General features: G+C 47.1%; 1 protein-coding gene across 1 annotated transcript; it reads right to left on the bottom strand.

The window, feature by feature from the left end:
- Window positions 1–13429: 13429 nt before the first annotated feature.
- tmem88bl (transmembrane protein 88b-like) lies at window positions 13430–60208 on the bottom strand. Its single transcript, XM_080215338.1, has 2 exons — window positions 59736–60208; window positions 13430–13699 (listed from the first exon to the last, which is right to left on the bottom strand). The coding sequence occupies exons 1-2, from the start codon at window positions 60009–60011 to the stop codon at window positions 13430–13432; spliced, it is 546 nt and encodes a 181-aa protein (XP_080071464.1). The 5' UTR covers window positions 60012–60208.
- Between the last annotated feature and the right edge of the window lie 11881 nt (window positions 60209–72089).

The raw sequence follows: 72089 nt of genomic DNA, 5'->3' as shown, positions 1-72089 counted from the left end.
TGGAATTAGTACTTTCCTTTTGCCCATGATCCTGATCAGGGGGCAAGGGACACTGGAGAGGAAGCAGGCACTGCAATCTGGGTACCAGCTGGATCTGTTAGGTTTTCACTCAGCTGGCAGGTAACTATGATACAAGAAGAGTGGGTGCTTCTTATAACATTTCAATCCTCTGGCACAATCCTTCGACTTACACAGACACACTGACCCCCCCCAACTCCTCACCGGAAAACACAGCTTGCAGGGGGAGTTTAAACTTTGCAGTCAGCCTGAACTTTTGCATTTTTCTTCTTGAGGACGTTCCATCTCTCCATTATCAACAGGACGTGCCAGCAGCTGTAACAAGATGAAATCTCCAGATCAGTACTCTTTTCTGATTTAAAAAGGAAGAGGCCAGTGCGAAAAGTAAATGAGAATACACTGGAGTGTTACACAATCAAGAATATCATTTTCGTTTCTGTATCAGTGTAACAGTCGCCTGTCCAATTGCCATGGTGATATCGAGTTAATGTTCAGGATGGCCAAACACTGAACTCACCATCGAGCTGCATGGAAACTTCACAGAATAAATTTATCGAGCCGACATGTCTAACCAGAGGCTGCAGCAGAAGAATGTATGGCTGAGGGGGTGGCGCAGTGGTTAGCACTGCTGCTTCGCAGTGCCAGGGTCCTGGGTTCGATTCCAGGCCTTGAGTCACCGTCTGTGTGGAGTTTGCACATTCTCCCCGTGTCTGCATGGGTTTTCTCTTTGTCCTCTGGTTTGTTCCCACAGTCCAAAGATGTGCAGGTGAGGTGGATTGGCCATGTTAAATTGCCCCTTAGTCTCCCAAGATGTGTAAGGTAAATGGACTAGCCACAGTAAGCGTGTGGGGTTACGGGGATAGGGTGGGGGAGAGGGCCTGGGTGAGATATTCTGCCAGAGAGTAGGTGCAGACTCGATGGGCTGAATGGCCTCTTCTGCATTGTTAGGATTCTGTGGGATTTTCCGCTCCTGTTTATGTCGCGTAAGTTGGACCACAGGAGAGGAAAATATCTCGAGAAGACCAACATCATGTTTCAGGATGGTGTGAAAGCAGGAAGTGATTATTCCCCTCCCCCCAGTCAGTGACAGGCTGTGTTTCCCAGTGTTCAACATCAAGAACCTCATTATAATAAATTAACATGTACTGGTCCATTCGCCAGAATCGTCTCCCCCAGCCCCACGTCTAACAATCCATCCACAGCAACGCGATGGCAGAGGGTGTGAGGTACAGCTGGTCTCCCCAGGAGTGCACGTGGTGAGTAGCACTCCCAGGGGATGTCAGGTGACTGCAGCACTCAGAGGGGAGAGGGTAGTGCCCGGGTAATGCCAGGGTAGATCCCAGATAGTGCAAACCTGATGCCAAAATAGTGACAGGGTGCCAGGATGGTGCCCAGGTAGTGCCAGATAAAGGGACTACCCAGATGGCAGGGCAGTGCCAAAGGCACCAGGGTAGCTCCCAGGCAGTACCACATTGATGCCAGTATAGCACCCAGACGGTGCAAACCTGATGCCAAAATAGTGATGGGATGCCAGGATGGTGCCCAGATAGTGCCAACTTGATCCCAGGAGCTGCCAGGGGAGTACCGGGGGTTGCATGTGGGTGAATATATCTGCCTGCTGTGTGCTGAGGTGGCCTTTAAAAATGGCACACAGTATCAGCGGGTACCTGGTTTGATGGTGGGGTGGGCTGATCAGAGGTTGGCCCACTAGCGATACGATGTGGAACCCATGACTATAAGTTTTATTTTCTAAGTCCTGCACTAGGTGTTGGGAAAGCCATCATCGACATAAGGGGCTCAACACTGCCTTCCCCGCCCACCATCGACCTTTGCCGATTTCGGAGAAAGTCCCAGCCTGTGGATTGAAGTTAATGCCACAGATCCTTATTATCCAGCAGCTGTTACTGTCCAATACGGCTTCTCGCTGGGAATCAACGTCGATGAATTTGTCCCAGCAAACCCACCCTCGCTGTGGTCAAGAGGGAAGGCACCCATCTGATAGAAAAGGATGGTAACAGACTGCCAGTGAACCAAATCCAGTGCCGTTTGATCAGTGTTTTGTGAAGGATGCTTTACCATTTTGTTCACCAATCCTTCACCAATCCTGCAGCAGGCGACGGTGCAGAGGGACCTCGGGGTCCTTGTGCATGAGTCGCAAAAACCCAGCTTGCAGGTGCAGCAGGTGGTCAGGAAGGCGAATGGGATGCTGGCCTTCATAGCGAGAGGGATTGAATATAAAAGTAGGGAGGTCTTGCTGCAGCTGTATAGGGCATTGGTGAGGCCGCAGCTGGAGTACTGTGTGCAGTTTTGGGCGCCGCACCTGCGCAAGGATATTTTGGCCTTGGAGGGAGTGCAGAGGAGGTTTACTAGGCTGATGCCGGAGTTGAGGGGGTTGAGCTATGAGGAGAGGCTGAATAAACTAGGCTTGTACTCGTTAGAGTTTAGAAGAATGAGGGGAGATCTCATTGAGACGTATAAGATGATGAATGGGATGGATAGGATAGAGGTGGAGAGACTCTTCCCGCTCAAAAAAGACATTAGGACTAGGGGGCACAGCCTCAAGATAAAGGGGGGGGCAGTTTAGAATGGAGTTGAGGAGGAACTTCTTCACTCAAAGGGTGGTGAATCTTTGGAATTCTCTGCCCGTTGAAGTGGTGGAGGCTGCCTCGCTAAATATTTTTAAGAAGCGGGTTGATGGGTTTTTGATAAGAGAGGGGATTAAGGGTTATGGGGAGAGGGCGGGAAAGTGGAACTGAGCCACGACAGATCAGCCATGATCTTATTGAATGGCGGGGCAGGCTCGAAGGGCCAGATGGCCTACTCCTGCTCCTATTTCTTATGTTCTTATGTTTACTTACTTATTTAAGGATCTCTGATTGGACATACTGTAGTTCTACATCCATCCAACGATCAAATACTTTGGTATGATACCTATGCTGGAAAACTGTCACAGGTCATCTATCCCAGATGGGAGGCTAAGTGGTATTATCACTAGACTATTAATCCAGAAACTCAGCTAATGTTCTGGGAACCCGGGTTCGAATCCCACCACGGCAGGTGGTGGAATTTGAATTCAATAAAAAATATCTGGAATTAAGAATCTACTGTCAAACCATTGTCGATTGTTGGAAAAACCCATCTGGTTCACTAATATCCCTTCGGGAAGGAAATCTGCCGTCCTTACCTGGTCTGGCCTACATGTGACTCCAGAGCCACAGCAATGTGGTTGACTCTCAACTGCCCTCAGGCAGCGAGAGATAGAACATAGAACATTACAGTGCAGAACAGGCCCTTCAGCCCACGATGTTGCGCCGACCAGTTAAAAACCAATGACCCTCTAACCTAAACCAATCCCTTTTCATCCATAAACCTATCCACGGATCTCTTAAACGCCCCCAAACTAGGCGCATTTACAACTGCAGCAGGGAGGGCATTCCAATCCCTCACCACCCTCTGGGTAAAGAACCTACCCCTGACATCCGTCCTATAAGATGGGCAATAAATGCTGGCCAGCCAGCGAAGCCCATGTCCCATGAATGAATGAAAAAATGAGATGAACCAGTATAGTTTTCTAACTACCTTAGAATGGATTTCTGTAATGGTGCTTCTACTCAATGATGGGATGCCGTCCGCCTGCATTTGCCAGGGGAAGGAACACTGGCTCTGAATCTGTATTTTTGCATAAGATGCAAGATCAACCCTAACCCAACAGTACACCACAGTTTCCCAGTGTTAAGAAACTGTACCTTTCACTTCTATCCAATGACAGAATCTAACCTGAGATGGTATCGAGAGAATTCAGACACCTTTTTTTTGTATTCATTCATGGGATGTGGCTGTCATTGGCTAACTAGCAATTATTTCCCATCCCTAATTGTCCAAGAGAAGGTGATGGTGAGTTGCCTTCTTGAATTGCTGCAGTACCTGAGGTGTTTATTTGTGATGAATTAACGTTGTCCAGGGAAGTGAGAGGGTTTCTCACCCTTTTTTTGATGAGTTCAAATCCAGAATTTAATGCATGAGAAAATGGGCTGAGCCATTCCTTGCCTGTAGGGGAAGGGGTAGGGCTTGAATCGCTAGTCAGCATGTGGAAGCAGCAGAGGACGCCATTGCGCATGTGCTGACCTCTGTGGTTGCACATGCGCAATGGCAACCAGCAGAGGCCTGGTCCTCAGAGAGAGACTTTTTAGGCCCCTGCTGCTGCCCCACACTGGCCAGAAATATCACCACCACTGCAGCCTGCCCCCACTGCAGCCGCCCGCCACTGATCACCTGCAGAGAGGCAGTGGGAGTTCCCCCACTCCATCAATCACAAATGCAGAATGCACAGCATTCCACCCCCTCCCCTGCCACCGACTAGCCCCCAGTAGACCCTGCCCCCTCAGGCCCTGCTTTCTTGGCACTGCCCAGTACAGTAAATACATTGGTTTTGCAATTCAATATTATCAGTATTGATCGATGCCAGTGTTAGAGTGATGAGGGTTTTGTGATGCTTCTGCTAATATAGGCTGTGCCCATTCGGAAATCCAGTCACTATCCTCATCACTGGTGTTGTAGCTTTATTAGAATGACTACGCAGACGTGCTTCTCCACGGAGAGCCAACTTGATGGAGCAAATAGTCTGCATTAAAGAGATTTATACATTTAAAGATGAGTGCTTGCAAATGGAAAACAACATTTATTTCAACTTAACCAAGTTCCAAAGTCAGTCGTATATTTAAATGATCCGTGAGCGATGAATAGGATCAGGGGAAGGAAAGAGCCAGAGAATTATAGAACCTCGACAGCATGGAAGGAGGCCATTCAGCCCATTGAGTCTGCACCGACAACAATCCCACCCAGGGCCTCTCCCCGTGATCCCATATATTTACCCTGCAGGAGAATTTCACAGCAACTTCATTGCAATATTAATGTAAGCCTTACTTGTGACTAATAAATAAACTCTATTTTACTTTTACTAACCCCCCTGACACTAAACAGCAATTTAGCTTGGCCAATGCACCTAACCTGCACATCTTTGGGAGGAAACCAGGGCACCCAGAGGAAACCCACACAGACACAGGGAGAACGTGCCGACTCCAGACAGATAGTGACCCTGAAACTGGATTTGAACCCAGGTCCCTGGCACTGTGAAGCAGCAGGAAACCCAATGTACTATCCTGATCCTGGGGGTGAGTAAATGAGCTGTGCTGTCTTAGGGACTGATAGATGGGCAGGTGGCTGAATGAGGGAGCTTTGACACCAATAATGACAGGAGCCAACTCAGTGCTGTTCACACATTGCTGGCAGGAAATGAGGCTAGCTGAGAGAGAGTCCCAGAGCCAAAGGAATCTGACACAGGAAACAGTATGCAACCATAAAGTTCCAGGGTGGTTGTGTGGTGATGTGTATCAAACCCTGCCAACACCAAGTTCTTGTGCAGCCTTAGGGATCAGATTTTGCAAATAATGAATATCCATAGGAGGGCATGTCATAAATCTTAACATGCTCACATCTTCCAAGGTCCTGAACCTTCAAATCATTTTAGAACAATCTTAGCTGCAGGTTGTTGTAAACCAATGTCACACAGAGATTCATGTACAAATGGCCCCCTTATCTCAGAGTGCCTGTGTTCCTAAACTCCCAACGGCTTGAGAAGACGGTTTGGGTGAGGGAGCTGAACACTCAATCCTAACCTGCAGGCCTTTGTCAGGTTTCCTATGACATGGTTAAGGAGAGCCTGTGAGGTGTGTGGACCACCAGACCCAAGAAATAGTGGCCCCCTACCACCCACCCCTGATACTTTCCTCGAGTAAAATACCCTTGTACGGAAAGATGGATTTTCAAAGAATATCCCTCCTATCAGCAAGAGAATGTTTCATTTCAGTGAAAGACCTATGCTAGGATTAACCCAAATGCTAACCCAAGTAACAATACTAATAATAATTTTTAAATAAAAATTAAACAGTGATTGGAACTGAAAAAGGACCAAAGAGCAAAAGTTTCCAAATCCATCCCTTCCTGAGATTTACTTGAGGCCTGTTGCCAACGAGACATCCCTTTGCTCAGGTCAGCTGTTTGCAGAATAGTACCCAGCACAGGGCCCACGATCCAATTCCCATCCATCCTCAGGCCTCCGCTTTTGGACATGCATTTCTTCTGTGCAGCTCGAGAAACATTCCAGCATTTAAACCTACCTGTAATGAGTTCACCAAAGCCCATGAGGTTGGCCTTTTGGAGTATGAGCTCACTGATTGAGGTAATGATTGCTTGCAAGCTTACCATAAACAAGTCCAGGAAGCGAGCAACCGAGGGAGGTCATCCAACCTGACTGTCTGCAGCTGGGTGTCCCTGGAGAGGGAGCATGCGGTGTCCGAGGGCACTGTTATCGCCTTCCATGCCCGCTGGGCACCGCAGGGACTGGGGTGCATTATTGACCCCTTTAATCACATCTTGATTTGACGTTTTAACTTTCCTTTTGACTTTGTCTTTTGTTTCGGGCAGTTGCCCTCCTTTTGGGAGCTGCCCCTTTTACTTTGCCCCCTCATTAATTTGATTTAGTTTATTTGGTTGGCGCAAAAGATTGCCTGCCCGATCAGAGAGTCTCACTTGTATATATAATGAGGAGTGTCAGAGCTACTGATGGTCCACATTCTGGCTTTATACCGGAAACACTCTGAGGAGTGGAATTGAGTTTGTAAATAAAGGGAATCTGGTGAGGGGACACCGGCCTCTGAGGAGCTATTTCACCACCCTCAGAACAAATAAATATCCAGGTTGTAAGGGTGGAGTAACAGCTCTGAGGAATGGTCAATACTGCGATGATATGGTGCCTAGCTGACAATATAGTGATACAAATCCAGCATTGACAGCTGTCGGGATTGTAATATGATTGCACCTGCAATGAGAGTAGGTGTTGTAATGCCAAATCTCCCACATTGATGTCTATTGACATAATATTGACATTGCGAACAGACAGTTGTAAGCATATTCTATCAGTAGATGGAAGAGGTTCTTAAGTTTCCTAAAAGAGAATACCCATACTCATGTTGAATGGGAAGTCACACAGCAAGGGCTGGGGTTCGGAGTGTTACTGAATTTGTGCATGAGAGGGGGTGTCACTGAAAATATTCCGTTTTGATCTTTTTGAAATCTCAAGAAAGGACGCATCATTCCGCTGTTTCAGTATACAGCCACATTTATTCCACTTACATGTTTCACATGTTGATCATTTTGAAGGGTTTAGCATTTTGTTATGTGCGTGCACTGGCGTCTTGCCGGACTGAAAGCCAGTCCTCTTGGTGTGAGCAATGGGTTAAGATGATTACAGATGCCAGGCATTGATAACAAAATGATTCTGGCCAACATCACATCGAACATTTCGAAAGATATTTGAACACATGAGCGACGGTTTACACTGGAGAATTCGCTGTGGATTAGTACACAGAACCTCCCAATGCTGTCAAAGCTTTAGCAAACATACAAACAGGTAACTGATAGTCAAGGGCACCCAGCAGCTAACATCAACTGCATGGAGAATGAATCTGTGATTATCCCTTGTTGAAAACCAAGCTCTGTGAATCTCTGGATTGACGCATGTAGTTAAGCAAAATCTCTAAGTTCTGTATATATCTCCCCTGCCACAAGTCTATGAAGGTTGCAACACAAGTGGAGAAGGTTGTGAGGAAAGTTTATGGAATGCTAGCCTTTATAGGAAGGGGTATAGAGTATAGGAGCTGCCGTCAATTGCTTCAGTTGTACAGAACGTTGGTTAGACCGCATTTGGAGTACTGCATCCAGTTCTGGTCACCTTACTACCGGAAGGACGTGGAGACTCTGGAGAGGGTGCAGAGGAAGTTTACCAGGATGTTGCCTGGCATGGAAGGACTGAGTTACGAGGAAAGGTTGGAGAAACTGGGACTTTTCTCCTTGGAAAGACGGAGATTGAGGGGAGACATGATAGAGGTATATAAGATACTGAAGGGAATAGAGCCAATAGTGAGACGCTGCTCCCTAGACTGGGTACAATTACGAGAGGTCATGATCTAAGGGTGAGGGGGGAGAAGTATAATTTGGATGTGAGAGGAAGGTTCTTTACGCAGAGGGTCGTGGGGGTATGGAACGCGCTACCGAGTAGGGTGGTGGAGGCGGGAATGTTGGACTTGTTTAAGGTTTACTTAGATAGACACATGAGTGAAACGAGGATGGAGGGTTATAGTAGAGGGTATTAAATAGGGTCAGAGCCTTGGGACGACACCGGAAATGCAGACTTATATGTTAACATTTTTGTCTTTTTATTCCGCAGGTGGAGGTCCACCTTGTTGTCAAACGAGGGGCATGCACACGGTGGGTCGTGCGTGGGCTGCTCTTGGAGGTTCCGGGAGTGGCCTAGTACTTCGTGTCGGTGTGTGTGCTTGATCCTGGACCGGTAGACAGGCGCCGCAACAGCTCAGTGACTAGCACCGCTAGCTGTGCAGATACATGGATTTGGGCCTGTGTCTGTGGGAGTTTGTGCATTCTCCCTGTGGTTGCATGGGTTTCCTCCGGGTGCTCCGGTTTCCTCCCACACCCCAAAGATGTGCTCTTAGGCTGATTGGTATACCAAATTGACACTATTCTCCCCTGAATCTGGCTAAGTCAGGGGTTCTATTCGTAGACACGCAGGGCAGGGTAGGTGTAGGAGGATGCGGTGGCGCGGGCTCATTGGGCCGAAGGGCCTGTTTCCCATGCTGGGTTGTTCTTTGTTCTTTGTTCTTCTCAGATGGGATTCACACATACACAGGGTTATGAATACTTGTCAACATTTATAGGTTGGCACTGTTTGGATTTGTCGAAGAATATTTCTCAAAACAGTGGCACAACAGCACAGTGGTTAGCGCTGCTCTCTCACAGCACCAGGGACCCAGGTTCAAATTAGCCTTGGGTCACTGTGTGGAGTTTGCACATTCTCCCCATGTCTGCGTGGGTTCTGTCCGGATGCTCAGGTTTCCTCCCACATTCCAAAGATGGGCAGGTTAGATGGATTGACCGTGCTAAATTTCCCCTAAGTGTGAGGAGGAATAACAGGGTAAATACATGGGGTTACAGGGATAGGGCCTGGGTGGGATTGTTGTCAGTGCAGGCACAATGGACCAAATAGCTTCCCTCTGCTCTGTATGGATTCTATGATTCTAAAAGTTTTTAACTTGGCAGCAGAAAACCTTCCCATGTTTTCTCTTTTGTCAAAAATGTATTTCTTTCCCGCTTTGCCAGCCATTCTATAAATTGCAGTTTATTAACCAGCACAAGATTTTGTTTCCAATCGCTTCTCAGCCTTTTGGCTAAGATTGGGCGTCAGATCAAGCCCAAGATGGTTTGCCATGCCTTATCCTGTCAGCTTGTATCTTGTTTGTCTCTCTTGTGGGGACCTTGAATTGGATTCAACTGGATTTTGTTTTTGGAGCAAGCAAGGAGATGAGTTCAGGCCTGTCCAGCCCACTTCAAGGATGGAGTGAAAGAAAATGCTATTTAAGAGGATGATCAGGTGACTCCATTTCATAATGCAGTGCATATTCTGGGATAATCAGTCCAAATGATTGGGCAGCATGGTGGCACAGTGGTTAGCACTGCTGCTACACAGTGCCAGGGAACCGGGTTCAATTCTGGCCTCAGGTGACTATGTGGAGTTTGCATGTTCTCCCTGTGTCTGTATGGGTTTCCTCTGGGTGATCCAGTTTCTTCCCACATTCTCCCCGTGTCTGTATGGGTTTCCTCTGGGTGATCCAGTTTCCTCCCACATTCTCCCCGTGCCTGTATGGGTTTTCTCTGGGTGATCCAGTTTCCTCCCACATTCTCCCCATGTCTGTATGGGTTTTCTCTGGGTGATCCAGTTTCTTCCCACATTCTCCCCATGTCTGTATGGGTTTTCTCTGGGTGATCCAGTTTCCTCCCACAGTCCACAGATGTGCTGGTTAGGTTGATTGCCCAAGCTAAATTGCCCCTTAGCGTCAGGGGATTACTAGGGTCAATCTGTGGGGTTACTGGAATGGGGCCTGGGTGGGATTGTGGTCGGTACAGACTCGATGGGCTGAATGGCCTCCTTCTGCACTGTAGGGATTCATTGATAGCGCACTGTGATGGGTCAGTTTGCTTCGAATCTCATTACTTATGTTCAAAGAAATGCCACAAACATGCGCGAGGACTTTGGATCTGGTGGACTATTCCCTCAGGCTGTTTTGCAAACACTGAATTTGGCTGCTGTGCCGCACATTGTGGATGAAGGGCTGTGCTGTAGTGGCCCATTAGCAACGCTGTCAGGAAACAGATATTCAGATGACGACAGCTGATGAGAAACCGGGGTTGCTACTTACAGATTGATAGAATGTGAAGGAACCCAGGAAAGTACTGATCACACCACAGCGGTGAGATCCCAGAGGTGGACCTGTGATGTCCTGCTTCACCCGCTGAGTGCAGTCATTCCTGATCAGAGAGATTTGAAACCCAAAAGAAATGGGAGTTTCTGGGTGGGGTGGCATGGGATGGAATAATGGAGCAAAATTCTTAAACCTGAACCCGAGCATCCTTAAACTCCACCTCCTGTGGTTGTAACAGAGGCAGGCAACCCATCAATCCATCCCCAGCTTGTGAGCTGCTCCCTTACATTTGTTAATGAGACATTTTTATCTCCATTTTAAATTTAACCTGACGGGGAGACAAGGAGTGCTGTGCGGGAGAGTGTGAATCCCTGCCCAGGGTGGCTGGTGAAGGGGAGAAGGGGCCATGTTTTGCCCTCCCCACCAGCCTAACCAGTCCGGCCTACATGATCCACAGCAATGTGGCTGCCTGCTTTCCAAAATGGCCAAGTGAGCCACTCAATTCAAGGACAGATAGAAGGACAGATTCGGGGCAGCACGGTGGCACAGTGGTTAGCACTGTTACCACACAGCACCAGGGATCTGGGTTCGATTCCCGGCTTGGGTCACTGTCTGTGTGGAGTTTGCACATTCTCCTCATGTCTGTGTGGGTTTCCTCCAGGTGCTCCGGTTTCCTCCCACAGTCTGAAAGACATGCTGGTTAGGTGCATTGGCCGTGCTAAATTCTCCCTCAGTGTACCCAAACAGACGCCGGAGTGTGGTGACTAGGGGATTTTCACAGTAACTTCATTGCAGTGTTAATGTAAGCCTACTTGTGATGATAATAAATAAACTGAAACTATAAACTTTGGCCCATTTTACCTCAATCTTCCTGCTTTCCAAAGTGAGTAATCTTGCCTGGACAGCACTGAACTGTTTCTTCAATGAGTCCTGTGGTTCTTGTCTCACAGCTCCAGGACCCCAGGTTCGATTCCCGGCTTGGGTCGCTGTCAGTGTGGAGTTTGTATGTTCTCCCCGTATCTGTGTGGGTTTCATCCGGGTGCTCCAGTTTCCTCCCACAGTCCAAAGATGTGCAGGTTAGGTGGATTGGCCATGCTAAATTGCCCCTTTGTGTCAGGGGAACTAGCTAGGGTGAATGCATGGGGTTAAGGGGATGAGTGGGATTGTGGTCAGTGCAGACTCGATGGGCTGAATGGCCTCCTTCTGCACTATAGAGATTCTATGAAAAAAAGTGAAATACTGCGGCTGCTGGAATCTGAAAATCAAAACCAAAAATGCTGGAAAATCTCAGCAGGTCTGTGGAGAGAGAATAGACCCAACGTTCTGAGTCTGACGATGACCCTTCATCCTGACTTGAAATGTTGGCTCTATTCTCGCTCCACAGATGCTGTCAGACCTGCTGAGATCTTCCAGCATTTTCTGTTCAAGGTGCAATTAAGGATGGGCAATAAATGCTGGCCCAGCCAGTGACGCCCATGTCCCGTGAATGAACGTTGAAAGAGAATGGACACCTTGTAGTCGCTGGCTCCTTCAGCACTAGATTCTGCAATGGAACGATCCAGTGTTTGTGCTTGAGGGAGGGTGGCCCCCATCCCCCGACCCCCCCCCCATGGCCATTCCAGGGGCAATGGTGGGGTAGTGACAATGCGTGGGACTTGTCGATCTCCCCACGGTATGTGTCTCACAGTGGGAGGAGGCATACCATTGGCCAGCAGTGGGATGTTCTGGTCCTGCACACTATCAATGGGAAACCCGCAGCGGGAATACACTGCCGGTGGGACCAGAAGGTCCGGCTGGTGTGAACAGCCAGAAAGTTCCGGCACTAGTTATACAGAGACCCTCCCTAACATTCGGGGACATGGGGTTCAAATCCCACCGTGGCAATTTAACTTCAATTAACAAATCTGGAATATAAAGATATTCTCAGTCATGGCGACCATGACAACTATCGTCAATCGTTGCAAAAGTCCATCTGCTCTTCTGGGAAGGAAATCTGCCGTCTTTACCAGGTCTGGCCTACATGTGACTCCAGATCCACAGCAACGTGGTTAACCACCCTCTGAAATGACCTGACAAGCCACTCAGTCCAAGGGCAATTAGGGATAGACAATGAATGCTGGCCTGCCAGCAAAGGCCACATCCTATCCACATGCAAGAATAAAGAAAATGCAGTGACAAGTTTATCTCAGCAGATTAAGATGTGAGATTGTTCACATACTACTGCAGATTGATGTATATAATGTAGGTGTGGAGTAGCAGAGTCTATTCAACATCTTAAAGACTGGCAAAGCGATGAAATATAGTTGAAAATGTGTGAGATTTCTGGTCTCCTTCAAAGAGGCTGCAATAAATATATCCCTATTTAGAATGATAGGATTGAGAAGTGGTGGGGGGTTGGGGGGAGAGGCTGTCATTGTTGGAAACACCCTACAGTTTAGAATCATGATTTTATTGTATTGTGACACCACAGAGGGAGGCTATGCAGCTCATCGTGTCTGCACTAGCTCGCCAAACAAGCATCATGACTTAGTGTCATTCCACTGCCTTCTCACTGGTGGCACAGTGGGTTAGCATTGCTGCCTCACAGCATCAGGGACCTGGGTTCGGTTCCCAGTTTGGGCCACTGTCTGTGTGGAGTTTGCACATTCTCCCTGTGTCTGCGTGGGTTTCATCCGGGTGCTCCGGTTTCCCCCCACAGTCCGACAGACATTCTGGTTAGATGCATTAGCCATGGTAAATTCTGCCTCAGTGTACCTGAATGGGGGCCAGAGTGTGGCGACTAGGGGATTTTCACAGTAAAGTGTATTGCAATGTGAATGTAAGCTTACTCGTGACTAATAAATAAACTTGGCACTTTTTACATTGAAGTAATGACCTAATTCTGATAAAAGCCCCCAAACCAAGGCATCCACCTGTCCTTTCCCTCGATAAACGATGGGGAGGGGGCCATTTCTCCAGGAATCACTCTTTAGATTTTAGCACTGAAATGTCAATGGTTTCACAGCGCAGCAAGGCAGGTGATGATTACACAGACACAGTAAGATCCTGCAGCACATTCGGATCACCCCAAAAAACATCCATCAGACCCAAGCCTTCAGATTGCTGTCCCACTCTTTCCCATTGCAGCAGCCGCTGGCGTAGCCAAGCCCACTCCACTTCATGCCTTTGTAGGTGGCTCGGGAATAGGGCACGAAGCAAAGGAAGAGGCGCAAACGGCGTGCCAGGCTGCAGTAGGTCACCATGGCGATCACAATCAGAGGCGACATCAGGACAAAGCCCAGAATGATGAGGGCCGAGGAACTGTTATCATCGAGGATCGTTTTGCAGTAATAGGCATTGGAATGAAGGACCTGCAGACAAATACAAAACAAGTATGACTCTGAACTCACAATGATTATTGTGTGTCATTTACTCATCGGAAATTCTACTAACACGCTTTCTATGAATGTTATTAAAAGGGAGATCGTGAACAATCTTAAACCTCAATCCATATCGCTCACTGACCCTTAAAAAGTTTTGTTAAAGATTTTTGTTAAATTTTAGGGATAGGAAGACTGTGTCTGCTCTGCCAGCTTTTTATTGGTTATGGCAATTTTATCTTTGGAATATCTGGGTCTGATTTTAACAGTGGAAGTGGGTGGATTTCCAATGAGTTAAAATCTCGCCCTCCATCCCCTGACTTTTACTCACATACTCTGGGTGGGATCTGCAGGCTCGCCACAGCAGTCATTCAGCGTCACAAGCCGGGAAGATGGGGTAAGAGGTGGAAAATCGGGATCGCGCCTGATTGCTCAGCTCTCGTGATCTTGCCGGCCCCATTCTGCCAGCGAAATCAACCTTGCGCCCAGAAGGGGGAAGGGGATGGTCAGCCGGGGCCGCAATGGAGAGGGGGTTGGTGGTGGTGGTGAGGGGGGCGCACATGATGTTCAGGGCTGCGAATACTGGGGGGATAATGTCCATGGTGTGGGATGGGGTGGGTGACGGTGGCACAGTGTACACAGTATACTGTACCCACAGTGTACACAGTATACTGTACCCACAGTGTACACAGTATACTGTACCCACAGTGTACACAATATACTGTACCCACAGTGTACACAGTATACTGTACCCACAGTGTACACAGTATACTGTACCCACAGTGTACACAATATACTGTACCCACAGTGTACACAGTATACTGTACCCACAGTGTACACAGTATACTGTACCCACAGTGTACACAATATACTGTACCCACAGTGTACACAGTATGCTGTACCCACAGTGTACACAATATACTGTACCCACAGTGTACACAGTATACTGTACCCACAGTGTACACAGTATACTGTACCCACAGTGTACACAATATACTGTACCCACAGTGTACACAGTATGCTGTACCCACAGTGTACACAATATACTGTACCCACAGTGTACACAGTATACTGTACCCACAGTGTACACAGTATACTGTACCCACAGTGTACACAGTATACTGTACCCACAGTGTACACAGTATACTGTACCCACAGTGTACACAATATACTGTACCCACAGTGTACACAGTATGCTGTACCCACAGTGTACACAATATACTGTGCCCACAGTGTACACAGTATACTGTACACACAGTGTACAGTGTATATTGCACACACGGTGTACACAGTACACTTGGAGATAGGCATGCCTGCACAATAGTGTTCCTAGAGCTCAGTAGCGGGTTTTATGAGTGTGCTGAGGCTCCACCCTCCTCCCACCCTCGCCCCAGTGGTGAGATTCACATTGTGGTCTCTATATTGTACAGTGTGCTGTAATTTACCATTACTTACCTCATCAAAAAAAACAGCGAGAACACCTCCAGTTTTCCCTTGGAATTGGAGAAAATTCCCCCTCTGTTCCTGATGACAGGGGGCTGGTGTTTTGAGTGGCTCACTCGTCCAGCCACTGGGGAACCTCCACAGGGACTCACCTTTGGCAGGGCTGGAAGATCCAGCTGGCGGGAGGAGCTGGAAAATCCCACCCAGATTCTAGCAATTTTTCCTTTTCTGACATTGTGGATTAGCGATTCGTCCTTCCCCCGGATTTTGAACAGGGTTGTAATGTTGGCGATCTTCCAAATCCCACCGACTTAATGTGGAATTTTCCCATCCCGTCCACCACGGGAATCATAGTGGGCGGGACGGGGAATCGTACAAACGTCCGTTGATCTCGGGTGGGATTTTCTGGTTTTTGGGCGAATGCGGCCAGCAAATCCCACTCTTATTAGTGTTTTCTTTCACAGATCAACAGATGGTTTTAGTTCACTGTGAGATTCTCACAGCAGTCTCCACCTTGACCCTTGCTCCATCTCTTTGATAAGTGCAGATTTCCTGTGCAAGAAATATTTCACAGGTCCAGAATGTGTTACCCCACATCTGGCTTCATTGTGGGGGGGGGGGGGGCGGTAGACATACTCTGCACAGTTTGCAGCATTCACAGTAGCAGCAGTGTGTACTATCTACAAGATACACTGCAGCAATTCACCAAAGATCCTTAGACAGCACCTTCCAAACCCACTACCACTTCCATCTAGAAGGACAAGGGCAGCGGGTATCTGGGAACACCACGATCTGCAAGTTCCCCTCCAAGCCACTCACCATCCTGACTTGGAAATATATCGTCGCTCCTTCTCTGAGTCAAAATCCTGGAATTCCCTCCCTAACGACATTGTGGGTCAACCCACAGAACATAGTCTGCAGTGATTCAAGAAGGCAGCTCACTACCACCTTCTCAAGGGCAACTAGGGATGGGCAATAAATGCTGGCCAGCCAGCGATGAATGAATAAAAAACAAAACTATTCTCAAAACGACATCAAATTTTGGCATCAACATTCGGATCAGGCGCACCAGAGGACGGATAGGTCTATCTGGATAAAAGCTGTACACAGTGCAATGCAAAATCTTATAGTCCCAGAATGTTAATTTTAAATATGTCAACAGGTATTGAAAAAGGATTGTGTGCTGGCAAGATATTTGTGCTGAGGGAAGCCACGCTGACAACAAATAAAGCTTCCCCAAAATAGAACAAACAAGCATTAAGGTTCACACGTTAATAATGAGTGTGAACACACATTTATCAGCACAGGGAGTCCGCAACGACAACAACATTAAGATTCAAAGCTCCAGCGTTGCTGCTTTCAATCACAATCCAATTATTCTTGCTGAAAATGAACATGTGTGGGCATTCCATGGGGACAGGGTCAGGCGCCGCACTGATGTCCCCTGTTGTTAACACCCACCATCCTACACTCACAGCTGAAGATCAGCCAATTGTGTGGGACACCGGAGACCAGGCACCGTGCAGGGAGAGGAGTTGAGTGAGGAGTGGAGGGGGAGGAAGGGGATATCTACTCACTCAGAGAGGCTGTGTGGACAGGTGAAATTATATCTCCACCCTTGAGGCCAGACTACAGCTATTCTGTTGGGCTGAGTACAGGAGGTTTTGCTGAGGATCACGGTCCACAGTGGTTAACACTGCTGCTTCACAGCGCCAGGGACCTGGGTTCAATTCCTGGCTTGAGTCACTGCGTGGAGTTTGCACCTTCTCCTTGTCTCTGCATGGGTTTCCTCCGGGTGCTCCGGTTTCCTCCCACAGTCCAATGATGTGCAGGTTAGGTGATAGACAATGCTAAATTGCCCCTTAATGTCCCATGATGTGTAAATTATTTGGATTAGCCATGGTGAATGTGATAATGCTGTCTCCACTCACATTTTCTGCACGTTTAACACATGTAAAGACTCACATTCTAATCAGTATTCTGTAAACTGAATGTGTGCCTTTATATGCCCTGTTTGTGATCAGAACTCCCCACTCACCTGACGAAGGGGCAGAGCTTCAAAAGCTTGTGGCGTTTGCTCCCAAATAAACCTGTTGTACTGGTGTTGTGAGACTTCTTACTGTGAATGTGGTGGATTGCAGTGATGTGGGGCGGCCTGGGTAAGATGCTCTGATGTGCAAACTTGATGGGCCAAATAGTCTCTTCTGCACTGTCGGGATTCTGTGATGAAGACAACCTAGATTATCTGCTGCTGTGTTGTTTGAACTCCATTCTGACTCAGAGGCCACACGTGACAGTCAAATGTCCATCTCTGGACAGCTCCATCAGCATGAATAGATAAAGCAGAGACATGGCCATGTCTCTCTGACTCGAGGTTCCACCTTCACTCTATCATACATTTTTTGTAAATGTTCATTTGCAATTATTACCATATATTAGTCTATACAAACAGCTGAATTGATGCAGTAGACCTTGGGATAAGAGTCTAATCTATTTTTGGCTGCCTTTTGGACAGTTAAAGGTTTTGACACCATGTTGTTATTACCACAGGCTGGGAATGACGATAAACGGCAGAGGCTCTGCTGGAGCTTCACAGGGTGGGTTGGGATGAAGACAGCCCTCCACGGTGGCACAGTGGCACAGTGGTTAGCACTGCTGTCTCACAGTGCCAGGGACCTGGGTTTGATTCCTGGCTTGGGTCACTGCCTGTGTGGACTTTGCACATTTCCCCTGTGTCTGCCTGAGTTTCCTCCGGGTGCTCCCACAGTCCAAAAGATGTGCGGGTTAGGTGCATTGGGATGGTAGCAGTTTGTATTTATGTAGCACCTTTTATGTGGTAAAACATCACGAGGCACTTCACAAGAATGTTAGCAAACAAAATATGTCACCGAGCGACCTCGGGAGATATTATGGGCTGGTGATCAAAAGGTTTTAAGAAGCTTCTTAAAAGCGGCAAGAGAGTTAAGGAGGCAGAAAGACTTTCGGTAACAAATTCCAGAGCTTAGGATTGAGGCTTTAAACAGGGCCAGCAATGGTGGAGTGTTTATAAACTCAGCCTTGGAGGGTTGTAGAGTGTTGGGGGCTGAAGGAAATTACAGAGGTAAGGAGGGGAAATGTCAAGAAGGAATTTGTTTGGGAACACATACCCAACTGACTCAAGAACAGCTTCTTCCTTGCTGCCATCAGACTTTGGGCCTACCATATGTTAAGTTGATCTTTCTCTGCAACAGCAACATTATATTCTGCACCCTCAACTTTCCCTCTCCCTGATGTACTCTATAAATGGTATGCTTTGTCTGTAGAGCGCGGAAGAAACAATACTTTTCATTGTATCCCAATACATGTGACAATAATAAATCAAATCAAATTTGAAAAGAATGGTGGAAATTCTCCCTCCCCCATCCAAACCTGGCAAGCTTTCCCGCTAGCCATTGGTCACTAGTAGGATCTTCTGACATCCATAGCAATTTGCATGGCTCATTAGTCCCACCACCACCGGAGGCTGCCTTCGGCAGGACTGGAAGATCTTCCAGCCAACCAGATTTTCCAGTCCTGCGGCAGGAAGGGCCAGAAAATCCCACCCAGTGATGAGAATTATCAAATCGAGACATTGTTTAACTGGGAACCAGCATAGGCTGGCAGGCACAGGGGTGATGGGTAAACAGGATCTGGTGTGAGTTCGGATACAGGCAGCAGAGATCTTGACAAGCTTAAGTTTCTAGAAGATGGGAGGCCGGACAGGAATGCAATGGAATAGTCTAGTCTAGAAATAAGAGAGGCAGCGATGAGGGTTTCAATGGCAAATGAACTGAGGCAGTGGCAAAATTGGCGCATATTACAGAGGTGAAAAAAGGTGGTCTTGGTGATGACATGGATATGTCCGTGGGAGTTCACCTCAGCATAAAATATTGTAGGAAGATTGACATAGATGAAGAATCCTACAGTGCAGAAGGAGACCATTCGGCCCATCAAGTCTGCACCGACACAATCCCACCCAGACCCGATCCCCATACATTTACCCCGACACTAAGTGGCAATTTATCACAGCCAATCCACTTAACCCACATGTCTTTGGAACCGGAGCATCCAGGAGGAAACCCACCTAGACATGGGGAGAATGTGCAAACTCCACACAGACAGTGACCCGAGGCCGATATTGAACCCGGGCCCCTGGCGCTGTGAGGCAGCAGTGCTAACAACTGTACCACCCCTGAACAATCTGGTTCAGCCTCAGGCTGTTGTTGGAGGGAGGGATGGTGTCAGTGATAGAGAATGAAGTTTGAGGCAGGAATCAAATTAATTACCCGAAATAAGTGGTTGGTTTGGTTTAATTGCCTCTGATGCAGAATAATTGGTTTAATCGGCACATTATTCATTGTGTATTAATTTTGTAATGGCCCGTTTAACACACTGAAAAAATACTGCAAGCTGTGGCAATGGTAGTGTTGAAGACAAATTTGTGTCTGCGTGTGTTTCCTCTGGGTGCTCCGGGTTCCTCCCACACTCCAAAGATGTGTGGGTTGGGTTGATTGGCCAGGCTAAATTGACCCTTAGTGTCAGGGGAAATAGCAGGGTAAATATGTAACATTACGGAATAGGGCTTGGGTGGGATTGTGGTCGGTGCAGACTCAATGGGCCAAATGACCTCCTTCTGCACTTTAGGGATTCTGTGATTCTATGATTCTATCATGATTCTAACATGCAACAGCAAAATGGACTATTATTTTAAATGGTTAAAAAATTGCAGCATGCTGCTGTGCAGAGGGAACTGGGTGTCCTTATGCAGGAATCTCAAGGAATTGGTTTGCAGGGGCAGCAGGTAATTAAGAAGGCAAATGGAATTTTGTCCTTCATTGCTAGAAGGATAGAGTTTAAAAACAGCGAGGTTATGTTGCAGCTGTGTAAGGTGCTGGTGAGGCCACACCTGCAGTACTGTGTACAGATTTGGTCTCCTTACTTGAGAAAGGATATACTGGCATTGGAGGGGGTGCAGAGGAGATTCACTAGGTTGATTCCAGAGTGAGAGGGTTGGTTCATGCGGAGAGACTGACTAGACTGGGGCTGTACTCATTGGAATTCAGAAAAATGAGGGGAGATCTTATAGAAACATATAAAATTATGAAGGGAACAGATAAGATAGAAGCAGGAAAGTTGTTTCCACTGGCGGGTGAAACTAGAACTAGGGAGCATAGCCTCAAAATAAGAGGAAGCAGATTTAGGACTAAGTTGAGGAGGAACTTCTTCACCCAAAGGGTTGTGAATCTGTGGAATTCCCTGCCCAGTGAAGCAGTTGAGGCTACCTCATTGAAAGTTTTTTAAGGCAAGGATAGATACATTTTTGAACAGTAAAGGAATTAAGGGTTATGATGAGTGGGCGGGTAAGTGGAGCTGAGTCCACAAAAAGATCAGCCATGATTTAATTGAATGGCGGAGCAGGCTCGAGGGGCCAGATGGCCTATTTATTCTTATGCTCTATGATTCTATTGTAGTCCAGTAATATCGCTGTTATCTCGCTGCGTTGACTTTCAGTCGCTATCTGGCATAGAACTGGCACAGGCTAAAGCGTGGGTCCGTTTAACTTCTAACATATGAGTGGCTTTCATTTTGCTTGCCTTCCACTTGACTTCTCTTTGTCTTTGCTGGCAGAATCCCACAATGCACATGTTTGTATTCAGAGCGTGTGTTTTGCCTGCAGTGATATCTCCTCTAAATGATGCCAAACATTTTCCTAATACGCCAACAATGAAAAATACGCCATTACAAAGAACATACCGAATTGGCAAGGCTTCCCCTTCATCAGAAGAAAGGTTACATTTCCATCAACATGAGCGAATGCATTTTTTATCGATGCAGTAACAAGATTTCTTTGTTCAGTTGACTGCCTGTTTTCATTTGTGTGATGTGCTGGTTTAGAAGTAGTAAAACACTGCTAGCAGAATAGAGTTATTATACTGTCGATGCAGTAAGAGTCATTGTGACATTGGAATCTTTATTATGCTGGTAACTGCGGCAGGGTCCTCCTCTGGAAAGATGCTTTGCTCTCAGTAAACTGGCAATAACCCTCAGTCCACAGCACTCAGGAACATGACTTCACATCAGTCAGAGGGGAAGAAAGAAATATCCTCTGGTTCATCAGAGAATACGGTAAGAACTATCACAACACAGCAGCGCTCTGAAAGCTAGTGGCTTGTGCTACCAAATAAACCTGTTGGACTTGGTGGCATGGTAGCACAGTGGTTAGCACTGCTACTTCACAGCTCCAGGGTCCTGGGTTCAATTCCTGGCTTGGGTCGCTGTCTGTGTGGAGTTTGCACATTCTCCTCGTGTCTGCGTGGGTTTCCTCTGGGTACTCTGGTTTCCTCCCACAGTCCAAAGATGTGCAGGTTAGGTTGATTGACCATGCTAAAATTGCCCCTTAGTGTATAGGGATGTGTAGGTTAGAGGGATTAGTGAGTATAATATGTAGGGATATGGGGGTAGGGCCTGGGTGGGATTGTGTTCGGTGCAGACTCGATGGGCCGAAGGGCCTCTTTCTGCACTGTTGGGTTCTATGATTCTTTGACTCTAACGTGGTGTTGTGAGACTTCTTACTGTGTTTACCCCAGTCCAATGCCAGCATCTTCACATCATGGCTATCTTCAGTGAATAACACTGCTGTGTTTCTCACACAGAATTTGGGGATGGCACGGTGGTTAGCACTGCTGCCTCACAGCGCCAGGGACCCGGATTCGATTCCGGCCTTGGGGCACTGTCTGTGCGGAGTCTGCAAGTTCTCCCCGTGTCTGCGTGGGTGTGCTCCGGTTTCCTCCCACAGTCCAGAGATGTGCAGGTTAGGTGGATCGGCCATTTTAAATTGCTTCTTTGTGTCCAATGATGTGTAGGTTAAGCGGATTAGCTATGATAACTGCATGGGGTTAGGGAGAGGGTCTGGAGGTGATGCTGTTTTGAAGAATCAGTGCAGACTGGATGGGCCAAATGGCCTCCTTCTGCACTGTAGAAATTCTATGAATTAAAAGGAGACCACATAGAATCTGGATTAACAAATTATTTGTACCAGTGCCACACGCAGTTGTAGCGAGTCCCTCTTAACAAGCTGTCAAATCTTCCAAGATAAAGAGACACTTGATGAGGATTGGAAGTGTTCACCAGGTCACATTTCCATGCATGGGGAATCCACCCAGGGATTTCAGAACTAGCAATTGCCGGATGGTTGGGTGCCGCGAATCGAGGGGCAATGTGTGAGAAGCAATCCAACCAGTAAACTCGCGTTTAAAACCCCAGAACTGGAACAAATCACCCCCCTCCCCCAGGGCGCTGGGGCTAATTGTCAAAAAATGGCTCACTAGATAGTCAGAAAGAGCAGGGAAGCAGCAATTTGATGAATCCTCCCAAATCTGACACATCAGTAAAGAGCTGCTATTACAAACCAATACATAGTCAGGACATCAGTCACCATTGGTATCATTAATTCAGAAGACATATCGACCTGAGAGCTTGCAGGAAATCTTCAAGCCTCACTTGCTTTGTTGTTACAGACTGGCCATCGCGATTCCCACCCCAGCATTAGGCTATCCAGCCGGTCTGTAGGGTCCGTGCATTCAACTCCTTTTGCAGTTGGAGCTGAGCTAGATGGATGCTTCAAACCAGCCCAGTGACAGCCCCCGGGAGAGAATACATTTGAAATGATCGCTGGAAATGTGAAAGGCAGAGCTGCCACAACGCTGGGGCAAACTAGGCAGTCACCAGCAGCAGGGAGGTTTGATGGGGATAGGGAGACCAAAAAAAAACCTGAATGAACTATTCCTGAAACTACATTCCTAAACAGGCATCACAGTGGCACAGTGGTTAGCACTGCTGCCTCACAGCGCCAGGGACCTGGGTTTGATTCCCAGCTCAGGTCTGTGTGGAGTCTGCGTGTTCTCCCCGTGTCTGTGTGGGTTTCCTCTGGGTGCTCCACTTCCCTCCTACGCTCCAATAGACGTGCTGGTTAGGGTGCATTGGCCATGCTAAATTCTGCCTCAGTGTACCCAAACAGGTGCTGGAGTGTGGCAACTAGGAGATTTTCACAGTAACTTTATCGCAGTGTTAATGTAAGCCTACTTGTGACACTAATAAATAAATTTAAACTTATCTTAAACAAACAATCTTCTGCAGTGGAAATGAAAGGTCTAGATCCCTTGATCGACATTCATTTATACTTCCATTTACATTGCATCCATTCCCAAAATTTTATACTATATTCCTCAATCTGTTTATGGGACAAATTTGTACATCTACTATTCCAAAACTGGGAATAGTCATGTAAATAATATTAAGGAATGTGATTTAATCTAGCTCACTCTATCATAATGATGATCAAATGTGTAAATTGCACATAAAATCATACAGAAACTGTTACAGGAACAAACAGTGTGGGGTTTTCCAGCTGGACTTGCCACAATACTGGAAAATCCTGCCCCAGGTCCTTTGTGTGGTCTTCTCTTGTCCCACTCGCTATGATTCAGATGGGCTTGGAAAATCCTGCCCGTAGTATTATGTCATGTGAGTTATATGACACATTATAATGTGCATTTCTCAAAATATATATCCTGCAAAGAATGTAAAAGAACGCAAAAGTGCAATCAGTAAGACAATATTCTTCTTTCTTGTGCAAAATAAACATGCAATTGTAAATGTAGAATTTTAAATCATTTTTTCAAAAGTTAATTATTGGGGTTTGTCTAGGCTATCTCATACCTGACACCAGTCCTGATGAAGACAAAAGTCAAGAAATATTTTTTCGCTAAGACAATGGATAGGAGGTTTGACCAGAAGTAAGAAGCAGAGCCTCTTATTGTTTTAAAAGAGGAGTGGATAAATATTTGAAAGAAGGACAAGCTTGTGACAAATGGTTAGTGGAATGGAGTTAAGTGAGTATCGCTTTTTGCGAAACCTGAGCAGCCTTTACCATTCATGAGCATCACTGGCAAGGGCAACATTATATTTATTGCCCATCCCTAATTGCCCCCTGAGAAGGTGGTGGCAAGCTGCTTCTTTGAACCGCTGCAGCCCAGGTAGTGCTGGTACACTCACAGTGCTGGTAGGAAGAGAGTTCTGTTAGAATGTAACCAATGATAACATTGGATCTGTAGTGTGACCAATGGTAACAAGCTGTCAGGGTCAGCTGACCCAGTAAACAATGTAACCAATGACAAAATGACGTGATGGCCAGCTGACCAAATATAAATAAGAACCTGTTGGAAACTGGGGAGAGCTTGGAATGGCCTAGGGAGAGACCTCAAGTATTGGAGTAGTGAAGTTTCTTTATGAAATTTTTTTCTTTGATTTATCTGTTTGGAGTAAGTGTTGTTTCATTTTATTGCCTATAACTAAGGAGTGCGTTCTGCTGGATGAATTAAGTTCTAGGCTTTGATTCGGCGACAGTGGTATGTTTCCAAATCAGGATGGTGTGTGTCTTGGAGGGGAACTAACTTATGTTCCCGTGTATCTGTTGCCCTTGACTTTCTAGGTGCTGAAGATCACAGGTTTGGAAGGTTCTGCCAAAAGGAGCCTTGATGAGTTGCCGCAGTGCATCTTATAGATGGTATACACTGTGCTTCAACAATGGATGGAGTGAATGTTTAAATGTGGTGGTTGAGATGTTGATTAAGTGGGCTGCTTTGTCCTGGATGGTGTGGAGCTTCTTGAGTGTTGTTGGAGCTGCATCCATCCAGCCAAGTGGAGAGTATTCCATCACATTCCTGACTTCTGCCTTGTAGATGGTGGGCAGTCTTTGGAGAGTCAGGAGGTGGTTTACTTGTTGCAAATTCCCAGCCTCTGACCTGCCCTTGTAGCCACAGTCTATATACAACTAATAAAAAGAGAAATGCTGGAAAATCCCAGCAGGTCTGCCACTTGCTTTTGTTTTGAAACATTTAGACCAGTTAAATGTTTGGTTAATGATAACCCTGCAGAAAGTCAATAGTGGGAGATTCAGCAATTGTGATTCATTGAGTGTCAAGGGAGGATCATTAGATTTGTTGGAGATTACATTGCCTACCTGTTGTTGCGTTACTCACCACTCATCAGCTCAAGCCTGAATTATCCACATTTTGCTGCATATGGGCATGGACAGCTGAAGTTTAAAGTTTATTTATTATTGTCATAAGTAGGCTTACATCCCCACTGCAATGAAGTTACTGTGAAAATCACCTAGTCACCACACTCCGCTGCCTGTTTGGGTGCACGGACGGAGAATTTAGCATGGCCAATCCACCCAACCTGCATGTCTTTTGGACTGTGAGAGGAAACCAGAACACCCGGAGGAAACCCACGCAGACACGGGGAGAATGTGCAGACTCTGCACAGACATTGACCCAAGCCGGGAATCGAACCCGGGTTCCTGGTGCTGCGAGGCATCAGTGCTAACCACTGTGCCACCCCTGCAGTAAATTTGCAGAATTCCAAATGATCCTGAACATATATTCCCCATTCCTGGCCTGCTTGATAAACTAGGCTTGTACTCGTTAGAGTTTAGAAGAATGAGGGGAGATCTCATTGAGACGTATAAGATGATGAATGGGATGGATAGGATAGAGGTGGAAAGACTCTTCCCGCTCAAAAAAGACAGTAGGACTAGGGGGCACAGCCTCAAGATAAAGGGGGGGCAGTTCAGAACGGAGTTGAGGAGGAACTTCTTCACTCAAAGGGTGGTGAATCTCTGGAATTCTCTGCCCGTTGAAGTGGTGGAGGCTGCCTCGCTAAATATTTTTAAGAAGCGGGTTGATGGGTTTTTGATAAGAGAGGGGATTAAGGGTTATGGGGAGAGGGCGGGAAAGTGGAACTGAGCCACGACAGATCAGCCATGATCTTATTGAATGGCGGGGCAGGCTCGAAGGGCCAGATGGCCTACTCCTGCTCCTATTTCTTATGTTCTTATGTTCTTATGAGATGCCGGTGTTGGACTGGGATGGGCACAGTAAGTAGTCTCACAAAACCAGGTTAAAGTCCAACAGGTTTAATTGGCAGCACGAGCTTTCAGAGCATTGCCCCTTCGTCAGGTGAGTTTATTGATGGGTCCATCCCTGAGGAACACCTGAAGCAATAACTACTGGGCTTATAAAAAAGTGTGAGGTTTTGCACTTTGGAAAGAGAAATAGAGACACAGACTATTTTCTAAATGGGAAAGTGCTTAGGAAATCAGAAACACAAAGGGACTTGGGAATCATTGTTCAAGATTCTCTTAGGATTAACATGCAGGTTCAGCTGGCAGTTAGGAAGGCAAATGCAATGTTAGCATTCATGTGGAGAGGGCTAGAATACAAGAGCAGGGCTGTACTTCTGAGGCTGTGTAAGGCTCTGGTCAGACCCCATTCGGAATATTGTGAACAGTTTGGAGCCCCATATATAAGGAAGGATGTGCTGGCCTTTGAAAGGGTCCAGAGGAGGTTCACAGGAATGATTCCTGGAATGAAGAGTTTGTCGTATGCGGAATGGTTGAGGACTCTGGGTCTGTACTCATTGGAGTTTAGCAGGATGAGGAGGGATCTTATTGAAATTTACAGTATACGGTGAGGCCTGGATAGAGTGGACATGGAGAGGATGTTTTCACTAATAGAAAAAACTAGAACCCGAGGGCACAACCTCAGGCTAAAGGGACAATCTTATAAAATAGAGACGAGGAGGAATTTCTTCAGCCTGAGAGTAGTGAATCTGTGGAACTCTTTGCCGCAGTAGCCTGTGGAGGCCAGGTCATTGAGTGTTTTTAAGACGGAGGTAGATAGGTTCTTGATTAATAAGGGGTTCAGGGGTTATGGGGAAAAGGCGGGAGAATGGGGATGAGGAAAATATCAGCCATGATTGAATGGTGGAGCAGACTCGATGGGCCGAGTGGCCTAATTCTGCTCCAATGTCTCATGGTCTTTTGGTAACTGATGATTGGCCCCTAACAGCAACAACTATCTCCCTTTGTGCTAGCTAACCTCCAGCAGTGAAAACATTCCTCCTATTTCCCATGGATGAGATTTTGCTAGGACTTCTTGATGCCTCACTGAGGCAAATGAATCAACAATCGCTCTCAATCCACATGACGGACTGTCCTGCTTTCCGTATCTTAGATCAATCTTTAATCACTGCATCATTCTCTCTTTGACCTCATGAACCTTGATGTTTCTCAATAGTCTGCAATGTGGAGCTTTGTCCAATAACTTTTAGAAATTAAAAAGCAGATGCTGGAATTGGAAACAGAAAATGCTGGAAAATCTCAGCAGGTCTGACAGCTGCTATGGAGAGAGATTAGAGCCAAAGTTTCCAGTCTGGATGATCTTTTGTCAGAACTTTTAGAAGTTTCCATGAGCAACATCAACAGCACTACCTTCGTCAACATTCCCCATTACTTCATCAAAGAACTTAACTGGACGAATGATGGCACGGTGGTTAGCCTCACAGTGCCAGGGACAGAGGTTTAATCCTGGCCTTGGGTCACTGTCTGTGCGGAGTTTGCACATTCTCCCCGTGTCTGCATAGGTTTCCTCCAGGTGCTCCGGTTTCCTCCCACAATCCTAGGATGTGCAGGTTTGGTGGATTGGCCATGCTAAATTCCCCCTTAGTGTCAGGGTGAATTAACAGGATAAATACGTGAAAGGGCATAAGTGGGATTGTTGTCAGTACGGGCTTGATAGTCTGAATGGCCTCCTTCTGCTCTGTAGGGATTTAATGAAATTGCAATGAAACTTGTAGTCAAAGCCCAATGTGTTTAAAGAAATCCATTATGACTTCATGTATTAGTTCATACCTTTCCAAATGCCAATTCCTTTTGGCCTGGATTATTGTTACTGAAAGTTTCCACATCACTGATGTTAGGGCTGACTAGTCTTTACTGGGAATAATCTATCTCCCCTCTTTTAAACCAGTGCATACAATTTGCAATCCTCCACTCCCCTGGCACTATCCCCAGACCCACAGAGGATTGTAATCTTGTGGTCAGTGCCTCTGTAATTTTTGTCCTTTCTTCCTTCAGACACATCCCATCTGGACTGTTGACTCTTCTACTATAAACACTGCCCAGCTTTTAAATACAAACTCTCTATCCTTATCTCTCCTGTCAAAGATTGTTACTGCCTCCTCCATTAAGGCTGGATAGGCAGCATCATTCTCTAAGATGAAGACATGATGTGGAGATGTTGGCATTGGACTGGGGTGGGCACAGTAAGAAGTCTCACAACACCAGGTTAAAGTCCCAACAGGCTTATCTGGAATCACGAGCTTTCAGAGTACTGCTCCTTCCTCAGGTGATGAAGGAACAACGCTCCGAAAGCTTGTGATTCCAAATAAGCCTGTTGGACTTTAACCTGGTGTTGTGAGACTTCTTACTCTCAAAAAGCACTGCAGCAATTCACCAAAGATCCTTAGACAGCACCTTCCAAACCCACAACCACTTCCAGCAGATACATGGGAACACCACCACCTATAAGTCCCCCTCCAAGCCACTTACCATCCTGATTGGAAATATATCGCCGTTCCGACGGTGCAGAGGGACCTCGGGGTCCTTGTGCATGAGTCGCAAAAACCCAGCCTGCAGGTGCAGCAGGTGGTCAGGAAGGCGAATGGGATGCTGGCCTTCATAGCGAGAGGGATTGAATATAAAAGTAGGGAGGTTTTGCTGCAGCTGTATAGGGCATTGGTGAGGCCGCAGCTGGAGTACTGTGTGCAGTTTTGGTCGCCGCACTTACGCAAGGATATTTTGGCCTTGGAGGGAGTGCAGAGGAGGTTTACTAGGCTGATACCGGAGTTGAGGGGATTGAGCTATGAGGAGAGGCTGAATAGACTGGGCTTGTACTCGTTAGAGTTTAGAAGAATGAGGGGAGATCTCATTGAGACGTATAAGATGATGAATGGGATGGATAGGATAGAGGTGGAGAGACTCTTCCCGCTCAGAAAGGACAGTAGGACTAGGGGGCACAGCCTCAAGATAAAGGGGGGGCGGTTTAGAACGGAGTTGAGGAGGAACTTCTTCACTCAAAGGGTGGTGAATCTCTGGAATTCTCTGCCCGTTGAAGTGGTGGAGGCTGCCTCGCTAAATATTTTTAAGACGCAGGTTGATGGGTTTTTGATAAGAGAGGGGATTAAGGGTTATGGGGAGAGGGTGGGAAAGTGGAACGGAGCCACGACAGATCAGCCATGATCTTATTGAATGCCGGGGCAGGCTCGAAGGGCTAGATGGCCTACTCCTGCTCCTATTTCTTATGTTCTTATGTTCTCTGCAGTCGCTGGGACAAAATCCTGGAATTCCCTCCGTAACAGCATTGTGGATCAACCCACAGCATGTGGACTGCAGTGATTCAAGAAGGCAGCTCACCACCACCTTCTCAAGGGCAACTAGGGATGGACAATAAATGCTGGCCAGCCAGTGACACCCACGTCCCACGAATGAATAAAAAAAAGCTCCACTGTGGCTTAACAGCCACTTTGCCTTGAGTGATCAATTAGTGACCATTGGCCACGTTTGCTGTCCAGTTAAGGAGGGTAAATTGAACTAATCCTTTCTGCCTGCCCTTGGTCCATATCCCTTTATTCCTTATTCATGTGCTTATCTAAAATGCCTCTTAAACACCCCTATCAGACCTGCTTGCACCACAGCCCCAACAATGCGTCCCAGACACCTACAGCTCTCTGTGTAAAAGAACTTGCCTCTTTCATCTTCTTTGAACTTTCCCCCTCTCAGTTTAAGTGCATGCCCCCTAGTATCTCCTTATAGCTCATACCCTCTAATCCAGGCAGCATCCTGGTAAATTTCTTCTGAACCCTCTCCAAAGCCTCCACGTCCTTCCTGCAATGTGGCGACCAGAATTGAATTGAATGCCGTACTCTAAGTGCGGCCTAATCAAACTTTGATAAAGCTGTGAGGAAGGAGTTGAGGGTGCAGATAAGGAAGTGTCAGGACGCCTCCATCCTGACGCACCCTCTCAGCCATTTTTAAAAAATTATTCATTGGGAGGAAGTGGGCATCGCTGGCTGGCAGCATTTAATGCCCATCCCTAGTTGTCCTTGTGCAGAGGGCAGTTGAGAGTCAACCACATTGCTGTGGCTCTGGAGTCACATATAGGTCAGACTGCATAAGGACAGCAGATTTCCTCCCCTAAAGGACGTTAGTGAACCAGGTGGGTTTTTCCAACAATGGTTTCATGGTCATCAATAGATTCTTAAATCCAGAGTTGGGATCTTCCCACTGTCCACGCCAATGAGATTTTCCCATCCCATCGCAGTGAACAGAGATTTGGCTAGCTGCCAAATTCTCCAACTTCGTTGCAGTGTGAACAGCAGGTAAGATCGCGCCATAGATACTTTTTATTGAGTTCAAATTCCACCACCTGCCATGGCAGGATTCGAACCTGGGTCCCTAGAACATTAGCTGAGTTTCCTGGATTAATAGGCCATCACCTCCCCTATTTGAGTTAAAGGTTGAATTAATGTTTCAGTTTTAAAATGGGGCCCAGCTGCTGGGCTACCATTAGGTGTTACCACCAAGATAGCCAGTCAGGGTGATGGGGAAAGGGGGGGGAGCAGACTCAATGGGCCAAATGGCCTACTTCTTCTCCTATGTCTTGTGGGCGGTACATGTCGCAGTCTGTCTGGATCAGCAACATCCTCCAGCCAGCCTCTAATTCATGGCCTTATCTTGTCTTTTATGAAGTTACCCACCACTCAGACCCTGTTCCAGCCTCCAGTGGAATGAGTTGGGGACTGGATGTTGGGTCACACCAGCCAGCAGCAGATATCCTCCATCTGCTCTTGATCAGAACTCAGAGGCAGACTGCTAAAGACTTTGCTTACTGAAGTTCTCCTTTTCTTTTTATTTAACTTCTAAGAGTCTTCCATTGAAATTGTACGTGACCAGAAAAGTGATGCAGAAAGTGGGTGAAAACAAGCAACCCTCTGGGTGCAGAGCTTGGTAAAATATAGATTCAGTAACTCAAAGCCACACTTATTAACAACCAGCTCACTGACACTCAGCCTGGGTACTGCATGGATCACCCAGCTCCAGATTTCAACACCAGCTTCGTGCAAAGGGACAACACTTGGGTCAGGATTTCAGATTTCCAAACCTACCATCACAGTGTGGGCATTTTCACCACACGGATTGCAATGAGGGCCAGCTGGCGAGGGTTAATGCTGGCTTTGCACGTGGCACCCATAATCCGAGAATGATTGAACCAGTAAGATACTTCCTGCCTTGCTCAGGACTGTCCTGGTCTGGGTGATGTCGGTAGTACTGGATAGTGTGAGAAAGCACCTGTGTATATTACAGGAATTGTAATTGTATAAAACACTGGTGAAGCCGCAACTGGAGTATTGTGTGCAGTTCTGGTCACCACATTACAAGAAGGATGTAATTTTTAGGGGTGGCACTGCAGCACAGTAGTTATCACTGCTGCCCCACAGTACCAGGGACTTAGGTTCGATTCCCAGCTTGGGTCACCGTCCACTCTCACTGTGGAGTTTGCAAGTTCTCCCCGTATCTGCGTGGGTTTCCTCTGGGTGCTCGGGTTTCCTCCTACATTCTGCAAGATGTGCTGGTTAGGTGCATTGACCTGAACAGGTGCCGGAATGTGGTGACTAGGGGATTTTCACAGTAACTTCATTGCAGTGTTAATGTAAACCTTATTTGTGACACTAATAAATAAACTAGTTGCTCTGGAAAGAGGGTGCAGAGGAGGTTTGCAAGAATGGGCTAGAAAAGTGTAGGCATGAGGAGAGATTGGACATATTGGGGTTATTTCCCTTGGAACAAAGAAGACTGAGGGGTGACTCGATAGCAGTGTACAAAATAATGAGAGGAAGGGATAGAGTGGACAGAATAAAATGGTTTCCCTTGGTAGAGAATTCTAGAACCAGGGGACATAGATTCAAGGTAAGGTGTAGAGGGGACATGAGGGAGGATTGCTTTACACAAAGAGCTGTGGGTTTCTGGAATTCACTGCCTGAGTTGGTGATCCAGGCTGAGAGCCTAAACTCTTTTAAAAAAAATAGCTGGATCTTCACCATTAGTGTTGTAAGCTACAGGGCTCTGGGCCAGTACAGGAAGGTGGGACTAGAAAGGGGATCTGGGTGTCCTCGAATGGACACAATCAGCTGAATGGCCTCCTTCTGTGCTGTAATTTTTCCATGATTCTAAAAAAGTAAGGAACAAATGTGAGAGAGAATGTTAAAAAGCTATTTAGAGTCAGGATTGATCTAATATATTTGCTATTAACAGGTTGGTACTTTCTGCCTTCATTATAATCACACGGAAGGAGCGTTCACTGCAATTAATCTGTTCTTGATACTTTCATTTATATTAATAACTTCATCTAATGCAGATTTTATATAATGGAGTTCTTACCCAGGGAAGATGGAGTACAAAGTTCAAATTGAGTTATGTGGAGTTTGATTTCTCAGAACATCTTGTTTATTTTCCCTATTATTCATTGTCAAATGAAGGTAATGATTGGGTATTAATTTGATCCCCTGTGGACAGGCTTCTCGGAGTTTTTTTTTAATATAGCAATTACAGATAAGGAGGATGTCGCTGTTGGTTGATTGTCACTATCAGTTTCTCAGCAGCCTGGCCTCAAAAAGCTGCCCAAAGCGGCCTGTTTTCTTGGAATCATTGAGGCAGCAAATTAGAAGCCATTCAAATTCTGACATCCAATTTCTTTGTCAGCTTAATTTTCTTTACAATCCATTTTCCAGAGTATTCACCACCCACCCCCAAACCTGGTCACCATGTTAGTATGGCAGAGAGGTTTGCCAGCCAGTAGGTAACATAACAAACTCACACTTCCCTTATTAGCTAGTGAATTAGTCTCTCAAGCGTCCAATAATAGCCTGTCATCAGTGATTTGGCTGAAGGCACCACTTAATCAATTGCTTCATTCAGTGTCCAGCTCTCTCAGATGTTCAGATCAGAAGTTAAGAAAGTTTCTGTAAGTTGTAAATGTTCTGACCAAACTTTTGAGGGGGTGGAGTCATTAGAGAATACACTTGCACAGAGTTACAGAAGTTCACACTCCTGAAGAAAGCCATTCAGCACCCCTCCTCTGCCACCCCAGCACTACTATTAATTCTTGAAGAGTTTTCCACTCCATTTCATTCCTAGTTCCCTTTTGAAATGTTTATATTTCCATAGAATCATACAGTGCCGAAGAGGCCACTCAGCCCATCACACCCACACCAACAGATTAGAAACACCTGAACTCCCACCTAATCTCATCCCACCAGCCAGCACTTGGCCCTTAACCCCGAATGTTATGATGTGCCAAGAGCTCATTCAGGTACTTCTTAAAAGGATGTGAGGCATCCCACTTCCATCACTCTCCCAGGCAGAGCATTCCAGGCATCCACCACCCTCTGGGTTAAAAAATGGTTTTCCTCACATTCCCTCCTGAACCTCCCTCATGCCTGACCCTTCAAATAAGGGGAACAGCTGCTCCTTATTGTTAGAATGCAACCAATTGGATCTGTTGTAGTGTGACCAATGGTAACAAGCTATAAGAGTCAGCTGACCCAATAAACTATGTAACCAATGACAAAATGATGTAATGATCAGCTGACCAGCTGACTTAGTATAAATGAGAACCTGTAGGGAATTGTTAGATTGCTTGGAATGGTTCAGGGTGAGGCCTTGAGTGTTGGGGGAAATTAAGTTTCTTTATTAAACCTTTATCTTTGATTTAAAATTTGGAATAGGTTTTGTTATATTTTACTGCCTACTCCTGAAGAGTTCCTTCTGGAGGATCAATGCTTATCCACTCTGTCCATGTTGCCCATAATCCTGTATACCCTTGACCAGGTCACTCCTCTGCCCCAACGAAAACAACCCAAGTCTGTCCAACTTCTCTTCAAACCTAAATGTTCCATCCCAGGTAGCACCTGAATCTCCTCCCCTTCAGGAGTCAAGAAGGCACATGGCATGCTTGCCTTCATCGGCTGGGGCGTTGAGTTTAAAAATTGGCAAGTCATGTTGCAGCTTTATAGAACCTTAGCTAGGCTGCACTTGGAATGTAGTGTTCAATTCTGGTTGCCACACTATCAGAAGGATGTGGAGGCTTTGGAGAGGGTACAGAAAAGATTTACCAGGATGTTGCCTGTATGGAGGGCATTAGCTATGAGAAGAAGGTGGAGAAACTTTGTTTGTTCTCACTGGAACGACGGAAGTTGAGGGGTGACCTGATAGAAGTCTACAAGATTATCAGGGGCATGGACAGAGTGGATGGTCAGAAGCTTTTTCCCTGAGTGAAAGAGTCAATTACTAGGGATTTAAGCTTTGAGGGGCACAGTTTAAAGGAGATGTACGTGACAAGCTTTTTACACAGAGGGTGGTGGGTGCTTGGAACTTGTTGCCAGGAGAGGTAGTGGAAGTGGATACAGAAGTGACTTTTAAGGGGCATCTGGACAAATGCATGAATAGGATGGGAATAGAGGGATATGGTCCCCAGAAGAGTAGGGGGTTTTAGTTCAGTCGGGCAGCATTGTTGATGCAGGCTTGGAGGGCCGAAGGGCCTGTTCCTGTGCTGTAATTTTCTTTCTTCTTTGTTCAGAGCAATCACGTCCTTCCTATAACGTGGCGACCAGAATACACACACTCCTCCAGCTGTGTCCTCACTAAAGTTCGATACAACTCCAACATGACTTCCCTGCTTTTGTAATCTATGCTTCAACTGATAAAGGCAAATACCCCATCTGCCTTTTTCACCACACTACCAACATGCCCTTCCACTTCCAGAGATCTGTGGACAAACACACCACAGTCCCTTCATTCCGCAGAACTTCCTAGTGTTCTACCACTCATTGAGTACTTCCAGACAAAATCTGTTGCATCCTTTTGTCTATGTTTTTTAAAAGGCAATAATAATGAACTCTGTATGAAATCTAACTCCTCCTTTTGGCCTTATAGCCTTTACATTTACAGCCATTCAGTATTTTTTATTCATTTATGGGATGTGGGCATCACTGGTTAGGTCAGCATTTATTGCCCATCCCTAATTGCCCTTCAGAAGTTGGTGGTGAGCTGCCTTCTTGAACCACTGCAGTCCCTGTGGTGTAGGTACACCCAGTAAGAAGTCTCACAACACCAGGTTTAAGTCCAACCAGTTTATTTGATAGTAATCCCACAAGCTTTCCCACACTGCTGTTAGGGAGGGAATTCCAGGATTTATATGGCTGGTCCAATTCAGTTTCTGGTCAATGATAACCCCCAGGCTGGTCAGTGGAGGATTCATCAATGACAATGCCATTAAATAGCAAGGGACTATAGTTAAATTCACTCTTGTTAGAGATGGTCACTGCCCAGCACTTGTGTGGCATGAATGTTACTTGGCACTCATCAGCCCAAGTCTGAATCACAAAAGCACATTTTCTGATAATGCCGAACGAGGCCATTTGGTCCATCGTGTCTGCACAAGCTCTCCAAATGAGCAATTGATTTAATGCCATTCTCCCCATAACCCTGCACATTGTTTCTTTTCAAGTAACAATCTAACTCCATTTCAAATGCCTCGAGAGAATGTAAATATTGTCCAAGCCTTGCTGCATATGGGCACAAACTGCTTCAATATCTGAGGAGTTGTGAAACGTGCTGAACATTGTGCAGTTATCAGCAAACACTCTCACTTTTGACCTTATTATAGAATCCTTACAATGCAGAAGGAGGCCATTTGGCCCATCGAGCCTGCACCAACCACAATCTCACCCAAGCTCTATCCGGGTAACCCTACATATTTACCCTCCTTCAATAATTTCAATAAAAGATTGATAGTTGTCCCAATTACATAGCGTTGGTGTCCATTATACACTCTCTGAGATTTCACCCTCCTGGATCAGTCAGTAAATAGGTTGTGTCATATTGCGCTATACAGATTGCTGGACAGCATTGTGTTTGGCTGATTATATTGGTAAGGCATTAGGGATCTGATATTTGGGGAAGGATATCTCCCCCCATCACCGCAGTAGAGAAGGAGGTAAGTGGGCACAATACAAGTCGACAAATTCCTATTTATTGACTAGAGCTCAGCCTTCAACACTATTATTCCCACAAAACTCATCTCCAAACTTCATGGCCTGGGCCTCAGCACCTCCCTCTGCAACTGGATCCTGAATTTCCCAACTCACAGACCACAACCAGTAAGGATAGGCAACACCACCTCCTCCACAATCATCCTCTGGTGCCAAAAGGCTACGTTCTCAGCCCCCTGTTATACTCCTTATACATCTATGACTGTGCGGCCAAATTCCCCTCCAATTCGATTTTCAAGTTTGCTGACGATACCACCGTAGTGGGTCAGATCTTAAACACAGTACAAGAATGAAATAGAGAATCTGGTGAACTGGTGCTGCAACAATAATCTCTTCCTCAATGTCAACAAAACAAAGGAGATCGTCATCAACTTCAGGAAGTGTAAAAGAGAACATGCCCCTGTCTACATCAATGGGGATGAAGTAGAAAAGGTCGAGAGCTTCAAGTTTTTAGGTGTCCAGATCACCAACAACCTGCCCTGGTCCCTCCATGCTGACACGATAGTTAGGAAAACCCACCAACGCCTCTACTTTCTCAGAAGACTAAGGAAATTTGGCATGTCAGCTATGACTCTCACCAACTTTTATAGATGCACCATAGAAAGCATTCTTTCCGGATGTATCACAGTTTGGTATGGCTCCTGTTCTGCCCAGGACCACAAGGAACTACAAAAGGTCGTGAATGTAGCCCAACCCATTCAAACCAGCTTCCCATCCATTGACTGTCTACACTTCCGCTGCCTCGGCAAAGCAGTCAGCATAATTAAGGACTCCACGCACCCCCAACATTCTCTCTTCCACCTTCTTCTGTTGGGAAAAAGATACAAAATTCAGAGGTCATGTACCAATTGACTCAAGAACAGCTTCTTCCCTGCTGCTGTCAGACTTTTGAATGGACTTACCTTGCATTAAGTTGATCTTTCTCTACACCCTAGCTATGACTGTAACACTGCATTCTCCACTCGCTCCTTTCCTTCTCTATGAAAGGTATGCTTTGTCATTGAGTCATAAAATCAACTTGTCCATGCTGCCCTTTTTTTATTTAAAACCCCTTAGCTAATCCCAATTGCCTGCATTTGGCCCATATCCCTCTATACCCATCTTACCCATGTAACTATATAAATGCTTTTTAAAAGATAAAATTATACCCGCCTCTATTACTACCTCTGGCAGCTTGTTCCAGACACTGAAAAAATTGCCCCTCTGGACACGTTTATATCTCTCCCCTCTCACCTTAAACCTATGCCCTCTAGTTTTAGACTCCCCTACCTTTGGGAAAAGATATTGACTATCTACCTTGTCTATGCCCCTCATTATTTTATAGACCTCTATAAGGTCACCCCTCAGCCTCCTACACTCCAGAGAGAAAAGTCCCAGTCCATTTCAGCCTCTTCTTATAACTCAATCCATCAAGTCCTGATAGCATCCTGGTAAATCTTTTCTGCACTCTTTCTAGTTTAATAATATCATTTCTATAATAGGATGACCAAAATTGCACACAGTATTCCAAGTGTGGCCTTACCAATGTTTTGTACAACTTTAACAAGAAGTATCTCTATAGCACACAAGAAACACTCCTTTTCACTGTATGTTAATAAATGTGACAATAATAAATCAAATCAAAAACATGGTGTACTTTTGATCCTCCAGTTTTGTAAGCTTGTCTGCCTTAATTGAACAGCTATGGCCCATCCTTTGGCCACTAATTGACCAATTCAGGGTAATTCACTGCCAGCTGATGGCTCCTTACATAGTGTAGGGTGGTGATGCCCATTTGACCGTGACATTAGAGTCTCAACCCCAAACCCCAAACACTGCCCTTGGACCCTGAGCTGGAGAGGAAAAAATCAACTGGATTTTGTGATCACTATCCAAAGGTTCATCTTGATCTGTGCACGTACATGGTTATGAGAATGGGATCAAGTGTAGCTATGATGTTGCCCTCAGACTTGGGGGCAACCTTCCCAAAAGAATTCCAAGAGCTGAATGAGCATGAAAATGGGAGAGTTTCAGATCCTTATTCTGGCAAGAGAAAAATTCAATTCTCATGACACTTAAGAAAAATGAGACAATGTGTGATTCTTGCCAGCAGGGGGAGTAGATGGCATCTATTCATGCTGAGAATCCATCTGCTAACTGCTGGAGGGTGCTATTGCGCATGTGCTCTAATCTGCCACTGCATATGAACAAGAGTATTTAGTGCACTGGGGGATTGTCACTCCCCCACTGCTCCAGAAATCATCTCCGCCACTCCTCCATCTTTCAGTCCTGCCAACAGTGACTCCCAGCCAGCGGAGGGTGCGAACAATGGAAAACCCAGTTGATGGCAACTGGAAACCATGTCCCCCCTCCCCCCACACCCCCCACCCCACCCCTGACCCCGTATTCATTCTGGTGTAAGAGAAACCTTCCTCTTGGTGTGATAGCCAATCAAAACCTCCAGGGGATAGACTCTAACATGTGAGACACTACTTTGCTGTCCTTTTGAAAGACAGTAATGGGTGCAGAAACACGATTTTGATTTGGCACAGCAACAATCAACTCTGAAGTGGAAAATTGTTGCTTTAATCTGATGCAAGGACCACTCTGTAACTAATCAGCTTCTGGATGTGAATTTATGGTCGTGTTAATGGTTGATTGTGTTGTGGAGTGAACAATGTACAAGGAAGCAGAGATAATAATGAGTAACTATGTAACCGTGTAATATAAATCAAACATATTCACTGTTGCCACCAAGAGAACAGAGATGCAAATTGAACAGGTGATGGATGGTAACCGCACTCCTTGGGGCATTTGATTTACTGACCCTACTTCTCTACTTTCCCTGTCACTGTGATGGTTCAGAGGTTTGATAAACTCCTCAGACGATCTGCTATAACACTCTGCACCACAGCTGTGGGTGCAATGAGCTGCAGAAGAGCTTTCACATTGCAAAGTCCCCCCTGGGGGGATTCTCTCTTGATTTGTTTCTGAACATCAGCTAGGAGGTGAGAAAGCACAAAGTGAAAAACAATGTTCCCATTAAGGCAATAAATAATAAAGGCGAGAGGAGCAGCACAGTGGTTAGTGCTGCTGCTTCACAGCTCCAGGGTCTGGGTTCGATCCTCGGCTTGGGTCACTGTCTTTGTGGAGTCTGCACATTTTCCCTGTGTTTGCGTGGGTTTCCTCCGGGTGCTCCGGTTTCCTCCCACACGTGCAGGCTAGCTGGATTGGTCATGCTAATTTGCCCCTTGGTTTCCAAAGTTGTTTAGATGGGATTAGTCATGGTAAATGCGTGGGATGGTGTGGAGATGCTGGCGTTGGACTGGGGTAAACACAGTAAGAAGTCTCACAACACCAGGTTAGAGTCCAACAGGTTTATTTGAAAGTTCTGCTTTCCACACAGCTGACAAAGGAACAGCATTTCCGAAAGCTTGTGAACTTACTATCAAATAAACTGGCTGGACTTTAACCTGGTGTTGTGAGACTTCTAAATGTGTGGGATTCCAGGGGTAGGGTGGGGGAGTGCCTGGGTAAGATACACTAAGAGTTGGTGCATTTGATTGACCAAATGGTCTATTCTACACTGTAGGGATTCTATCAAGTTCAGCACCATTGCAAATAGGCAGTAGAGTTTTTTTTTAACTTTGCACCCATCTCCCCATCTAGTATGGTATGTGCCTACTTTCCAAGTTTCAATCCCTACAGAACAGAAGGAGGCCATTTAGCCCATCGAGTCTGTATCGACCACAAAATCCCACCCAGGCCCTGTTTCCGTAACCTCTTATATTTATCCTGCCAATCTCCCTGACACTAGTGTCAATATAGCACGGCTAATCAACCTAACGTGCACATCTTTGGAGTGTGAGAGGAAACCGGAGCACCTGGAGGAAACCCACACAGACACGGGGAGAATGTGCAGACTCCACACAGACAGTGACCCAAGGCCGGAATTGAACCCGGGTCCCTTGTGCGGAGAGGTAGCAGTGCTAACCACTTTACCACCAAGCCATCCTATGTTTCCTTGCCTGCTGTGTTCTCTCTTTATTTTTCTCATTTTTTAACAGTTTTCTGATGAAATTCTGTGCTGATTATATTGATGGGCTGGGGGGGATGCTGGTTGATGTGGCCTGATGAAGGAACTGTTTCTCTTTTCATCCTGACTTGGATTGCTTCCTGAGCTTCTGGATGAATTTCTGCCTCTGCCTTGGGGCATGGGTTGGGGGGAAGGATGTGGGGAAGGGCTGCTTTGTACTCTGAGGCTTTGTTGTCTACAATAAAGAGCTATCCTCTTTGAAACCAGAAATAAGCTCCCATCCCAGTCCCACAGATCCCGGTTCCAGGATTCATCCCATTCCCAGCATTGTGACATGGGAAATGAAAGGCAAGGCAACATGTAGGCTTGGGTTTTACACCAGGCTTTCAGTGCTCAGAGTTATGATAGAGTTGACAGCAACTTCCTGCACCCACAATTCCACAGTGCTGTCCAATCTACTCTGCTGCTCCACAAGTAGGTCTCCGCCAGGTACCCTGTGTGGGAAAGGAGAACAGAGCTCAGCAGCGGGTCGGCCAGGGGGCCTGGAAAATTAGCAGCACCCTCATTGTAGACTGGCTGTCTCTGCATATACATGAAATAGACAGCGCAGACAAAAGGTGGATGTTTCACTTTCTCTATCAACAGCACCAAAACTATAATAAAGACATTGTTAAGTGACCATTGACTGAACAAACATTCCATCTGTCTATCACTAAAGATTATGATATTACCAATGGGACGCAATTAAACAGCTTTTGTCTCGAGCCTACCTCTTTGTATCATACGTAAATAATTTACTGCTGTGCGTAACTAGAAACAATTATCTTTATTAGAAGTTGTAAGTGCCCTACAGAAAAGGCTGATTGTACACGACTGGACAGAGCAGACTGAAGAAGTCTTAGGAATTCTCCAGTTCTCCTCTCCTTATTGATGATAAGGCAATAAAGGATCCATCACTCACAAACCTTGTATCCAAATATCTTTCTAGCTCCTACACTTGCTAACATAGAAATATAGAAACATGGAAACTAGAAGCTGGAGTAGGCCATTCAGCCCTTCGAGCCTGTTCCACCATTCATCTTGATCATGGCTGGTTATCAAGTTCAATGTCCTGATCCTGTCTTTTTCCCACATCCCTTGATCCCTTTAGCCCCAAGAGATATATCTAATTTCTTCTTGAAGTCACACAATGTTTTGGCCTCAACTACTTTCTATGGTAGTGAATTCCACACATTCACCGCCCTCTGGGTGAAGAAATTTCTCCTCACCTCTGTTCTAAAAGGTTTATCCCTTATCTTCAAACTATGACTCTTGGGTCTCGACTTCCCACCATCAGAAACATTCTTTCTGAAATTACCCTGTCTATTTGTGCTATATTTTTACAAGTGCCTAAGAGATCCCTTCTCACTCTTCTAAACTCCAGTGAATATAATCCTTACTGACTTTGTCTCTTCTCATATGACAGACCTGTCATCCCAAGAATCAGTCTGGTAAACATTCGCTGCACTCCTTCTATAGCAAGGACTTCCTTTCTCAGATAAGGACACCAAAATAGCACACAATATTCCAGGTATGGCCTCATCAATGCCCTGTAAAATTGCATTGAAATCCATGGAAGATTATGAAGTTGCTGTACTTTATCCCCAAACATACCAGCAAAAGTTAAATCTGATATATACAGATGTAAGTAAATTTTAACCATGAGCTAAACATATAAGATTGCATTTTACAAGTGTGGAGCTTCATTCCTTCAAAAAATTAATTACTTTTATAAAAATATCCTTGCAATTTATTTTATATCTTTCACTTCCATCTTTCACTCTCCTTTCTGTGCATTTTTTACAGTAAATTAAATATTCTAATTGATCTTTCTGATTCAGACTCTACAAGTCTCAGTGAGGATTCTTCAATATGACTGTTGGAGGAGCGATATTGCTACTTACAATCTTGTACATGCCACAGATCTCCCGTTGAGGGCATCACCTTAGAATTTATCTCTGGGACATGCAAGTTGCCACTCAAAAGTCTTTTGGGTAGTGCCAGGTACCATTACTTGGAGATGGCCCTACAGGTCTGAGGTCACGGATGTTCCATTTAAAATCTTCCCTCCCTGATTTGTCGGGATAGGCAGGTCACCAGCCGTGGCCTATCCCGGGAAAGGATTCTGTGATAAACCGCAGGACTTGCATGGGGAATAACCCCCAGGACTTGCATGGGGAATAACCCCCAGGACTTGCATGGGGAATAACCCCCAGGACTACATGGGGAATAACCCCCAGGACTTGCATGGGGAATAACCCCCAGGAATTGCATGGGGAATAACCCCCAGGACTTGCATGGGGAATAACCCCCAGGACTTGCATGGGGAATAACCCCCAGGAATTGCATGGGGAATAACCCCCAGGACTTGCATGGGGAATAACCCCCAGGACTTGCATGGGGAATAACCCCCAGGACTTGCATGGGGAATAACCCCCAGGACTTGCACGGGGAATAACCCCCAGGACTTGCACGGGGAATAACCCCCAGGACTTGCATGGGGAATCACTGATTGACCTCCAGGTAGAATTTGTAGAAAACAAGCTCCCTGGTGATTGGTAATTAACTCATCAGGTGGCACCTGTATTCCGAGCCCTGTATAAAGCAAGCCCCTGAGCGGGTCCATTATTGCATTGTCCTGGTTGGGAGCTGGTTCACCACAGGCTTGTGGTTTTGCTTTACTTTATTTTGTGCAATAAAACACTATCCGTCTACAGCTGACTCCTGTATTTATTATAGGCTTCCCCTCCACAGTGGCTTTGATGGCCTTTGTTGTTGTATTTACACCTGCCCCTCTTAGTGTGAGCCCCTCCAGCATCTTGACTGAGATGGAACTGGGGGATTGATATGGGCCAATTAATGAATAGCAGGCCAGTAGCAGAGGCCGTGAGTCCCTGAAAGCCTGAGTTATTCTGGGAAATTGACATAGTCTGAGAGGAAATTGCTACCAATTGTTCCTGCCCTGAGGAGATTGTGGACTGTACATCATCTGATAACATTGATTCTGTCTCTTTCAGATGAGTGCTCACCAACACATTATCATCGAGCATGCAGTAGGCCTTCCAAACAGGCCCAGACCTGCCAATCTATACAGCCCTTTGAAAACTGTGGTAGCAGCACAGTGCATTTTACAAGTCATTGTATGAAGTAAGATTCTGGAACAGTGATTAACCCACAAGTGGCAGCTCGATGGGCTGGATTTCTCCAGCCCTGCAGGAGGGTTTGGAGGTGGGACTGGGATGACTATTGGCTGGGATGTTTGGGAGTGGGACGGGAAGTTGGGAACAATGCCCTCACACAATGCCTCCTACAAGTGCGGTTCCAGATACAAACATCTAACCAACACCAGCCTCCCAGCCAGCAGCGAGTAGTGAGTTAAACTTCATTAAGGCCTCACTCAGTACAAAAAATCTCCTTCATTGGGGCCTTCCCATTGGCAACAGCACCCCCCTCGCTCCAATTCAACTGAAGCCTGACTATTACTAAGAGATGCCACCCGCCCCACCCCCCGCCTCAAGCATGAGGGCAATGGATGCCTCCTTCAAAAATTCCCCTCCCTGAAGGGGGCAGCCCATCCTGGGAAAGGGATCCGCCTCCCCTCTCCCTCCATGACAACCATGGATGTACTTATTTTCGCAATCCATCAGAGTGTCTCTATTTTGAGACACCCAGGAGCTCTCCTGCCAGCCTCAGCAGTGCCCGTCTGCCCTGCTGGGGCGTCCAGACGGAGGGGTATCGTCCCCGGGCCCTCCAGATGGACCAGACAGTTCTTTGCTCTGCCTTTAATCGGACGGGATTCCCAGAGGGAGCTTCTTATTTGAAAATCCTGATTGACTTCCCAGCATGGCCTGATCCAGAATTGGTGCAAACTCCCAAATCGCGAAGGAGTTGCTTGGTGTAACCGGGACGATGACCTTTGCTCTTGTGTTACGGCACTTTTGAGCAAACAAATAAACTAATTAACAAACTGACCGCCCCTTAAAGGGGCAGTGTAACAAAAAGACAAAACTTTAAAGGAAACTTCAACGTTGTTTCCAGGGTGATGATACATGCCAGCCTCAGCTATACCCAGTGGGCACAGAAAGCCTGAAGCGCACCGGTGAACACTGCATGTTCCTTCTCCAGGGACCTCGGGGTGTGAGCGTTGACCGCAAAAGAGGGGCAGTGAGTTGGGTCAAATGAATCCCATCAACCAAGGTGGCACAGTGGTTAGCACTGCCGCCTCATGGCGCCAGGAACATGGGTTCAATTCCCAGCCCTGGGTCACTGTCTATGCAGAGTTTGCACATTCTCCTCGTGTCTCCATGGGTTCCCTCCGGGTGCTCCTGTTTCCTCCCACACTCCAACGATGTGCGGGTTAGGTTGATAGACCGTGTTAAATTGCCTGTTTGTGTCAAGGGTATTAGCAGGGTAAATATATGGGGTCACAGGGATAGGGTTGGGTGGGATTGTTGTCAGTGCAGGCTCAATGATCTGAATGGCCTCCTTCTGCACTGTAGGGATTCTATTCTATAACCACCTGCTGCCTGGACTGGTTAATAGCCCCTCCCCTGTGCTGTTCAAGGGTTTGCTTTTAACGGTCAGATAGCTGCAACAAAGGAGAAATCCCATAACAATATTTGAGGAACAGAAAGGTGAACAAATCATTTAAGAGGTCAGCAGCACAGTTAAAAAATACTAACAATGTGCTAAGATTTGTTGCTGAGTGTATAGAATTCAGAAGCAGTGAAATTAAGTTAAACAATTCTGGTGCACAGATCTGACCATGTATTAAAAAATAAACAAAAACACTGGAGAATGTACAAAATAAATCACAAGGATGTTACCGGAACTTGAGCAAATACAGATATTGGGAACATTCGAACAGATTGGATTTTCCCCTCAATAAAGAGACTTGCTGGAGTTCTTTGAAATTACAAATGGGTTGGGGACAGAGGAAGTGTGAATATAATCCTTCCACTTGTGAAAGAATCCAAAACTAGGAGCTGTACATACCCGAGGGAGCAAACTATGTGAAATGCCACTGACGGTGGCGGGACTGGAAAATCCTGCCGCTAGTCAATGGCAGACCACCTCCACAAAACGTGCCGTAGAGGTTGCAGAAAATGCTGCCACCTCATGAAGTATGAAACTTGGCATTCTTGCATTTGTCCTGGTGAGTGCAAGATGAAAAGCTTCGGCAGCATGTCTCTTTTCAGCAATACTCCCATGTTCTGCACTACCATGTGACTACTTACATTGTACATGTCCACCAATCACTGAAAGTGGCAACGCAGGTGGATAAGGTAGTCAAGAAAGGATACGGCATAACTTGTCTTCATCAGTCGGGACTTTGAGAATAAAAATTGGCAGGTCATACTGCAGCTATACAGAACCTTAGTTGGGCCTCATTTAGAATATCATGTACAGTTCCAGTCGCCACATTACCAGACGAAGGATACAGAAGAGGTTTACCAGGATGTTGCCTGTTCTGGATGGTATTAGCTTTGAGGGGAGATTGAATAAACTCTGTTTGTTCTCACTGGAATGATAGAGATGGAGGGGGGGTGATCTGATAGAGATCTACAAGATTATGAGTGCCATGGACAGAGTGGATAGAAAAGTTAAGTACTGGGGGCATAGCTTTCTGGTGTGTGGGGAAAAGTTTAGAGGAGATGTGCGAGGCAAGTTTTTTACACAGAGGGTGGCGAATGGCTGGAATGTGCTGCCCGGGGATGTGGTGGGAACAGGTGACATTTAAGGGGCAACCTTTTAATACACGAATAGGATGGGATTAGGAGGATACGGACTCCGTAAGTGCATACGGTTTTAGTTTAGGCAAGCATCATGATTGGTGCAGGCTTGGAGAACTGAGGGGCCTGTTCCTGTTCTGTAATGTTCTTTATTCTTTGTACTCAACCCCAATCGCGGGCAACCCATCCAGCAGGCAATGTACATCACTGATAACACCCACTGTACGCCTTCAAGCTGACACTTTTGTTGTGATTTGCTACACATGGGAGCTAATGGATCTTATAGCTAATACGCTGCAGAGAATTGGCACAAAATGAAACTGATCTATCACTCCAAGCCTTGCTGTGTTCTCCCTCCCCCCACTACACTCATTTCATTACCTATCAATGACTGTCCTTTACCATTATTATCACAGGGACAGATTTTCAGTTTGTATTATTTTATCAGATTCTGCATTGTGCGTCTGGATTTATTGACACGGCCCAGAGACCAAATTAGAGGCTATGAAACATGAAATAGACTCGCAATAAATGACAGTCAAATTACAGATATCTGTCCATCAAATTGTGTTATCCAGCCAGCGCCTGCCTGAGCATCGATTGATCTGGAACTTTCTGTCAATAATCCGCTCATGGTTAGATTGAAGGTAATGGGAATGATGAGACTGCTCGAGCTTACCTGACAACTAATTTAACAGATTAATTCTCTGCCACCTCTTTTCACTTGGACTGAATCTAAATGACATTAAGCATCGCCTCCAATCTGCTCTGCTGTAGTGTGCCCTGTGTTTTTATTCTGTCAGACACACTGGGTGGGATTCCTCCCCCCCTTGTGGCGGGTTTTCCAGAGGTGGAGAGAGCCTGCCTGCAATGAAACCTTCCAGTCCCGCCAATGTCTACAGGGTTTTGCAAGCATCGCACTCTCCATCGCCAGGGAAGGTGCCACGGTTGTGTGCGTGTGTGGGGCGGAGGGGGTGTCACCATCGACGGGACAGGAAGATTCCACTAGCGGGAGGGGCTGGAAAATTTTGGCCACCTTGTTTATATGATATGGAGATAAATAATTAAATATCAATCTCAACCTCGATCCCAGACTGAAATTCGGCCTGAGTTTATCTGTGAAGGGATAGTCAGAAACTTTGCTGAGGGAGCAAACAAGTTTTGGGATGTTTACCTGGCCAAAACCAAAGCACTGATAGTGTTGTTTATAATTCCTTGCTGAACGGTATGTGGCACAGTGGTTAGCACTGCTGCCTCGCAGCGCCAGGGACCCAGGTTCAGTTCCCGGCTTGGGTCACTGTCTGTCTGGAGTTTGCACATTCTCCCAGTATCTGCATGGGTTTCCTCTGAGTGCTCCGGTTTCCTCCCATGGTCCAAAGATGTGCTGGTTAGGTGGATTGGCCATGCTAAATTGTCCCTTAGTGTTGAGGGGATTTGCACGGTAAATACGGGGATAGAGTCTAAATGGGATTGTGGTCGGTGCAGACTTGATGGGCCAAATGGCCTCCTGCACTGTAGGGATTCTATGATCCTTTTGACAGCCAAGTTCCCAGTTCATGGAAGTCTGTCTCAGTAACCTGGAACTCAAATTATGCCGGAATTCTCCCATCCGAAATCAGGATGGAATGGAGGCAGGACGGGGAATAAATGGTGACAGTGGCCTGCCAGCTAGTTCTACCTCCTCCATTCCAACCCGGATGATTGGTCTGCCGGCAGAGTGGGAGGGAGGGAAGGGGCAGGAAAGTGAAGTTGTTAATTGGGGAAAAAAAAGGAATTTCTTTAAGATGGAGGTGGGAGTGGAGAAGTTTAGGGAAGGGAATTTTATATATTCCAACTCTTAGAGCCTAGGGCCCAGGCAGCTGAAGAAAGTCAATGGTCAAGTATTTCAAATGGGAGAGGCGTGAGAGGCCCGAACTGGAGAAAGGCAGAGATCACAGAGGTTTGCAGGCCTAGTGTGGGTTACAAAGAAAGGAAGAGGTGAATGGGATGGATTTGAAAACAAGGAGAATTTTAAAATTACGGGACCAGGAGCCAATGGATCAATATAGATCAATGAGCAAGGTAGAGGGTTCTGATAGGTGAACATGATTGGGGAAGGACATGAGTGAGAGAGGAGGTGATCTTACCCTCTTGTCCCACTGGTAAGTGGGTGGGGTGAGCTGATAAGATTGCGAGTGAAGAAACCGGGTTTGCGCCTATTATGATCTTACTGGGCCCGGATACCCAGTGAGACCAGCCTTGTGCCCTCCCCTGCTGGCGGGAAACAGATCTCGCATCATTTTTTGCTCAGAGTGGTGTAAGATTGCCCAGAAAACGGATTTGAAACCCACTAGTTCTCATGCTCGTTTGAAACTCCAATTGTTTTTGGTGAGATTGCCTCCAGAGTGTTGTAGGGGTGTAAGTAGGAGACCAGGCAAGAGAGTGTTGAATACTCGAGTCTCTCTGACAATGTTTGTATTTCATGTCATGTTTAATAGTTTCTAGTTGAGATCGATGCAGTATTTCAGTGGGATTAATTGTGAGTGTGCTCCTGGACTCTCATTTAGTCAGCACTAGGCTACAGTATTCAATGCTGCTCGCACAATTACAAGCGGCAATAAACAGAAATCCATTTCCCAAATCACTAATAGCTCAAATCCATTTCACCTCTCACACAGCAAAAACACAAACTAATAAGGCAGCAAAATAACAACTGGGAATTCTTACAAAATTAACAGGCTCAGAGCTATAAATAAAAGCGGCCAGGGAGTGAAGTTACACCAAGTCTATTTATTAGTGTCACAAATTGGCGTATATTAACACAGCAATGAAGTTACTGTGAAATTCCCCTGATCACCGCTCTCGTTCGGGTACACGGAAGGAGAATTTAGCACGGCCATTGCATCTAATCTTCAGGTTTTTCAGACTGTGGGGGGAAAAAAAAACAGAGAAAACCCACGCAGACATGGGGAGAATGTGCAGACTCCGCACAGACAGTGACCTAAGCCGGGAATCAAACTCGGGTCCCTGGTGCTGTGAGGCAGCAGTGCTAACCACTGTGCCACCATGACACCCAAGAAATCATACGAGTAAGTTTGTTTGGACTTAATGGGATTGGCTCGGCTGCCTGTTTTGCTCCTGATCTTTCCTCTGCTAGCCAATCTTGCTGTCCAGTGACTCCACAGAGAGGGAAAGCAGATAGGGTGTGAAACAGGAATCCACTCACTTACGCTTGTTCCCCACTCAGCAGAATAGGTTAAAATGACTCAATCACATCTTTGACAGTGGACGTCTCGCTGGCTGGCATCCAGCCTTTGCTAATTACCTCTGCAAAAATAATGTCATTGAGTTCAGGGGAAATGGGCCAGCCAGGGGAAGAGAACGGAAGCAGAGTGGTAACGTTACTGGATTGGTAATGCAGAGACTGGGACTAATGTTTCAGACAGATAACTTCAAATCCCATCACGACAGCTGGGGGAATTTAAATTCAATTAATTAATCTGGTATTAAGAACATAAGAACATAAGAAATAGGAGCAGGAGTAGGCCATCTAGCCCTTCGAGCCTGCCCCGCCATTCAATAAGATCATGGCTGATCTGTCGTGGCTCAGTTCCACATTCCCGCCCTCTCCCCATAACCCTTAATCCCCTCTCTTATCAAAAACCCATCAACCCGCATCTTAAAAATATTTAGCGAGGCAGCCTCCACCACTTCGACGGGCAGAGAATTCCAGAGATTCACCACCCTTTGAGTGAAGAAGTTCCTCCTCAACTCCATTCTAAACCGCCCCCCCTTTATCTTGAGGCTGTGCCCCCTAGTCCTACTGTCCTTTCTGAGCGGGAAGAGTCTCTCCATCTCTATCCTATCCATCCCATTCATCATCTTATACGTCTCAATGAGATCTCCCCTCATTCTTCTAAACTCTAACGAGTACAAGCCTAGTTTATTCAGCCTCTCCTCATAGCTCAATCCCCTCAACTCCGGTATCAGCCTAGTAAACCTCCTCTGCACTCCCTCCAGGGCCAAAACATCCTTGCGCAGGTGCGGCGCCCAAAACTGCACACAGTACTCCAGCTGCGGCCTCACCAATGCCCTATACAGTTGCAGCAAGACCTCCCTACTTTTATATTCAATCCCCCTCGCTATGAAGGCCAGCATCCCATTCGCCTTCCTGACCACCTGCTGCACCTGTAGGCTGGGTTTTTGCGACTCATGCACAAGGACCCCGAGGTCCCTCTGCACCGTCGCCTGCTGCAGTTTAACAGGCATGATCTTACTGCCCGCTCCTACTGCAGCGAAGAAGGAGAATTTGGCGACAGCCCAAGTCTCTGTCCTCTGCAGTGGGATGGGAAGGTCGGAAAAATAGCGGCCAATGTCTTTTGCAGTTGGAAAAACACCAAGGACAACGCTGGAGGGGCACTGGACTTACTGCAGGCGCAGAGTGACACGGTGGCTGGTGCTGCCTTCATTACAGCCACACAAGACATTTGCTTTTACTTTGTCAAGCCCCCTGCCTTTCACTTGGTGACAACAAGGTTGCCAGGGGAACATTTATTAGCGCTGGTTTTCCGAGCCCTGGATGAAGGGAAGCAGCTGCTTCAGGTTGAAGTAAATCAGCAGAGCCAGCGCTGTCCGTCGCAGCAACAAGAATAGTTGTGTGAAAATCGGTGGTGATGGGTGTTATCATAGGGCTGATTGATGTTGCTGATCTATAACCACCACTCAGCTGCCCATCATTTAGAAGCATTCAGTGTCACTCAGTCAACTGGTAAGTGCTTCATCCTGCTGTTAGGAGACGTTCGCCCTTTGAAAAAGCCACTCAGACAGACTATAGCCTGACTGGCAGTGAGGCAGTTCATTTATACCCTTCTCCCACAGCGCTTCAATATTATAGATCATAGCGGCTCTCGTCCTGACATCCTCCCCATCTCCCCCCTGTAACTGGGAAAAGCTCAATCAGTTTGAAGAAGTGAATTTTACTGCCCTGCCCTCCACAGGAATCAGAGCAGCCGGGAGGCAGATAACAGGAAGGCCCGTTGACTTTGGGTGGGATTTTACATCTTCGGGAGGAGCGAAGCCTTAAAGTCCAGGCCCGGAGAGACAATTTCGCTGACAGAGTTGAGCTATCAGATGGGCCCTAATGGGCCCAATGGCCTCTTGTTGTCTCTTATTATATTCTAAAGTTATAGCTATTCGCAGGCAGCCTGGCAGGAAATTCTGGCCCCCGCTGTTTTGTTACTGGGTTAGAAAAGGGCTATCAGTGACTGGGAAGCAGCTTCTATAAGTGTAACAGAACTGAGATTATGGAAGGTTTATTCTGAAATCATTGTCAATATTCAGTGATAACATTTCAAACTAGTTATTTTGCAGAGTGAAATTTCCTGATGCATCACAGAATTCAGAGTACAGAAAACCCCTTTTACCCATTCGGCTGCCCAGATATTGAACTGGGGCAGCCTTGCATGATCCCATTTCTTCACACTTTTCCCAATATTATTTTTTTCCTATTTTGCTTTTGCCAATATTGGGCATGATCTTACTGCCCATTCATACCGCGCTCCCGCGGAGAATTTGGCAGCCAGCTGAATTCCGTTCACTGCGGCAGGATGGGAAAATCTCACCAATGTGAACGGTGTTAAGATTCTGGCCATTAAATCATCTTCTTTCCATTGATTTTAATATCTCTGCCACAATAATCGCTTGTGGTAAAGCTATCAGCCTGTTAAGAAAACTACGGATAAATCTGGGATAGAACCATAGACTATAGAATGTACAGAAGGAGGCCATTTGGCCCATCAAGTCTGCACTGACCACAATGCCACCCAGACCCTACTGCATGTACTTACCCTAGCTAGTCATCCTGACACTGAAGGGCAATTTAGCATGGCTACTCAACCTAACTCACACATCTTTGGACTATGGGAGGAAACTGGAGCACCCGGAGGAAACCCACACAGACACGGAGAGAACATGCAAACTCTGCACAGTCACCCAAGGCTGAAATCGAACCCAGATCCCTGGCACTGCGAGGCAGCAGTGTTAACCACTGTGCCATAGTGGTTGGCACTGCTGCTCCACAGTGCCAGGGATCTGGGTTCGATTCCCGGCTTGGGTCACTGTCTGTGCGGAGTTTGTAGATTCTCCTTGTGTCTATGCTCCGGTTTCCTCCCACAGTCCGGAGGACGTGCTGGTTAGGTGTCTCGGTCATGCTAAATTCTCCCTCAGTGTAGCCGAACTGGGGCCGGAGTGTGGCAACTCGGGGATTTTCACAGTAGCTTCATTGCAGTGTTAATATAAGCCTACTTGTGACACTAATAAAAATAAACTTTTAAAACATAGCTGAAGCCTGACTCCTACCTGCTTGTCTGCCAACCCTCTGGATATAAAGGTCAGCTTTCCATTAGCCTTCCTGATCATTTTACAATTCTCCCCCTCCGTCTGCAACCTCGCAGTAACCCTGAGGGTAAGTAGCAACAGCACAGACCGCTCTTATTTATGACCCTCGTAACAAGATGGTGTTTCTGGAAGGAAATGACTGCCCCGTTGATATTGCGGCACTGACTCCAAAAACCAGGCTGTAATTCTGGCAGTGTATGGAACAGCTGTGAGGATGTCTTGTGTAAAGATTTCAATTTATTGCGTTCACTGTTCATAAAGTTTAAAGGCTGCGCAAAAAAGATGCAGCCGTGGACGGAGTGCCAAAAAATAAAATGCACCAAAGTAATGATGGATAGGACTCAAAGAGCAGCTGGGGATAAGAGGATAGCAGGGAGGTTAATGGTGCAGTGGAGTGTGATCAAGCTAAGGAACTGGATTATTCAACATCTTATGTCTCCTAGTGGGATAAGGCTGGAGGGTAGCATTAGCAAGGAGCAGATGCAATCAATAAATTCTCCACATTATAGCACGGTAGCACAGTGGTTAGCACTGCTGTCTCACAGCACCAGGGTTCGATCCCCGGCCTGGGTCACTGTCTGTGCGGAGTCTGAACGTTCTCCCCGTGTCTGTGTGGGGGCTTCAAAGAACAAAGAAAATTACAGCACAGGAACAGGCCTTTCAGCCCTCCAAGCCTGTGCCGATCATGGTGCCTGCCTAAACTAAAACCATATGCAGTCCTATTCATGTATTTAAAGTTGCCCTTTAAATGCCTCTATTGTACCTGCCCCCACCTCCTCCCTGGGCAGCACGTTCCAGACATTCACCACCCTCTGTGTAAAGGACTTGCCCCCAGTTTCTGCTCACAGTCCGAAAGATGTGCTGGTTAGGTGCATTGTCCGTGCTAAACTCTCCTTCAGTGTACCCCAACAGGCACTGGACTGTGGCGACTAGGGGATTTTCACAGTAACTTCATTGCAGTGTTGATGTAAGCCGACTTGTGACACTAATAAATAGACTTTAAACAAATTCTGAATGCATGGAGCAGAGTTGTGCAACAACAAAAAATCTATACAGGCCAATCAGCCAGGAGTGAATCCCGGGGATTGGGAGGATGGATGGATATTCTGGAGCCTTTTTTTTATCTGGGACAACCCAGGAAGATTGATACAGGCATTTTAATAGGTAGGTTCCACAATATGGCTTCTGAGCAGACAGGGAGAGGGTTAATGTTTGAATACAAGTAAATTTATGTTTCATCCCTACACCTCGGATTTTCAACTCAGCAATGATATTGGAAATCGGTGAAGCTGCAGTGATGATGAGATTCCCAGGAATTGAGCTGGTCCAGGCAAACGAGATTTTTCTTTGTCAACATGAAGTATTGAAAACAAATTAATTCCACGGTGGAAATTAGTTTACCCTCAAACTTTCAAAGAAATTATCTCTACACATCGTACCACTCCCCTCCTCTGCAGAGCCATCTGCCACTTGTTCTGCGATTAACACATTCTGCTATCTTACCTTTATGCCATTATTAGTCTTTAACACTGCCATTAACACTTTCTTTGTCTTGTGTCCTAAACATTTTTATCCAATCCCTTCTAGATCACATCCATCATTGACTTTCTATTTCTGCTCCGTCCCCTCCTAACCAGTATATAATCCATCACATTTCTCCCTTGCTTTAACTCTGAAGAAGATTCATACAGACTCAAAACCTTAACTCTGTTTCTCTCTCCACAGATGCTGCCAGACCTGCTGTGTTTATCCAGCGTTCTCTGATTTTGTTTCAGATTTCCAGCATCTGCCATATTTTGCTTTTCATTTACCCTCAAGCATGCTGGCCCAGGGACCAGGGCACAATTTTGGGTCGATGGGGTATGCGACATTGTGATGGGTATCCGCAGTGGTAGTGTGCTGCTGGGATTTCTGAATGAGAGGGAGACTCTGATTATTGGAAGGAGATGGAATTGGCAAGACCTTGTCACCTATAGGAAGTCCTGCCTGTGCTAGCTCGGGTGCCCCCCCTCTTCCCCAACTTGGCTTCATGAAGTAGATGCGTGGCACCTTGAAGGAGGTGGGAAGCAGCACTTAGCCCATTTGAAACAAAGATGAGGCAAAATATTCACACCCAGAGATCCTGAGTCTTTGGAACTCTCTTACCGAAAAGGTGATGGAAACAGAGTCTTGAATATCTTTAAGGCAGAGGTGAATCACAGAGTCCCTGCAGTGCAGAAGAGGTCTGCACCCGACAACAGTCCCACCCAGGCTCGATCCCTGTAACCCCATTTACCCTAGTTAGCCCCCTGATATTAAGGGGCAATTTAGCATGGCCAATCCATTTGACCCGCACATTTCTGGACTGTGAGAGGAAACCAGAGTACCCAGAAGAAACCCACGCAGACACGGGGAGAATGTGCAGACTCTGCACAGACAGTCACCCAAGTCAGGAATTGAACACAGATCCCTGGCACTGTGAGGCAGCAGTGCTAACCACTGTACTGTGCTGACCATGGATAGCTTTTTGCTAAGCGAGGGGCTAATGTGTTATTGGGGATAGGTGAAATGCAGATTTGCAGTTACTATTATATCAGCCATAATCTTATTAAACAGTGGAGCAGGCTCGAGGGGCCGAATGGCCTACTCCTGCTCCTTGTTCGTACCATTTGTGTTTGCACAGAACTCATTTCTAACAGATTTCCCTTCTTTGTCAGCCTCAGAAAGAAATTTGCTCAGGCTTTCCTTATGACCCCCAGCACCCTGCATCTGCCCACCCACTCCCACTGCCCACCCCCACCCCCTGCACCCCACCGCCCTCCCCCACCCCTTGCACCCCACCGCCCTCCCCCACCCCCTGCACCCCCTCCCCCACCCCCTACACCCCACCGCCCTCCCCCACTCCCTGCACCCCCTCCCCCACCCCCTACACCCCACCGCCTTCCCCCACCCCCTGCACCCCACCGCCCTCCCCCACCCCCTACACCCCACCGCCCTCCCCCACCCCCTGCACCCCACCACCCTCCCCCACCCCTTGCACCCCACCGCCCTCCCCCACCCCTTGCACCCCACCGCCCTCCCCCACCCCCTGCACCCCCTCCCCCACCCCCTACACCCCACCGCCTTCCCCCACCCCCTGCACCCCACCGCCCTCCCCCACCCCCTACACCCCACCGCCCTCCCCCACCCCCTGCACCCCACTGCCCACCCCCACCCCCTGCACCCCACCGTCCTCCCCCACCCCTTGCACCCCACCGCCCTCCCCCACCCCCTGCACCCCCTCCCCCACCCCCTACACCCCACCGCCTTCCCCCACCCCCTGCACCCCACCGCCCTCCCCCACCCCCTACACCCCACCGCCCTCCCCCACCCCCTACACCCCACCGCCCTCCCCCACCCCCTGCACCCCACCGCCCTCCCCCACCCCTTGCACCCCACCGCCCTCCCCCACCCCCTGCACCCCACCGCCCTCCCCCACCCCCTACACCCCACCGCCCTCCCCCACCCCCTACACCCCACCGCCTTCCCCCACCCCCTGCACCCCACCGCCCTCCCCCACCCCCTACACCCCACCGCCCTCCCCCACCCCCTACACCCCACCGCCCTCCCCCACCCCCTGCACCCCACCGCCCTCCCCCACCCCCTACACCCCACCGCCCTCCCCCACCCCCTGCACCCCACCGCCCTCCCCCACCCCCTGCACCCCACCGCCCTCCCCCACCCCTTGCACCCCACCGCCCTCCCCCACCCCCTACACCCCACCGCCCTCCCCCACCCCCTACACCCCACCGCCTTCCCCCACCCCCTGCACCCCACCGCCCTCCCCCACCCCCTACACCCCACCGCCCTCCCCCACCCCCTACACCCCACCGCCCTCCCCCACCCCCTACACCCCACCGCCCTCCCCCACCCCCTACACCCCACCGCCCTCCCCCACCCCCTACACCCCACCGCCCTCCCCCACCCCCTACACCCCACCGCCCTCCCCCACCCCCTGCACCCCACCGCCCACCATACCCCATTAGGGTTTAATGCACAAGTGCTGTAAGCGGGGTTACCACACACTGGGAAGCAGCCAACTGCCTGGACTGTAACTGAAGGCTTACACTGTAAGACTTAACCCAGACGATGTGTCCACCTTCCCTCAGTGGCGAATGGACACGATTCTCCCAAAACATTTCTAAGTTTTGTCCCCACTGGGAATACCAGTGAGATTCCCGCCCCTTCAGCCCCCACCCCTTGCCAGTGCCAACCTGGCACTTCCAAACTTCCAGGTTGGAACTACCAGGACACTGCCCAGCCAAGTCCCTGCCCACCCGGGGGTCTAAATGGACTCTGAGGCCCCGGTGAGGCCATCATTGCTGGTCTCCATTTATGGAGACTGGTAGTGATTTGCGCTGGGTTCCCATCGTGCCCGCGAGTCAGTGAATTGCAGGATCCAGGAGCATCCAAACTAATTCTGTATATTCAAGTGATATTTAAGTCTGCTAATCTCTTCAAGCCCTGGCTGGGGATTACTATGGGGGTTCTCCCTGGCGCTAAACACACTATAACCCCTCCCCTTCTCCAGCCCAAGTGCGATCTGAGCATGAACACTGAAGATTCATGGCCAATGGTCAGAATTTTACCGCCCTCCCCACCATGGGAATCGGAGCAGGCGAGGGACGGACAGTGGGAAGGTCATCTGACCTCAGGCTGGATTTTACTATTTCAGGACCAGCAGAAAATCCCACCCAATGCGCCTGCCCCCACCCAGTCTTGCCCAATCGCCCAACTCAGGTTTAACCTGTAGCATCCTGAGAACCGAAGCCAATCCCTGCCCTCGGAGTGCCCTGTTGCTCTGTTGCCATGGCGAGGGGTCACCTCACTTTCACATCATGCCCTCCTTCTCCTCGGGTGGTCGGACTGGGGCCTGAGCCGACACTGGGATTAGCAAAGCAGCTGGTTCGGTTCCATTTGTGGCTTTCAAACTAAATTAATTTCCTACTTAGCTTCACAAGTCATCCTCAGCTGAACTGTGAAAATATCGTTTAGATCTGTGAACCTCATTGAATTCTCAGAAATGCAGGGCGACTTCTGTTACGGTTTAAAGAGAGGAATTTTCCAATTGACCAGATAATGGAAAATCGAATCATAGAATCCCTACAATACAGGAGGAGGCCACTCAGCCCATCGAGTCTGCACCATCCACAATCCCATCCATGCCCGACTCCCATAACCCCATGTATTTACCCTGATTATCCACATACTTACCTTAATAAACCCCCTGATACTAAAGGCCTGATATTACCATCAAGTTGCGCCCATTTTCAGGCACAAAAACTTGGCAAAGTCGGGCATGAGGCGAGTAGCGCAATCCACGCCCGCCTCTGCGCCGGTTCCCCCTTACCAAGGACTGCGCCAGAATCGGGCATGGCAGCCATTTAAACGCATTTGCATTGAAATTGACTTAATGGGCTGCACACCCAACCTTACCAGCACTTCCCCCTTTACCACCGCGTTCACCCATCCAGAATCGGCATGAAACAGACATGCCCCTTAAAAGCCTGATTCGGGCACTCCGGTTAGTGAGGATGCAAGTGCTGAGCATCTAACGGCTCCCTGCTCGAGATCAGGGGCGTGGGGGGGGGGGGGGGGAGGGAGGGGAAGTGAAGGGGAGGGGGGTCTGCTGCCACTCTGTCTGAGATCAATGAGGCGGAAGGAGGGGGTCCGCTGCCACTCTGTCTGTGAATAGTGGAGGGGAAGGGGAGTGTTCGCTGCCACCCTGTCTGAGATCAATGGGGGTGGGGGGAAGGGTGAGAGGCCTGTGGTGCATGGTGGGGAGTGAGGGGATTAGGGGATCAGTAGTGTTGTGGGGAGAGGGCAATGTCTGCGGAGATCAGGGGGAGGCATTATCTGGCCCGGGAGCGATGTCGCAGGGGAGCCGCATTCTATTCATTTTTTTCCTGCGCATGCGCAGTTGGAGGCTCCGATCGGAGCTGCGGGATTTCGGGCGCATTAAGGCCCGCCCAAAGACTCGTGCAGTACAATTCGGAATCGCTGGTATTCTTTCAGGCAGAGTGTGCGTGGGGGCACCTGAGAACCCATCCTATAGTCGGATCTGAAACACTGGCAGTTTCAAGTCCGCCCAGTGCTTAGAATCAAAATGGTAAAATAGGCCCCTAAGGATCAACTTAACACAGCCAATCCACCTAACCAGCACATCTTTCATACTGGGAGGAAACCAGAGGACCTGCAGAAAACCCACACAGGCACAGGGAGAATGTGCAAACACCACACAGACAGTGACACAAGCCGGGAATCGAACCCAGCTCCCTAGCACTGCAAGGCAGCAGTGCTAACCACTGTGCCACCGTGCTGAGACACTGACTGACTTGCAAGTCCCTTGACTATGAAGCAGCTTAAAAATTGCTGATAATTTCAGTTTAGTGCCCCCCTGTTCTCAGTCCTGACACATCAATGTTTGCCAACGCAGACATGAATGCAAGAGTTCCCAGATCTCAAAAGAGATATAACAAGAGCAGGGTTTAGTTGGTGAGTTGCCAGCCTTTAACCACTCATCCCTGTGTGCACACCTGCAATGCCAGTCACCCTAAAGTGTTTGACTTTTGGATCTTGGCAGCATTTTAATTAAAGGCACAGACACCAAGCCTGCCCCTCCACAATCTCTGTGACCCACTTTGCTTTAAGTAGAACAGCCTGTGGTTTATAAAGGTGGGTCAGGTTATCCTCATATCCTCTTCATTTTCATAATCAGATACAGGGTGTATTTCAAAGAAAGCATTGTTCAGGAGACTCACACTAACACTGGGAATTTTCTCAAGCGACAGAGCATTGCAATCTCTTCTGAAGATTGAAATCTTTGTCTTTTTGCCTTGAAAATGTGCACTAGTTTTAATATCAAAAGTAATTCACTGTGGCTGGTGGATTAAAGTTTCTGGCAATATTGTTACAGCATGAGTCACACCTTAGTCAGTTGCAGGAGTAGTGGCTAAAGCTATGCTCCCTGGCAGAATTGGACTGTTTTAATATTTCTTGAGTTGCGTCAGTCATTGGCATTCAAATCCTTTGAATGTTATCCCGGGCGTGCATTAAACAAAATGCTGCTTTGCCATCAAAGGGGATCCCCTACCTATCAGAGACAGAGAGATATAAATGTGGATTAACACCAACCATCCCCTCTGCATTAACCAGGAAGTGTTGCATCTCTGCTTTATAACATTGGTCAGAAACCAGGGCAACCCAAACTGCAATTACTTTCACAGAAAACGCAATCAATTATACAAAGACCCAGCCGGTCTCTGCAACTTTAGCCAGTACGTATCTCTGGTCGGGCAGTCCACTTTTCATAATTTCGTAGCCCCCACTGACAGGGCAAGTAGGGAATTAGCATTCCTAGCCACAGGTTACTTACCCTGGAGTGACACTGAAACCCAAAGTACACCACCACAATGGTGGGCAGCAGCACAATGCAAAACACAGTGGTCATGAGGACAAAGTTCAGGAGGAACAGGACAAAGTTAAAGGCAGTGACCAGGAGAGCCCATCCCCAGAACTCGCACAGGCCGCGCGTCTCCAGTGGCCAGGGCTGGTCATCAATGCTGTACGGTGGAGGGTGGACATGATCGAGCATGCAGGCAGTGTCCGACACGCTTCCCGCATCAAAGTCCTCGATCTCTTGCTCTGCCATCTTACCGCTGCCGATATCTCTTTCTCGATCTGTCTTCCACAGTTAATTGATTTCTTTTTTTGCTGCAGTTCCCTGGCTTCAGTGTTCCGATGTGTAACCGGGGCTCCAATCCCCACACAGATAGTTTCCTTGTCGGTTACCCTGCTTATTCCCACATTAACGTCTCTCTGTCCTGCCGGGGATGTGAATCATTGAGGAGTCTGACTGAGCCTTGTACAAGCTGCATCCACACACGGCAGCTGATTCCTTCAGCCTTTGACACTAAGCCAGTTAGTCGAGATTAACAAGCTGCTTGAGGATGCAGTCCTTCCCGCCACGAACCAATCCCCTTGTGCTGTATGCCCAGCCACTGAGCATTGCACCACCCAGATCAGCACCTGGGTATCAGACGAACAGTATAAACTGAAGCAGCAAGTCACCAGGTAAAAACTGCAGACACACACAGACAGTACATAAAGCAGCCTAGGCATTCTGTGCTAATGAGCCCACAGCAGCTAAACCATGGCATTTAATAGATTAGCAAGTAAATCATTTTTGCGTCTAACATTAATAGTAATTCTTCCCCCCCATCACGTTAATGATGTTTTCTTACAATGCTGGAGCATTATAATTTCTCATCGATTCCCGTGCTGCATTATCTAACTATCCATAAATATAACTGTTAACCTATAAATCACGAGTCTAAGAGTAGCTCAGAGCAATACATTTACTTTGCAACATTTTGTAGCTCACACCGGCTGTAAATGCATTAACCATACTTAACTGGAATAATATTTCACTCCGGCCACTCTATCCCATGACAAATGATTTATTTTAATACTTTGCAAATCACTTTGTTAATTCCAGAAGTTAAAATAAAGCATATTTAATAGTTTTGCTAATGGGCAGCACAGTGATTTGATTTGATTTAATTTATTATTGTCATGTATTAATGCATTGAAAAGTATTGTTTCTTGTGCACTGTACAGACAAAACATACCGTTCATAGAGAAGGAAAGGAGAGAGTGCAGAATGTAATGTTACAGTCATGGTTAGGTGTAGAAGATGTTAAAGCAAGGTAAGTCCATTCAGAAGTCTGAGCAGCAGCAGGGAAGAAGCTATTCTTGAGTAGGTTGGTACACGGCCTCAGACTTTTGTATCTTTTTCCTGAAGGAAGAAGGTGGAAGAGAGAATGTTCAGGGTGCATGGGGTCCTTAATTATGCTGGCTGCTTTGCCCAAGGCAGCAGGAAGTGTAGACAGAGTCAATGGATGGGAGGCTCTTCGCAGCGTCAGGGACCTGGGTTCGATTCTAGCCTTGGGTCACTGTAAGTGTGGAATTTGTACGTTCTCTCCGTGTCTGTGTGGGTTTCCTCCCACAGTCTAAAGATGTGTGGGTTAGGTTGATTGGCCAGGCTAAGTTGACCCTAGCGTGTGGGATTGTGGGGATAGGGCTTGGGTGGGATTGTGGTCGATGCAGACTTGATGGGCTGAATGGCCTCCTTCTGCACTGCAGGGATTCTATGAAGGGTTCTATCATTATGGGGGATGGGGGGATCAGGGTATTGACTTTGATGATCAGCCATGATCAAAATGAATGGTGGAGCAGGCTCAAAGGGCCAAATGGCCTACTCTTGCTTCTAGTTTCTATGTTTCTATTATTTGTATGAAGGATTAAATCTGCTTCCATTCTCACTCGCGTCTTCTGCAATCAACCCGAGGATAAGCGGGTTTGAACAGTGGCAACCCTTTGGCCGCGCTGGTCTGAAAGCCAGAAATTCCTGCCCAACCGTCAGTGGTGTTCCACATTCTCTGCAATCCGCTCACTAACATCCCAGAGTGCCGGCCCCAATACCCTAGTCAGCGCAGCAGGACATTGCCCCCACTAAGGGGTAACAAGCTGTATCTCTATCAGTGTGAGGGCTGGTTTTGCAACATCACTCTGGAATGTACTGCAGTGAAGCCACCCACAACACAGGCCCAAAGTATAAATACACCCCCAAGCACCCAACCCCAATCATGCGCTCCCCTCCCCCTGGCACTATCCGGGCACCAGCAGCTGTGGTGCCACAGGACATTTCCCAGGCAGTGCCCATAGTGCCCGGCCATGACCCCCCCGAGCGATGGCACTCTCCTGAGCTCCCCTGGAAGGTGTGCCTGCCATCTCAGGCTGTGGGGGAACCACACAGGCCTGCCCTTGTTCCGATAGGAATGGATTTTCCTATGGGGGAACGGGGTGAGGGGTGTGATTCGGGTTTAGAGGCCTCGTAATGAAATGTATGATAAAGATATTCCTGACGGTAACATTGGGATTCACCAGCGGCTCAGAGACAATGTGTTTATATCGATGTGGAACCTGACTTGCATTCCTCATGGGATTTTCCACCTCTGTCCACACACCCGCCTAGAAGGAATGGGAATGATAAGAATGGAAAATTCCCCCCACCCCTCCCAGCACCCCTAATGAGACTCATGTTTTCTGTGTGTTCACATGTGTGAGAGAAGAGCACCTACTGCCAATCTGGAAATCAGCCCTTGGCACTGCTCTCTGCATTCTGTATCCAGCCAAACTCTCTGCCCAATGGTATCACAGGTTGCGCTGAGGTGATTATTTCAGCTTGTTCTAAATTATTCAAGAAGATAAGACATTAGAAGTGATGGTTTATTATTGCAGTTGGACCCAGGAGTCTGTGGGCTGCGACAACAATGCCTCAGACATGAGAACAAGCAGCCAATCCCAACCATCCAGCTTCAGGGATGGCACTGTTTCCTCTCGTCTTACACTATTTTTCCTGCAGGGTTTTGCATTAAACTGGTAAAATAGCAATTTCCATTTTAATTTGTGTTGACACTTGAGGTAATGAACTGAATTTGTGAAGAGAATTTGGCTGAGTGCTCGTAAAAACAGGTTGGAAAGTTCTGTTTTTCCTCTTATCTATCATTTTGTTGAGTGCCATTGAAAACAACCATAGTCCAGTTGTTCCTATGGTTACTATCTCCAAAGAAAGAGATAATAGGTTGGTCCTCCGCCCTTACGACCTAACTTTGGTAGCTTGTCGCTCTTTGAAGTATTTGTTGACCTGGAACATTTATGGCCATCCTGTACAGTATCTCGGTAATGCCATATTACCCTGTACACTCAGTTTGAAGTTGACACTAACTCAGCCCGATGCTGGGATTTCTGGTTTGATTAATTTGGGAGATCCTTTTAATGTTTGCACCTTGCAGCTCATGTCGCTGCCATTTGAAATCAAATTAAAATATTTACCTCGAAATCCTGGAAAATTTGCATTATTTAATTGTAGTTTGTTGTGCAGTCAACGGCATCATTTTTGGATGAGTGTGGTCTCAAAACACAATGGGCCACATCAGGGGAAATTGCAAAGTCCCCTCTTTATCAAAACCAACATACCTTATCGCCTACAATGATTACCCTGGGGTAGAAAGGACAATTGACAATGTGCCTGTACAATCATGAACAGGTTCCTTCAGCATTTCTTTATGCATCATTTTAATGGGGTCATTTATATTAACTATTATTGATTGTTGAGGTAACTAACCATTGTTTCAAAGCTGCTCTTGTAACCTTTACAACTAGGGATGGGCAATGAGTGCTGGTCTAGCCAGTGGTGCTCCTATCCCTTAAATGAATAAAAAAAAGTAGGTGGCAGCAATGTTTTGGGGTGAGCTATATTTCATGGAGAGCAGAAGATGGGAGGCCAGCAGAGAGCAGCCGCAGGAACTGGGAAGATACAAGGAAGCATTGTCTGACTTAAAGAAAAGTTGTAAGGTAAGTAAGGAGGATGCCTGATTATAATTTATACTGAGCTGATCTGCAAAGTAAGAGAGCTATAGAATCATAAAATCATACAGCACAGAAGAGGCTCTTCAGCCCACCAAGTCCATACTGACACACTGAAACACCTGAACTCCCACCATTTACAGTTAATGCAATATTAAGTATAAGTTTAAGTTTAGTTGGGTTTATTTATTATTGTCACATTAACACTGCAATAAAAACTATTGTGAAAATCCCCACTCCTGTTTGGGTCAACACAGTAAGAAGTCTGACAACACCAGGTTAAAATCCAACAGGTTTATTTACCAACGAAAGCCACTAGCTTTCGAAGCACTGCTTCTTTGGGTGCACAGAGAGAGAATTTAACATGGCCAATTCACCTAACCAGCACGTCTTTATGTCTTCATGAATTCCAACACGGAAGTTTCTGACCACTGAAGGAATTAGCTTGTAACTGTCAAGATTCTTCACTGTATCATTCTCAAGGTAATTACAAATAAAGAGGGCAACTTAGCTCAGTTCCCTTTAAAACTGTATTTACAATGTGTGGTAGCTGCCTCTGTATAACTCTATTCCACCTGTATATACAATGTGGTGTGGCTGTTATTGCGTCGATCCCAGCTCCCCAGCTGTATATACAATGTAGTGTGGTTGTTATCACGTAATTCCCTATCTCCAGCTGTATTACAACTGGATGACTGTCACGTTGCACTTGCCCATTTCTGCTTCTTTGCAGAAAGAAGAGACATTGAACTTTCGATACCTACTATCAAATATTTGGATTGGTGAAAAACACTCCTTTGAACATAAGGGATAATTTAGCATGGCCAATCAATTTCACCCACACATCTTTCCGCAGGTCTGGGGCCATAAAGTTTTTAAAGCTTAGTGTCACAAGTAGGCTTACACTGACACTGCAATGAAGTTTCTGTGAAAATCCCCTAGTCACCACACTCCGGCACCTGTTTGGGTACACTGAGGGAGAATTTAGCACGGCCAATCCACCTAACCAGCATGTCTTTCGGACTGTGGGAGGAAACCCATGCAGACACAGTGAGAATGTGCAGGCTCTGCACAGACAGTCACTTGAGGCCAGATTGTCCCTGGCACTGTGAGGCAGCAGCACTGTGCCACCATGCCACCCTTGAGAGGGCAGGACAAAGTGGGGGGAGGGCAGGGGTGATGCAGGCAGGATGGGAGAGGGGTGGAACAGGGCCATGGTTGTCTGGGGTGGCGAGCAGAGGTGTGGTGGAGCAGGGTGGGTGAAGGTGAGTAGGGGAGGGGTGGGGGAGAGTGGAATGGACATGGAGGGCGGGGGTGGGTGGTTGGGGGAGGGGTGGGGACAGGCAGCGGGATGGCGGGTGCAGGTATGGTTTTAAGGTGTGAAAGAAGTAAGGAAAGGATCTTTACTATTTTTAATCTATTATTTTGGAAAGTGTGGTTGCAGGAACTCAGCATAAATTAATTAAATTTTCAGATGATAATGAGCAGGAGGCAGTTTGATCTGAGGAAGCTGTCAGGGAGCCGGATAGAATCTGTAAAAAGGCCAAACTGTGTCAGATAAAATTAATTACAGGCGAGATAGTGCATGTTGGACAGAGGGGGTGGGTGGAAGACAATGGAGGGTGCAGAAACAATAAAAAATGCAATGGAAAGTGAGCTAGAGTGACTCATTTCCTTCTGCAAGATTTACAGACCTTTTCTCTCGTATTATTTGGGTTATGCTGAGCATCCCTGTACCTGAATCAGGCGGGGTGGCAGTGTGCTAGACCTCTGCTGGTGATCGGTTAGCCAGGCTGCCTTAAGAATGGTAACCGCACAGGTCCCAAACACTAATAGCCAGGGGGTGACCCTATCTTGGCAAGCAGTGGGAAGCTTACCATCACCCCAGAGACAGAGGGAGTGAGAGATACAAGATATTAAATAGGAAAAAACATACGGTAAACCCAGAGTGCTATCACACCAGATGCAGAAACCAATTGAGAGTGACAGCGGGATGAACCTCTTCAGACTAAGAGAAATGGTCAGCACTTGGAATGGTTTCTTGGGGTGCAGGTGAAACTTGAACACTCATTCCGGGTCTGGTTAACTGACAGGATTAGGGCTGTGATGCTAGGAGTGGGTCCGGTCGCAGGGGGGGAGGACATTGTGTTGTGGGGGGGTTTGGTATTGGTGGGGGAGCAGATAGCTGTAATCCTTCAGGTTGGCTGAATAAGTTACAATAGGCTGAATATCCCCCCGGTGCAAAATCTTACTGGGTGCAAGCTGGAAGCTGGCGACTGAGAAAGTACCACTGGGTTCAAGGTGTGGTCTCCAGCAGAAGACAGGGTGAGGTTCCCACCAACTGGGTGGGTACACTTCAGACCACAATCCAGCCACACTTAGACATTTGTTAGGAGTTTGGTGTGATTCGCACCATATAAAACATAAATGGGACCTAATGGTGGCAAGATTAGCTCCTTGGAGATCAGGGTGTCCTTTGTTGAAGCTAAAGAGCCCCCTCTCCCTCATGGACATTGTTACCCAGGCAGACAAGGGGAACACCCAAACCTTTGGCCACAGAGGGATAACCACACATCCACTACTAAATGTTTGAGTCATCCCACCCCACACCCCCCATACACCAGGCAGGTCTGAACCCCTCCACCCCACCCCAACCATCCTCGCTGGCTTCAGGCTGTACTGCCAAGTGACATCCTCTATGATCACCTCCAGGACTCCCCTTCAGGCCCCGCCCCTTGGCATTGCCCTCTGGGAACCTGACAGATCCAAGCTGGCAGTGGCAGGGAATTGCCCAGTCATGTCCCTGACCACCCCCCGGGATACAATGGTCAGTGTTTTCCCCTCCACCACCCCCCCCCCAACCCCCCCGCACCTCCTCCCTCACCATGGTCACCGTGTCTATCCAGAGAATTCAACAGTGGCTGTGAAAGTTCCTCATTGAGGAACCCTTGGATTTTAAAGTCTGAGGCAGCTGCTCTTATCGGTTAAAAGCAGCCTCCAATACAGGCATAGTGAGGTGTAAGAGTTAGCAAAAATTGCCCTTCAAAAAAATGTACTTAGACAGCTTACCTGACCTTTCTTGGAAGGACTTCAAATTTGGAAGAAAAAGCATAAAAATGTGGTCAGACAGAGCACCTGCTCAAAAGAGGAAGCACTTCAGAGTTAATGGACCATGAAGTGTGAAACTCCAAAGTATAGTATGAAGTTAGCCTAGGCCCCAATCATTTTTGATTTTGGCAGTAGTGTGAACATAAGGACTATAATCCTCCTATCCCCTGCCACTGGAATTTTAGTGGGCAGATTGTGGAGAATGTGAAACCCCATTGATGGTCAAGTGGGAATTTCCAACTTTAGACCAGTGCAGCTGGAGAATTCCGTCCAAGGTATTTCACTCCAGGTATCATTCTATTGACCCACTAGAAAGTTTTTATTAAAACCAACTTTCCTTTACCAATACAGTTTAACTATAACAAAGGAAATAGCATAATCTTTACCAATTGAAATACTTAAACATGACAAGGTATAATTATCAATTGCTAGCTATCTCTATTAGTTCCAATTTAAGCAATATTCCTCATAGACATAAACTCCTCTTTAAAATCAGTTAGCAAAAACACCCAAGCTTACGTGAGTTGCTGGTCCTCCAGTCTTTTAACAGCTCTGAACAGAGATATAGAGAGACATTAGTCTTCTGACTCTCAGATAGCAGCCTCCAGATAAAGACCTGTGTTCAAACAGCAGAACTGCAGAGAAAGACTGGTCTTCACACAACTCCGGTGTTGTCGCAAGTGCTATAAAAATAAATAAAACTCATCCCTTCTTTGAAAAGCTTTCAGCTGCCAATCAAGAGGATTGTGAAATCAATGGGAGGTGAAATTGAACATAAGCAATGCAGTTGAAAGCTTTTAAGGCTGGTAAACATTAATGGGATATGAAATGGAAAGTGAACAAATCACTTCAAAGCTTTTCAAAGCAACAGAGAGATGGCTGTCCGCTTCAACCAGATAGCTCTTTGAAACTGACATGCTGGGAGACAGATCAAAACTGTTCAAAATCGACAGAGACAAGACCAGTCAGGCAATCCCCAACCCGGGACAGACACCCAATCTAAACTCCTCCAGCCCAGCCCAAGTCCCCCCAAAACACCACCTCCCTTACAGGTCCCTCCTGCACCCTGGCAGTAACTGCTTTGCCCATGGCACCCTGGAGGTAAGTGTGCAGATGGTACTCATCTCCTTGCCCCTCCCTGGAGTCCATGGCACCTGATCTGGATTTTAGGGACCTGTAGTGATTGGTGTTTGGGTGACTTCCCATTTGCAGGGGCGGGGGAGGGAGAGGATCCCATTTTCAGGCCTCTTGCCTAATTCACCAGGCCAGTGGGATTTGCGTCGGGGGCTAACGGGGCCAGTGAATTGCCCCCATTGTGCGCATTCTCGCACTGTAATGATAGGACAGCTGGAATGGGATGGCATTGCCTGTAGTTTTACTGTATTGCTACATGTCCTACCTGGCTTATTCTAGTCAGGTGAACGTCTACCATGTGGGACTCTCTGTAGGCAGCCACTTTACAATGCAGTTCAACAAAGACACGGGAAAGACTAGTCTTCGATCTCGTAACATGGTACGAGCTTCTCCAGCCCCCCTGCAGCAGGTTTTCCCGTGGTGGAACCGGCTCACCATTGTCCAGTCCTGACAAAGTCGATGGCGATTTACATTCCTCGTTCACATCACCCTCTGGAAAACCCACAGCGGGGGGGGGGGGGTTGACTTTGGCAGGACTGGGAGATCCTGAAGGAAGGGCTGGAGAATTCTGCCCATGGTGTCAAACGTGGAGCTGAAATTGAGCTTTGAAAATTTGGACGAGGAGGCCACAGCTACTGAAAGGGGAAGAGTAAAATATTCCTACCTGCTAAAAGGTGCTGAAGGAACAAAATAAAAACAGAGACGATGTAAAGCTAACACAAGCTGAATGCTGCAAGTAAAATACTGAGTGAGATAAAAACGCCTGTGAAATTTCCTATCCTGGCCCCTGTCAATATGAGAGGTGGTATGTGGCAGGACTGGCAATTTGTCCGTTTGCAATTGCAAAGTTACAAGATTACAACAGATTTAATTAACAAACCAGAGATGATACAAGTAGCAACACTTTAAATGCTGCTGGGGACAGATTGTGTTACAAATTGTATTCCGCCCCAAAAGTTCTCCAAGGAATGGAAACAAACAGACTGCAGAAAATTTGAGAGCCTGAAGGCACACTTTGAATGCCAAGTGAATGTAACGTGTATGAATGGGATGTGTTAAACATGAGGGCTCAAGGTGAAAGAGTCCATTGATCTGTGTGTGGCATAGCTCGTAGCATCATGTGAATTCAGGCGCTCAGGTTGAGTGTCTGAGGATACATGAGAATCCTGCAGAGGTACAGCTTCCAGCCAGGCTGGGGTAAGCCTGGCCTCTCCCGAGCCGTCCCTCTAATTCAGTCCTCACCCCGCGAAACAAAGGTTATTCTAATCGCCAGGGCAACTGAGCCAGCCTCCTGCGTCCGTGGAAGTTTCAGCATTGTACCAAACAGCCAGATACATGAACCCAGCAATCTGACTTCTCCACTGAACAACTGGTGCCCTCCGCAGGGAGGACACAGCTACACATGGTTAAAGTACAAGAGCAGCAACAGCAGCCACCCGGAATATCCTTACAGATGGATTTCAGACTTTGAGGTAGGCGACCCCCGCCCACCCCCCTCTATATACACACACACACACACATACATACACACACCCACGCACATGCACACACACACGAACACGAACACACACACACACACAGTGCTGCTCCAAGGTCCACCAATTTGCATGCTATACCCTCCCCCTTGGCACATGCCTGACGGGCAGTGCTAAGATGCCCTATGGGCATGGGCACTTTGTCCCTGTGGCAGTGCCAGGGGCACAGGCTGGCACTGCCAGAGTGCCCATGCTCAGAGGGCACCACCCTCCCCCCAACTGCCCAAATTCCTGGGGGGGGGGTGGTCCGGATTGCCCTCCTTCACTTCTGTGGAGTCTCCCGCTGGATCCCCGAAAGTGGGGAGCTACTCTAAACCCCACCAGAGTGAAATTGTACTGGCGAGGGTGAGAGATGCTATCAGGCCCCGGAGAACTCAATCCCGGGCCTGATAAGCACATTCAAATAACATTACCTGCTGTTCCTGCTGGTTTCCAGTGTGGTCCCGACTGTGCCAGATATCCGTCACTGGGAGATGCACGCACATCGGGAACACATGAGCGAATCCTGCGAATCGACGCACACGCGATTCTCCCAGCCCAACTCACCAAAAAACTAGCTGGTCAGGATGGGAGAATCGTGACTAAAGTGTCTGAAATTAAGAATCTACCAATTACTGTGAAACCATTGTCGATTGTTGGAAAAACCCATCTGGTTCACTAATGTCCTTTAGGGAAGGAAATCTACCGTCCTCACCCGGTCTGGCCTACATGTGACTCCAGGGCCACAGCAATGTGGTTGATTCTCAACTGCCCTCCAGAGGCAACTAGGGATGGGCAATAAATGCTGGCCAACATGAATTAAAAAAGTCAGCTTTGAGCACTTACAAAAGTATGGATGAGGAATTTTGCAGCAGCTGAACTGAGGGGGTGGATTTGTGTGCAGGGCGTTCCCGCATGGCTCAGTCTGCGTCTTTTAACTAGTTATAAGTGCTTTTATTTCTTCTAACTCAATTAGAGTAATTATTAGAGTAAAATTGGCTGAACCATCCAAAGTTAGTGATTGAAATCACTCCTGTTGGATAGTTCCCAGAATGTGGAGATGCCGGCATTGGACTGGGGTAAAACAGAAAGAGACCTCACAACACCAGCTTAAAGTCCAACAAGTTTATTTGTAGCAAACGCCCCAAGCTTTCGGAACACGTTCCTTCGTCAGGTGGGTGGGAGTTCTGATCACAAACAGGGCACAAAGACACAAACTCAATTTACATGAATAATGATTGGAATGTGAGATAGTTCCCAGCGCAATTGGCCAGGGGAAGATAGCCCTTTTAGATAATTGCCGGATAAACCCTCACTTGGGAAATTCCAGGAGGGATTCCCCACTGTACCTAATCCCACACTGAGCAGCCAGGGAGTTATGTCCCATGGAGTTCTGGGAAAGGTGGACACAGATGGTGACAGGAACTTTGGAGCCTAATTCTGAAGGCCTCACCTCTGCAGAGTGTAATGACTTCAATCAGGCCATTGAGATTGACCTAATAAGAACTCCCTGATTAAGGAGTCATTTGATGGGCTAATCCCTTTCCTTCTATTTAACCAGGAGCATCAGTTTGATTTGATGTGTCTTAAGTTTCCTTTGTACTTTTGTTTGGGATGTTCCCCTTCCTTTTAGGGAGCTGCCCCTTTGTCCTAATTTAGTTTGAGTTTGTCTATTTGGTTTGACCTTAAAAGAGGCCAGGAGTGTCAGTTCCCCTGGCATTCCCGAAGGTAGACTCTGACTGATAGCACCCTGTGTTGGAATTGTAAGCAAAGGAACTTCTGCCTCTGAAGACTCATTACACAGAATAAAACCAGCAGATACAACATAGAAACATCATTCTTGTACAGGTCATCATGACAGTGCTACACGGTCAGTACTGCCATCTGCTGGTACTGAGCTATACTGCAGCTGAATGTGATTCCTTTCCCTTCCCATATTCTTCAAACAATTTCATTTATTCTGAAAGTTGGATTCCTGCGGAAATGCCTCCTCCGTTACAGAATGCTCAATTGGCTCCACTTTGATCAGTGCAGTCAGTGCAGAACCAGTTGTACAAACAACAAAGTTTATAACCCTGGCCCAACAAATGAAGACTGCAATTCTCACAAGATCTCCCCCAGACACGACCTCTGGCTAAAACAAGAGGCTCTGGAATTGTTGACGTTGCTACCCCTCACTCAGTCTGCCTTGGCTACTGTTTGGGCCAGTTGGTGGTTATGTGTCTACCTGTTAGGAAGGAAAGTAATTCAGTTCATTGAGTGACTCAAACCGATGTATGAGGTGTCAGCTTTGGGCAGAGGGGCCTATGGCCAGTTAGGAATTAGAAGCAGAATTCAGCCCCTCGAGTCCACTCCGCCAGTCTCAAATCCACCTGCCCACCTGCTCCCCATATCCCTTTAACCCACTTTCTTTTATCAGATATATATATCTTGAAACCATTTAATAATTCAAGCCAGAACTCTACAGCCTCGCTCACTACGGAATCGGTACAGGTGAGGGTCCGACAGAAATCTCCATTGAACTCGGGTGAGAATTTCCAGTC

This window comes from Carcharhinus amblyrhynchos, chromosome 30, assembly GCF_965287045.1.
Source record: "Carcharhinus amblyrhynchos chromosome 30, sCarAmb.v2.hapA, whole genome shotgun sequence".
NCBI lineage: Eukaryota > Metazoa > Chordata > Chondrichthyes > Carcharhiniformes > Carcharhinidae > Carcharhinus > Carcharhinus amblyrhynchos.
Note: the sequence above shows the minus strand (reverse complement) of the source record. Positions and strands in the feature narration are given on the sequence as shown.

Coding starts and splice junctions, on each gene's coding strand:
- tmem88bl (XM_080215338.1), bottom strand. CDS start 60,011: ATGGCAGAGCAAGAGATCGAGGACTTTGATGCGGGAAGCGTGTCGGAC. Junction 13,700..59,735: donor GGTTTCAGTGTCACTCCAGG/GTAAGTAACCTG, acceptor ATTTGTCTGCAG/GTCCTTCATTCCAATGCCTA.